The following is a 72,089-nucleotide window of genomic DNA, read 5'->3' on the forward strand; positions in this document are numbered from 1 at the left end:
ACCAAAGACAGCACAAAGAGTGAAAATACAAGGTACAAACTGGGAGAAGACATTTGCACTGGTAAAACTGACAAAAAGTCAGTATCCAGGATATATATGTAACTTCTACATATCAGTTAGAAAAAAAATTCATAGAGAAATGGGCAAAAACTTGAACAGGCATTTCACAGAAACAGAAAGCTGAATAGCAAATTAACCTACTAAAAAATGTTCTACCTCAGTAGTTAAGGAAATGCAAATTAAATCATAATGTAGTACCATGTCACCCCACCCATGAGACTGGCAAAAATAAAAAACTCTAACAATAAGTAGTGTTGGTGAGAATATGAAGCAAGAGGAATACTTAGACTGTGGGTAGGGATGTAAATTGGTATAACCATTTTGAAATTAAAGAAAAGTAATAAAAATACCCCATGATTCATCAGTCCCACTCCTAGTGCACATTTGCACTGAGAGACATGTGAAGGAAGTCTAGGAATGTTCATAGCAGTGCAGTTTGTAATAGTGAAAAACAGAAAACAGTTCAAATGTCTATTGAAAATGATAAGCCTCAGTATTCATGAACTAGGAGCAAGGATGGTCTGACTATCTCACGTGTTGTATAGTTCATGAACAGTGTCTTCTACCATACCATCCAACAGAAATATTCAAAATAACTCAAATTACTTCTTAAACCCAAGAAATGTTAACATGGTCCATTATGTTCTTTCGTTTTTCCTTTCACTTAAAAAATAATTCATAGGTCTTTGGGGATAAAGAGTATGGTGTCAACAGTTGCCTCTAGGAGAGGTATAATTTGCTGAATTGAACATTTGTATTCTGGAAGGTCTAGAGGGGGTGTATACACCAAAATACTTTAAAAAACAATTTCAAGACCAACCTTGAAATCAATTTGGTAGTCTCTAACTTGCATACCTACTTTGTATTAATTCTGAGGCTGACTTACACACAATAAAATGAGACCACAAAAGGCATGCAAGGGGTGTGGTAAGTTGTTTTGCAAAAGTAACAGGCTAAATACCTGAGCAGAATGTTGTTTCCTCACAGGCTACTTGAATAATTAATGAGTACAGCAGCTGTTGTAGGAGTAGTTCATTCCCCATCCATCAAATCATAATGGTTTTATAGTGAAGGCAAATTGTTTTTATTCCAGTGCCAGGGCAACTGTTTTCTCTCTGTAGCTCACAGTTAGGAGCATATTTAACTGTACCTTAAGAAAGCCAGATTTTACCAGCATCATTAGAATATTTGATTCTTATCCATCTTTCCTCATCCATCACTCAGATAGGAACTACTTTTTTTTTTTTTCCAAGAGAAAGAAAGAAAGAGAGGGAGAGAGGGTGAGAGGGAAAAGGAAAAAGGTGGGGGAGGAAATCCAGTGGGGAAAAAGGAGACTTGGGCCTGGGGAGGGGAGTAATATAATATTTCATATTCTAGGAAAAGAAAATGCTGCTGTTGACGTTTTAGGTTGTCATGTTATGCAAAATAACCCCAAGAAAACAGTGGAAAATTGAAGGGGTCAGATACACTTGGCTTCTAGTCCTGGCTTCAGCACTCACTAGGCTGTGATGCCAAATATCATTGAGAAAACGTCTTAATCTTTCTAACCCTTGGTTTCTTCATATGTAAACTAGGCAGAGTAATAGAGCCATCTTGCAGAATATGATAGTGCCTGTAAAGCATGTAGCCTAGCACATGGTAGGTGCATAATCAAGCTTAGGTTGGGGGCCCCTGGGTTCTTGAGCTCAGTGATCTATTTCATTTGCTGAAGGTTGCTTTGTAAGTGTTTTTATAACAGAGTCTTTAAAAAGAGTCTCCATACTGCCAAGTTTATGCTAGGATTTAAGCTGCAATTTCATGGTGACTAGCTCTAGAACCCCCGGGCCACAGACCAGTAGCAGTCCGTGGCCTGTTAGGAACCGGGCCACACAGCAGGAGGTGAGCGACGGGTGAGCAAGCGAAGCTTCATCTGTATCTACAGCCGCTCCCCATCGCTCCCATTGCCACCTGAGTCCCGCCTCCTGTCAGATCAGCAGCGGCATTAGATTCTCATAGGAGCACGAACCCTACTGTGAACTGCGCATGCGAGGGATCTAGGTTGCTCGCTCCTTATGAGAATCTAATGCCTGATGATCTGAGGTGGAGCTGAGGCTGTGATGCTAGCCCTGGGGAACGGCTACAAATACAGATTATCATTAGGAGATAGGTTTGACTGCACAGAGACTAATAAATCAGTTGCTTGCAGACTCATATCAAAACCCTATCAGTGAGTGGCAAATGACAATTAAGCCGCATCTTACGGAGTAGACTGGACATAAGCAACACACTTCAGGTGTCACTGTCTCCCATCACCCCGAGATGGGACCATCTAGTTGCAGGAAAACAAGCTCAGGGCTCCCACTGATTCTGCATTATGGTGAGTTGTATAATTATTTCATTATATATTACAATGTAATAGTAATAGAAATAAAGTGCACAATAAATGTAATGAGCTTGAATTATCCCGAAACCATCTCCCCCACCCGCAGTCTGTGGAAAAATTGTCTTCCACGAAACTGGTCCCTGGTGCCAAAAAGGTTGGGGACTGCTGCTCTAGAAGGTTCAATGATAAAATTGGTCTCTCACTGAAAATGGAATTAGCTAACAGCAAAACAGCTCTGGTACAGATTTTCTCTGTGAATAGTGCCTCTGAGCTCCAGAGTTGAAACTTGGTTAGCATCTGCATATGGATATGTCAGACATCTCAAACTCTATCCAAAATGAAGCACTTGCTTATCCATCCAAGAATCTGTTTCTCTTCAGTCTTTCCCATCGCAGTGCCTTTGTGCATCCAGCTGCTCAAGCCAGAAACCTGAGTCATTACCAAATCCCTTCATCCCTCACTTCTTTTTTTTATTTTTAATTTTTTAAAAAAATATTTATTTATTTATTTTTGTCTGCATTGGGTCTTCATTGCTGCGCACGGGCTTTCTCTCGTTGTGGCGAGCAGGGGCTACTCTTCGTTGTGGTGCACGGGCTTCTCACTGCGGTGGCTTCTCTTGTTGCGGAGCACAGGCTCTAGGCACGTGGGCTTCAATAGTTGTGGCTTGCGGACTCTAGAGCACAGGCTCAGTAGCTGTGGCGCACGGGCTTAGTTGCTCTGTGGAATGTGGGATCTTCCCGGATCAGGGCTCGAACCCAAGTCCCCTGCATTGGCAGGCGGATTCTTAACCACTGTGCCACCAGGGACATCCCCATCCCTCACTTCTTAATACAGTTCATCTCCAAGTGCCATTTAAAACTCCTTCAAATATATCTTCAATCTGTGTACTAACCCCAGCCTCTACTGCCATCACCCTAAACCAAATCATCATTTTGAAAACGTGGATTACTGCAATAGCTCTCCAAATAATCTCTCCACTTCTACTCTTATTTCCCTCCAATCCATTGGATCTTGTCATCTTCTTGCTCCAAAGCTTTGGTGGATTCCCTTTGCACATAGGATAAAAACAAAATCTTTAACATGACTTATAAAGCCCTGAGTGATATGTCCCATGCCTAACTTTTCAGCCTTATCCATCAATATTCCCTCCCTTACTCCATTAGATTAATATGGGAACTCAATTTTCCCAGTGTGAGAATTTAGATTCAGTAATGTGGTACACTTGAGGAGACTTTACCAAGATCTCAAGCATTAATTAGGTCATTTGAGAAGAGAATGACGTAGGACCAAGAGGTTTGGCATATTCTCTGAAAGATGCGTTCTGGCAAAATTTTGTTATAATCTTGGAATGAAGCTACAAATAAGAACAGAATAAAGTTAACTTGTCCTAGTTACCGACTACTGTGTGTCCTAGCAGGAAGATTAAAAAACATGTAGAACACATGCCTTCATGGTATACACCCTTGTTAAGAAGATTAAATCATGCATACATACAACACTAGGCAGAAAACAATCAACTTTGTCACCACAATCAGAGTCATCTATAAGGCATGAAAAGATAATGGAGACGACTGGATTTTGAAGGAAGCATGGGAATAACATTGATGGAAGAGAATCAAGAGGATATATCAGATGTATGAAAAAATAGACTGGTAGGAATGAATGTTCCAGGTACAGGAGCAATAAGGAGGCTATAGGAGATAAGCATCATGCTATAAAGAGAGAAGAATCAAATAGAAGTTTCCTTTTTTTAAATTGAAGTGTAATTGACTTACAATATTGTGTTAGTTTCAGGTATACAGCAAAGTGATTCAGTATTTCTACAGATTATATTCCATTATAGGTTGTTACAAGATAATGGTATAAGTCCCTGTATTATACAGTGTATTCCTGTTGCTTATCTATATGATATATAGTAGTTTGTATCTGTTACTCCCATACCCCTAATTTGTCCCTCCCCACTTCCCTCTCCCCTTTGGTGACCACAAGTTTGTTTGCTGTATCTGTGAATCTATTTCTGTTTTGCATGTACATCCATTCATTGTATTATTTTTTAGATTCCACAAATAAGTGACATCATAGTATTTGCATTTGTCTTTCTCTGTCTTATTTCATTAAGCATAATATTCTCTAGGTCCATCCATGTTGCTTCAAATGGCAGTATTTCATTCCTTTTATGGCTGAGTAGTATTCCATTATATATATATAAGTATATATATATAAATAAAATTATATAATCCATTATCTATCTATCTATCTATCTCTATCACATCTTAATCCAATCGTATGTCAGTGGACACCTGTGTTACTTCCGTGTCTCGGCTATTGTAAATAGTGCTGCTATGAACATTGGGCCACATATATCTTTTCAAATTAGTTTTTTTTCTAATAAATTTATTTATTTTTATTTATTTTTGGCGGCATTGGGTCCTTTTTTTTTAAAAAAAAATTTATTGGAGTATAAATGCCTTACAATGGTGTGTTCGCTTCTGTTTTATAATAAAGTGAATCAGTTATACGTATACATATGTTCCCATATCTCTTCCCTCTTGTGTCTCCCTCCCTCCCACCCTCCCTATCCCACCCCTCTAGGTGGTCACAAAGCACCGAGCTGATCTTCCTGTGCTATGCGGCTGCTTCCCACTAGCTATCTACTTTACGTTTGGTCATGTATATATGTCCATGCCACTCTCTCACTTTGTCACAACTTACCCTTCCCCCTCCCCATATCCTCAAGTCCATTCTTTAGTAGGTCTGTGTCTTTATTCCCGTCTTACCCCTAGGTTCTTCATGACATTTTTTTTCTTAAATTACATATATATGTGTTAGCATATGGTATTTGTCTTTCTCCTTCTGACTTACTTCACTCTGTATGACAGATTCTAGGGCCATCCACCTCATTACAAATAGCTCAATGTCATTTCATTTTATGGCTGAGTAATATTCCATTGTATATATGTGCCACATCTTCTTTATCCATTCATCCTATGATGGACACTTAGATTGTTTCCACGTCCTGGCTATTGCAAATAGAGCTGCAGTGAACATTTTGGTACAGGACTCTTTTTGAATTATGGTTTTCTCAGGGTATATGCTGAGTAGTGGGATTGCTGTGTCATATGGTAGCTCTATTTGTAGTTTTTTAAGGAACCTCCATGCTGTTCTCCATAGTGGCTGTACCAATTCACATTCCCACCAGCAGTGCAAGAGTGTTCCCTTTTCTCCACACCCTCTCCAGCATTTATTGTTTCTAGATTTTTTGATGATGGCCATTCTGACCGGTGTGAGATGATATCTCATTGTAGTTTTGATTTGCATTTCTCTAATGATTAATGATGTTAAACATTCTTTCATGTGTTTGTTGGCAATCTTTATATCTTCTTTGGAGAAATGTCTATTTAGGTCTTCTGCCCATTTTTGGATTGGGTTGTTTGTTTTTTTGTTATTGAGCTGCATGAGCTGCTTGTGAATTTTGGAGATTAATCCTTTGTCAGTTGCTTCATTAGCAAATATTTTCTACCATTCTGAGGGCTGTCTTTTGGTCTTGTTTATGGTTTCCTTAGGTGTGCAAAAGCCTTTAAGTTTCATTAGGTCCCAATTGTTTACTTTGGTTTTTATTTCCATTTCTCTATGAGGTGGGTCAAAAAGGATCTTGCTGTGATTTATGTCATAGAGTGTTCTGCCTATGTTTTCCTCTAAGAGTTTGAGAGTTTCTGGCCTTAAATTTAGGTCTTTAATCCATTTTGAGCTTATTTTTGTGTATGGTGTTAGGGAGTGTTCTAATCTCATACTTTTCCATGTACCTGTCCAGTTTTCCCAGCACCACTTATTGAAGAGGCTGTCCTTTCTCCACTGTGCATTCCTGCCTCCTTTATCAAAGATAAGGTGACCATATGTGTGTGGGTTTATCTCTGGGCTTTCTATCCTGTTCCATTGATCTATCTTTCTGTTTTTGTGCCAGTACCATACTGTCTTGATTATTGTAGCTTTGTAGTATAGTCTGAAATCAGGGAGCCTGATTCCTCCAGCTCCGTTTTTTGTTCTCAAGATTGCTTTGGCTATTCGGGGTCTTTTGTGTTTCCATACAGATTGTGAAATTTTTTGTTCTAGTTCTGTGAAAAATGCCAGTGGTAGTTTGATAGGGATTGCATTGAATCTGTAGATTGCTTTGGGTAGTATAGTCATTTTCACAATGTAGATTTTTCCAATCCAAGAACATGGTATATCTCTCCATCTGTTGGTATCATCTTTAATTTCTTTCATCAGTGTCTTATAATTTTCTGCATCCAGGTTTTCTGTCTCCTTAGGTAGGTTTATTCCTAGGCATTTTATTGTTTTTGTTGCAATGGTGAATGGGAGTGTTTTCTTGATTTCACTTTCAGATTTTTCATCATTAGTGTATAGGAATGCCAGAGATTTCTGTGCATTAATTTTGTATCCTGCTACTTTACCATATTCATTGATTAGCTCTAGTGGTTTTCTGGTAGCATTTTTAGGATTCTCTATGTATAGTATCATGTCATCTGCAAACAGTGACAGCTTTGCTTCTTCCTTTCCGATTTGGATTCCTTTTATTTCCTTTTCTTCTCTGATTGCTGTGGCTAAAAGTTCCAAAACTATGTTGAATAAGAGTGGTGAGAGTGGGCAACCTTGTATTGCTCCTGATCTTAGTGGAAAAAGTTTCAAGTTTTCACCATTGAGGACGATGTTGGCTGTGGGTTTGTCATATATGGCCTTTATTATGTTGAGGAAAGTTCCCTCTATGCCTACTTTCTGCAGGGTTTTTATCATATATGGGTGTTGAATTTTGTTGAAAGGTTTCTCTGCATCTATTGAGATGATCATATGGTATTTCTCCTGCAATTTGTTAATATGGTGTATCACGTTGATTGATTGTATATATTGAAGAATCCTTGCATTCCTGGAATAAACCCCACTTCATCATGGTGTATGATCCTTTTCACGTGCTGTTGGATTCTGTTTGCTAGTATTTTGTTGAGGATTTTTGCATCTATGTTCATCAGTGATATTGGCCTGTAATGTTCTTTCTTTGTGACATCCTTGTCTGGTTTTGGTATCTGGGCGATGGTGGCCTCGTAGAATGAGTTTGGGAGTGTTCCTTCCTCTGATGTATTTTGGAAGAGTTTGAGAAGGATAGGTGTTAGCTCTTCTCTAAATGTTTGTTAGAATTTCCCTGTGAAGCCATCTGGTCCTGGGCTTTTGTTTGTTGGAAGATTTTTAATCACACTTTCAATTTCAGTGCTTGTGATTGGTCTGTTCATATTTTCTATTTCTTCCTGATTCAGTCTTGGCAGATTGTGCATTTCTAAGAATTTGTCCATTTCTTCCAGGTTGTCCATTTTATTGGCATAGAGTTGCTTGTAGTAATCTCTCATGATCTTTTGTATTTCTGCAGTGTCAGTAGTTACTTCTCCTTTTTCATTTCTAATTCTATTGATTTGAGTCTTCTCCCTTTTGTTCTTGATGAGTCTGGCTAATGTTTTATCAATCTTTTTTATCTTCTCCAAGAACCAGCTTTTAGTTTTATTGATCTTCTTTATCGTTTCCTTCATTTCTTTTTCATTTATTTCTGATCTGATCTTTATGATTTCTTTCCTTCTGCTAACTTTCGGGTTTTTTTGTTCTTCTTTCTCTAATTGCTTTAGGTGCAAAGTTAGGTTGTTTATTCGAGATGTTTTCTGTTTATTTTTATTTTTTTTTGCAGTACGCGGGCCTCTCACTGTTGTGGCCTCTCCCGTTGCGGAGCACAGGCTCCGGACACACAGGCTCACCGGCCATGGCTCACCTGCCCAGACGCTCCGCGGCATGTGGGATTTCCTGGACCGGGACACGAACCCATGTCCCCTGCATCGGCAGGCGGACTCTCAACCACTGCGCCACCAGGGAAGCCCTCCTGTTTCTTAAGGTAGGATTGTATTGCTATAAACTTCCCACTTAGAACTGCTTTTGCTGCATCCCATAGGTTTTGGGTCATCGTGTCTCCATTGTCATTTGTTTCTAGGTATTTTTTGATTTCCTCTTTGATTTCTTCAGTGATCACTTCGTTATTAAGTAGTATATTGTTTAGCCTCCATGTGTTTGTATTTTTTACAGATCTTTTCCTGTAATTGATATCTAGTCTCATAGCATTGTGGTCGGAAAAGATACTTGATACAATTTCAGTTTTTTAAAATTTACCAAGGCTTGACTTGTGGCCCAAGATATGATCTATCCTGGAGAATGTTCCATGAGCACTTGAGAAAAATGTGTATATTGTTGTTTTTGGATGGAATGTCCTATAAATATCAATTAAGTCCATCTTGTTTAATGTATCATTTAAAGCTTGTGTTTCCTTATTTATTTTCATTTTGGACGATCTGTCCATTGGTGAAAGTGGGGTGTTAAAGTCCCCTACTATGAATGTGTTACTATCGATTTCCCCTTTTATGGCTGTTAGTATTTGCCTTATGTATTGAGGTGCTCCTTGTTGGGTGCATAAATATTTACAATTGTTATATCTTCTTGGATCGATCCCTTGATCATTATGTAGTGTCCTTCTTTGTCTCTTGTAATAGCCTTTATTTAAATGGTTATTTTGTCTGATATGAGAATTGCTACTCCAGCTTTCTTTTTATTTCCATTTGCATGGAATATCTTTTTCCATCCTCTCATTTCAGTCTGTATGTGTCCCTAGGTCTGAAGTGGGTCTCTTGTAGACAGCATGTATATGGGTCTTCTTTTGTATCCATTCATCCAGTCTGTGTCTTTTAGTGGAAGCATTTAATCCATTTACATTTAAGGTAATTATCATTATGTATGTTCCTATTCCCATTTTCTTAATTGTTTTGGGATTGTTATTGTAAGACTTTTCCTTCTTTTGTGTTTCTTGACTAGAGAAATTCCTTTAGCATTTGTTGTAAAGCTGGTTTGGTGGTGCTGGACTTCTCAGCTTTTGCTTGTCTGTAAAGGTTTTAATTTCTCCATCAAATCTGAATGAGATCCTTGCTGGGTAGAGTAATCTTGGTTGTAGGTTTTTCTCCTTCATCACTCTAAATATGTCCTGCCAGTCCCTTCTGGCTTGCAGAGTTTCTGCTGAAAGATCAGCTGTTAACCTTATGGGTATTCCCTTGTGTATTATTTGTTGTTTTTCCCTTGCTGCTTTTAATATGTTTTCTTTGTATTTGTATTTGATTAATATGTGTCTTGGCATGTTTCTCCTTGGGTTTATCCTGTATGAGACTCTCTGTGCTTCCTGGACTTGATTAACTATTTCCTTTCCCATATTATGGTCGTTTTCAACTATAATCTCTTCAAATATTTTCTCAGTCCCTTTCGTTTTCTCTTCTTCTCCTGGGACCCCTATATTTCGAATGTTGTTGCTTTTAATGTTGTCCCAGAAGTCTCTGAGACTGTCCTCAGTTCTTTTCATTCTTTTTTCTTTATTCTGCTCTGCAGTAGTTATTTCCACTATTTTATCTTCCAGGTCACTTATCCGTTTTTCTGCCTCAGTTATTCTGCTATTGATCTCTTCTAGAGTATTTTTAATTTCATTTATTGTGTTGTTCATCATTGCTTGTTTTCTTTTTAGTTCTTCTAGGTCCTTGTTAAATGTTTCTTGCATTTTCTCTATTCTATTTCCAAGATTTTGGATCATCTTTACTATCATTATTCTGAATTCTTTTTCAGGTAGACTGCCTATTTTCTTTCTGTTTGTTAGGTCTGGTGGGTTTTATCTTGCTCCTTCATCTGCTGTGTGTTTTTCTGTCTTCTCATTTTGCTTATCTTACTGTGTTTGGGGGTCTCCTTTTTGCAGGCTGCAGGTTTGTAGTTCCCATTGTTTTTGGTGTCTGTCCCCATTGGCTAAATTTGGTTCAGTGGGTTGTGTAGATTTCCTGGTGGAGGGGACTAGTGTCTGTGTTCTGGTGGATGAGGCTGAATCTTATCTTTCTGGTGGGCAGGTCCACATCTGGTGGTGTGTTTTGGGGTGTCTGTGGCCTTATTATGATTTTAGTCAGCCTCTCTGCTAATGGGTGGGGTTGTGTTCCTGTCTTGCTAGTTGTTTGGCATAGGGTGTCCAGCACTGTAGCTTGCTGGTCGTTGAATGAAGCTGGGTGTTGGTGTTGAGATGGAGATTCCTGGGAGATTTTCTCCATTATATATTACATGGAGCTGGGAGGTCTCTTGTGGACCAGTGTCCTGAAGTTGGCTGTCCCACCTCAGAGGCACAGCACTGACTCCTGGCTGTAGCACCAAGTGGTTTCATCCACATGGCTCAGAATAAAAGGGAGAAAAAGAGAGAGAGAGAGAGAGAGAGAGAGAGAGAGTGAGAGAGAGAGAAAGAAAGAATAAAATAAATTATTAAAATAAAAAAGAATTATTAAGAAAAAAAATTTTTTAAGTAAAAAAAAGAATAAACACACAATGGACGGACAGAACCCTAGAACAAATGGTGAAAGCAAAGCTATACAGACAAAATCTCACACAGAAGCATATACATACACACTCACAAAAAGAGGAAAAGGGGAAAAAATAATAAATCTTGCTCTCAAAGTCATCTTTTCAATTTGGGATGATTCATTTTCTATTCAGGTATTCTACTGATGCAGGGTACATCTAGTTGATTGTGGAGATTTAATCCGCTGCTCCTGAGGCTGCTGGGAGAAATTTCCCTTTCTTTTCTTTGTTTGCACATCTCCTGGGGCTCAGCTTTGGATTTGGCCCCGCCTCTTCGTGTAGGTCGCAGGAGGGCGTCTGTTCTTCGCTCAGACAGGACGGGGTTAAAGGAGCAGCTGCTTCGGGGACTCTGGCTCACTCAGGCCGGGGGGAGGGAGGGGCACAGTGTGCGGGGCGAGCCTGCGGAGGTAGAGGCTGGCGGGACGTTGTAGCAGCCTGAGGCGCGCTGTGTGTTCTTCCGGGGAAGCTGTCCTGGATCCCAGGACCCTGGCAGTGGTGGGCTGCACAGGCTCCCGGGAGGGGAGGTGTGGATAGTGACCTGTGCTCGCACACAGGCTTCTTGGTTTAGGCAGCAGCAGCCTTAGCGTCTCATGCCCGTCTCTGGGGTCCGGACTGTTAGCCGCGGCTCGTGCCCGTCTCTGGAGCTCCTTTAAGCAGCGCTCTTAATCCCCTCTCCTCGCGCACCAGGGAACAAAGAGGGAAGAAAAAGTCTCTTGCCTCTTCGGCAGGTCCAGACTTTTCCCGGGACTCCCTCCCGGCTAGCTGTGGTGCACTAACCCCTTCAGGCTGTGTTCACGCCGCCAGTCCTCTCCCTGCGATCGGACTGACCGAAGCCCGAGCCTCAGCTCCCAGCCCCCGCCCGCCCCGGCGGGGGAGCAGACAAGCCTCTCGGGCTGGTGAGTGCCGGTCGGCCCTTATCCTCTGTGCGGGAATCTCTCTCCGCTTTGACCTCCGCACCCCTGTTGCTGTGCTCTCCTCCGCGGCTCCGAAGCTTCCCCCTCCGCCACCCGCAGTCTCCGCCCGCGAAGGGGCTTCCTAGTGTGTGGAAACCTTTCCTCCTTCACAGCTCCCTCCCACTGGTGCAGGTCCCGTCGCTATTCTTTTGTCTCTGTTTTTTCTTTTTTCTTTTGCCCTACCCAGGTACGTGGCGAGTTTCTTGCCTTTTGGGAGGTCTGAGGCCTTCTGCCAGCGTTCAGTGGGTGTTCTGTAGGAGTTGTTCCACGTGTAGATGTATTTCTGATGTATCTGTGGGAAGGAAGGTGATCTCCGCATCTTACTTTTCCGCCATCTTCCTAGTTGTACCCGCCTTCTTTTTTTAAAATCTGGCTTCTTTCTTTCTTTTTTTAAAAAATTTATTTATTTATTTATTTATGGCTGCATTGGGTCTTTGTTGCTGTGCACGGGCTTTCTCTAGTTGCGGTGAGTGGGAGCTACTCTTCGTTGTGGTGCATGGGCTTCTCATTGCGGTAGCTTCTCTTATTGCGGAGCATGGGCTCTAGGCGCGTGGGCTTCTGTAGTTGCGGCTCTCAGGCTCAGTAGTTGTGGCTCACAGACTCTAGAGCACAGGCTCAGTAGTTGTGATGCACAGGCTTAGTTGCTCCACAGCATGTGGGATCTTTCTGGACCAGGGCTCGAACCCATGTCCCCTGCATTGGCAGGTGAATTCTTAACCCCTGTGTCACCAGGGAGGTCCCCCTAAAATCTGGCTTCTTTCAGTCAGCTTAATTATTTTGAGAGTTATTCATATTATAGTAGATCACAATAATTTCTTCCTTTTTATTGGTAAGAAGTACTTCCATTGTATGGATACACTGTAGTTTACTTATCCGTTCACCAGTGGATGAACATTTGGGTTGTTTCCCGATTTTGACTATTACAAGCAAAACAAATGTGAACATTTATACACAAGTCTTTGTAGGGAGATAAGCTTTCATTTCTCTTGGGTAAATGCGTAGGAATGGAATAGCTAGATCACATGGTAGATGTATGTTTAGTTATTTAAAAAATCTTTTAATAAGCAGCTTTATTGAGGTATAATTTATATACCTTAAAATTCATCCATTTTAAGTGTACCATTCAATGAATTTTAGTTAATTTACAGAGTTGTGTAACCACAATCCAATTTTAGAAAATTTCCATCACCTCAAAAAGACCCTTGTCTCATTTGTAGTCTTCCCTGCTCCTGTCCTTAGCTCCAGGCATCTACTTTCTGTTTCTGTAGACTTGCTATTTCTGGATATTTCATGTAAATGGAACCATGCAATATGTAGTGTTTTACATCTGGCTTCTTTCATTTTGTATAAAGTTTGTGAGATTCATGCATGTTGTAATATGTATCAGTACTTTGTTTCCTTTTATTGCTGAGTGTTTATCCTTTCATCCAGTGGTTGGGCATTACGTATAATGCCTCTCTGAACATTTGTGTACAAGTCTTTATATGGATATATGTCTAATTTCTCTTGGTTAGATTCTTAGGAATAGAATTATTGGGTTGTAAGGTGAACTTATTTTTACTTTTTTAAGGAACTGCCAAACTATTTTCCAAAGTAGTAGTACATACTACTAGTATGTACTAGTAGTAGTATAAACTACTACTAGTAGTTTATATTTCCACCAGGAAAGTATGAGAGTTCCAGTTTCTCTGTAGCCTTGCCAACACTTATTATTATTTATCTTTTGATTATAGACATTCTAGTGGGTGTGAAGTAGTTTCTTATTCTGGTTTTAACTTACATTTACTTAATGACTAGGTGAGCAGCTTTTAATGCGATTCTTTGCCATCCATATATTTTCTTTGTTGTCTATTCAAATATTTTGTCTAGTTTAAAAAGCTGGGTTGTTTGTTTTCTTATTATTGAGTTTTTTGAGGTACCATTAGTTTATAATATTATATGTTTCATGTGTACAACATTATAATTCAGCTTCTGCATAAACTGCAGCGTGCTCACCACCAAAAGTCTAGTTTCCATCCATCACCATGCAGTTGACTCCCTTTCGCATTTTGCCCTCCATCCATCCCCCTTCCCCTCTGGTAACAACCAATCTGTTCTCTGCCTAAATATGTTTGTTTTTGTTTTGTTTTGTTTTTTATTTTTAAAAATATTTTACATATGGGTGAAATCATACAGTATTTGTCTTTCTCTGCCTTACTTTTTTTCATTAGCATAATACCCTCTAGGTCTATCTGTGTTGTTGCAAGTGGCAAGATTTCATCATTTTTAATTACATATATATATATGTATATATATATATATATGCCACCTCTTCTTTATCCATTCATCCATTGGTGGGCACTTAGACTGTTTCCATATCTTGGCTATTGTAAATAATGCTGCAGTCAACATAGGGGTGCATGTATCTTTTCTAATTAGCATTTTTGTTTTCTTCTGATAAATACCCAGAAGTGGAATAGCTAGATCATATGGTAGTTCTATTCTTAATTTTCTGAGGAATTTCCATACCATTTTCCATAGTAAATAGAATGTAAATGCACCGATGTACATTCCCATCAACAGTGCACGAGGGTTCCCATTTATTTATTTATTATTAAGGTATAGTTTATTTATAATATTATGTAAGTTTCACGTGTGCAACATAGTGATTCACAATTTTTAAAGGTTATACGTCATTTATAAGTTATAAGATATTGACTATATTCCCTGTACTGTACAATGTATCCTTGTAGCTTATTTATTTTATACATAGTAGTTAGCACATCTTAATACCTACCCCTATCTTGCTCCTCCCTGCTTCCATCTCCCCACTGGTAACCACTAGTGGGTGGTTTTTTTTGTTCTTTACATCTGTGAGTCTGTTTCTTCTTTGTTATATCCACTAGTTTGTTTTATTTTTTTAGATTCCACGTATAAGTGATATTATGCCATTTTTTGTCTTTCTCTGTCTGACTTATTTCACTAATGAGGGTTCCCTTTTCTCCACATCCTCTCTAACATTGTCATTTCTTGTCTTTTTGATAATAGCCATTCTAAAGGGCATGAAGTGATATCCCATTGTGGTTTTGATTTGCATTTTCCTAATAATTAGTGATGTTGAATATTTTTTCATGTGCCTGTTGGCCATCTGTAGGTCTTCTTTGGAAAAATATCTATTCAGATCCTCTATCCATTTCTAAATTGGATTTTCTTTTCTTGTTGAGTTGTATGAGTTCTTTATATATTGTGGATATTAACCCCTTATAAGATATATGTTTTACAAATGTCTTCTCACATTCAGTAGGCTGCCTTTTCATTTTGTTGATGGTTTCCTTTGCTGTACATAAGCTTTTTAGTTTAATATAGTTGCATTTGTCTATTTTTGCTTTTGTTTCCCTTGCCTGAGGAGATGTATCCAAAAAGATATTGCTAAGACCAACGTCAAAGAGAGTACTACCTGTTTTCTTCTAAGAGTTTTATGGTTTCAGATATTATATTCAAGTTTTGATCCACTTTGAGTTACTTTTTATGCAAGGTGTGTAAGATAGTGGCCTAGTTTTTCATTCTTTTGTGTGCGGATTTCCCAGAACCACTTATTGAAGAGAGTATTCTTTCTCCATTGTATGAGTTTGGCTACTTTGTCATAAGTTGTTCATATGTGTATGGGTTTATTTCTGGGGCTCTCAATCCTGTTCCATTGATCTGTGTGTCTGTTTTTGTGCCGATATCATGTAGTTTAGATTATTATAGCTTTGTTTGAAATTGGGGAGTGTGATACCTCCAGCTTTGCTCTTTTTTCTCAGTATTGCTTTGGCTATTCAGGGTCTTTTGAAATGCCATACAAATTTTAGAATTTTTTGTCCTTTTTCAATGAAAAATGTCCTTGGGATTTTGATAAGGATTGCATTGAATCTGTAGATTGTTTTAGGTAATATGGTCATTTTAACAATGGTGATTCTTCCAATCTATGAGCATGGAATGTCTTTCTGTTTCTTTGTGTCTTCTTTATTTTCTTTCAACAATGTATTTTCCCCCAGTTTTATTGACATATCATTGTCATACAGCACCATACAAGTTTAAGATGTACAATGTAATGATTTGACTTACATACATCATGATATGATTACCACAATAGGTTTAATGAACATCCATCATCTCATATAGATACAACATTAGAGAAATAGAAAAAAATTTTTTTCCTTGTAATGAGACTCTTAGGATTTACTCTCTTAACAACTTTCATATATAACATACATCAGTGTTAATTGTATTTATCATGTTGTACATTACATCCCTAGTACTTATTTATCTTATAACTGGAAGTTTGTACCTTTTGACTATCTTTGTCCAGTTTCCCCTTCCTCCACACCTTGCTTCTGGTAACCAAAAATCTGATTTTTTTCTTTAAGTTTGTTTGTTTTTGAAGTAAAATTAACCTACAACACTATGTTAGTTCCTGTTACACAACATAGTGATTCAATATTTCTATACATTTCAAAATGATTACCATGATAAGTCTATTTATCGTATGTCACCATGTAAAGATATTACATAATTATTGACTGTGTTTCCTGCACTGTACATTTCATATCTGTGACATTTATTTTATAACTTCGTGTCTTCTTTAATTTCTTTTAACACTGTCTTATACTTTTCAATGTACAGGTATTTCACCTCTTTTGTAAAATTTATTCCTAGATATTTTATTATTTTTATTGCAGTTGTAAGTCAGATTTTTTTCTTAACTTTACTTTCTGCTAGTTTGTTGTTAGAGTATAGAAACACAACAGATTTTTGTATATTGATTTTGTACCCTGCAACCTCACTGTATTTGTTTATTATTTCTAATAGTTTTTTTGGTGGAAGTTTTAGGGTTTTCAATATATAAAATCATGTCATTCACAACCAGTGACAGTTTTATTTCTTCCTTTCCTATTTGGATGTGTTTTATTTCTTTTTCTTGGCTAATTGCTCTGTCTAGGACTTCCAAATACTATGTTGAATAAGAGTGGTGAGAGCAGGCATCCTTGTCTTGCTCCTGATCTTGGAGGGATAGCTTTCAGTTTTTCATCATTGAGTATGATGTTAGTTAGCTGTGGGTTTGTCATATATGACCTTTATTATGTTGAGGTACATTCCTTCTATATCCATTTTATTGAGAGTGTTTAATCATAAATGGATGTTGAACCTTGCTAAATGCTTTTTCTTACATATAATGAGATGATCATATGATTTTTATTGAAATGTAGTTGATTTATAATATTAGTTTCAGGTATAAAGCATAGTGATTCAATATTTTTATAGATTATACTCCATTTAATGTTATTACCAAATAATGGCTATATTTCCCTGTGCTGTACAATATGTCCTTGTTATCTTAGTCTCAGATTTTTCTTGAGATAGGCCTCCATTGTTCTAAAATTCCCTCTTAGTACTGTTTTTGCTGCATCCCATAGACTTTGTTATGTTGTATTTTCATTTGTCTTTAGGTATTTTTAAATTTCTTCTTTGATTTCCTTGTTGACCTAGTAGTGTTCAGTAGCATGTTGTTTACTCCACATGTTTTTTATTTTTCCAGCTTTCTTTTTGTAGTTGATTTCTAGTTTCTTACTGTTGTGGTCAGAAAAGTTGCTTGATATGATTTGTCTTCTTAAATTTATTGAAACTTCTTTTGTGTCCAAACATATGGTCTGTCCTTGAGAACATTTTATGTGCACTTGAGAAGAATGTGTATTCCACTGCTTTTGGAATGTTCTATATATATTTATTAAATCCATCTGGTAATGTTTCATTGAAGGCTGATATTTTCTTGTTGACTTACTGCCTGGATGATCTATCCATCTTTATAAGTGGGGTGTTGAAGCCCACTGCTATTATTGTATTACTATCAATTTTTCCCTTTAGGTCTGTTAATAATTGCTTTATACATTTTGGTGCTCCTATGTTAACTGCATATATATTGATAATTGTTATGCCTCCTTAATGGATTATCCCCTTTATCATTATAAAATGTCCATCTTGTCTCTTGTTACCTTTTTTGATATGAAGTCTATTTCGTTGGATATGAGTATGGCTACACCTGCTTTCTTTTGGCTGCTATTTGCTTGGAGTATCATCTTCCAACACTTCCCTCTGAGTCTATGTTTGTCTTTAGACCTGAGATTAGTCTTCTGAAGGCAGCATATAGTTGGTACTTGTTTTTAATCCACGAAGCCACTCTGTGGAATGGCTCATTTTTGAGCCAATGGCTCAATTTTCATTGGTGAATTCCATCCATTTATATTGAGGGTAATTGAGATATGAGGACTTAGTACTGCCATTTGGTCTTTTGTTTTTTGGTTGCTCTGTATCTCAATTCTTTCTTTTTCCTTGTGTTTCTATCTGCTTTTTTAGTTTGGTGGTTTTCTATGATGTTTTTCCTCAGATTCCTCTTTTATTATGTTTTGTGTCTCTGCTCTAGATTTTTGTTTTGTGTTTACCATGGGGTTTGTATAAGACATCTCACAGATAAAATGGTCCTTTATCTGCTGATAATATCTTATCTTCATTTACCTATACAAGTTATGTCCTTTTCCTCTTCTCCTTTTATATTTTTGTGGTCACAAATTATCCCTTTTTATATTGTGTGTTTGTTTCCAAATTGAAATTGCTACGGTTATTTTTAATGCTTTTATCCCCTTTAACATTTATGCTACAATTAAGTGTTTAACAAGATATTCTGATACAGAGTTGCAATTTTTTTATTCTGTCTGTTTATCACTTTATTCAAAGGTTAGTATACTTTGGCCTTTTCATTTCAGCTAGAAGAGATCCATTCAACATTTCTTGTAAGGGAGGTCTAGTGGTGATGAGTACCCTCAGCTTTTGTTTTTTTGTATTTGTTTTTTTGTATTTCTCCTTCATATCATAACTTTGCTGTATAAAGTATTCTTGGCTGACCATTTTTATCTTTCAAGATTTTGAGTATGTCATTCCGCTCCCTCCTGACCTGTAGAATTTCTGTTGAGACATATGCTGATAGCCTAATGGGGGTTGGGGGGTACCTTTGTAGGTTACTGTGTTTTTCTACTCCCCCACCCCCACACTGGCTGCCTTTAAAATTCTTTCTTTATCATTGCCTTTTGACAGTGTTAATATACTGTGTCTTGGAGAAGGTCTTTTTTAATGTTGAGGCAATTATGTGTTCTCTTAGTTTCATGTACTTGTATATCTAGTTTATTCCCCCAGGTTTGGGAAGTTCTAAGCTATTATTTCTTTAAATAAGCTCTCTGCTCCCCTCTCCCTCTCTTCTCCTTCTGTGATACCCATTATCCTTATGTTGCCTTTCTAATGGAGTCACGCAGTTCTCATAGAGCATCTTTATTTTTTTTTAAATATCTTAGTTCTCTCTCTTCTTCTACCTGAATCATTTCAAGATTCAAGATCTTCAAGCTTCCTAATTCTCTCTTCCATATGGTCTGCTCTATTTCCAGTGCTTTCTAATGCATTCTTCATCACATTTACTGAGTTGCTGAGCTCCAGAATTTTTCAGAATTTTGATCTATTTGGTAAAGTATTTGTTCTATTCATTAATTTTATTCCTAAGCCCATTGAACTGCCTTTCTGAGTTTTCTTGTAGCTCATTGAGTTTCTTCATGACAACCATTTTGAATTCTCTATCGCTTAGAGTACAGTCTTTTTTATTTTTTTCTCAATGGAGGAAAGAAGAATTTTATTTTTGTGATGGCTGACAGTATATTAAAATTTTTTTTAATTAAAAATCTTTTATTGAAGTATAGTTGATTTACAATATTATATAAGTTTCAGGTGTATAGCACAATGATTCAGTTATACATCTGTGTACACACATATATACATATATACACATATATATGTATATATATATTCTTTTTCAGGTTCTTTTTCCTTATTGGTTATTACATAATATTGAGTATAGTTCCCTGTGCTATATAGTAGATCCTTGTTGGTTATCTGTTTTATACGTAGTAGTATGTGTATGTTAATCCCAGTCACCTAAGTTATCCCTCCCCCACCCCCTTTTACCTATGGTAACTGTAAGCTTGTTTTTTGTGTCTGTGAGTCTCTTTCTGTTTTCGAAATATGTTCATTTGTGTCGCTCTCTTTTTTTAAGATTCCACATATAAGTGATATCGTATGATATTTGTCTTTGTCTGGCTTACTTCACTTAGTATGATAATATCTAGGTCCATCCATATTGCTGCAAATGGCATTTTTTCATTCTTTTTTATGGCTAAGTAGTATTCCATTGCATATTTATACCACATCTTCTTTATCCCTTCATCTGTTGATGGACATTTAGCTTGTTTCCATGTCTTGGCTATTGTAAATAGTGCTGCTATGAATATTGGGGTGCATGTATCTTTTCAAATTATGGATTTCTCCAGATACATGCCCAGGAGTGGGATTGCAGGATCATATGGTAGCTCTACTTTTAGTTTTTGAGGAACCTCCATACTGTTCTGCATAGTGGCTGCACCAGTTTGCATATCCACCGACAGTGGATGAAGAGTTCCTTTTTCTCCACACCCTCTCCAGCATTTATTATTTAAAATTAATTAATTATTTAATTAATTTTTAAAAATTACTTAATTAATTTATTTATTTTTGGCTGCGTTGGGTCTTTGTTGCTGTGCATGGGCTTTCTCTAGTTGCAATGAGCAGGGGCTACTCTTCGTTGCGGTGCACAGGCCTCTCATTGCGGTGGCTTCTCTTGTTGCAGAGCACAGGTTCTAGGCACCCGGGCTTCAGGAGTTGTGACTCGCGGGCTCTGGAGAGCAGGCTCAGTAGTTGTGGCGCACGGGTTTAGTTGCTCTGTGGCATGTGGGATCTTCCCGAACCAGGGCTCGAACCCGTGTCCCCTGCATTGGCAGGTGGATTCTTAAGCACTGCGCCACCAGGGAAACCCAACATTTATTATTTGTAGACTTTTTGATGATGGCCATTCTGACCAGTGTGAGGTGATACCTCACTGTAGTTTTTTCTTGCATTTCTCTAATAATTAGTGATGTTGAGCATATTTTCACATGCTTTTTAGCCATCTGTATGTCTTCTTTGCAGAAATGTCTATTTAGGGCTTCTGCCTATTTTTTCTTTGGGTTGTTTGTTTTTTTGTTTTGAGCTGCATGAACTGTTTTTATGTTTTGGAGATTAATCCCTTGTCAGTCTCAATGTGTGCAAAATTTTTCTCCCATTCTGTAGGTAGTCTTTTTGTTCTGTTTATGGTTTCCTTTGGTGTGTAATAGCTTTTAAGTTTAATTAGGTCCCATTTGTTTATTTTTGTATTTATTTTCATTCCTCTAGGAGGTGGATTCAAAAAGATATTGCTCCAATTTATGTCAAAGAGTCTCTTGACTATGTTTTCCTCTAGGAGTTTTATAGTTATCTGGTCTTACATTTAGAACTTTAATCCATTTTGAGTTTATTTTTGTGTATGGTGTTAGTAAATGTTCTAATTTCATTCTTTTACATGTAGCTGTCTGGTTTTCCCAGCACCACTTATTGAAGAGACTGTCTTTTCTCTATTGTATGTTCTTGCCTTGATCATAGATTACTTGACCATAGGTACATGGGTTTATTTCTGGGCTTTCTATCCTGTTCCACTGATCTTATTTCTGTTTTTGTGCCAGTACCATACTGTTCTGATGACTGTAACTCTGTAGTATAGTCTGTAGCTGGTTAGCCTGATTCTTCCAGCTCCGTTTTTCTTTCTCAAGATTGCTTTGGCTATTTGGGGTCTTCTTTGTTTCCACACAAATTAAAAATTTTTTTGTTCTAGTTCTGGGAAATATGCCATTGGTAATTTGATAGGGATTGTGTTGAATCTGTAGATTGCCTTGGGTGGTATAATCATTTTGACAATATTGCTTCTTCCAATCTAAGAACATGATATATCTTTTCATTTGTTTGTGCCTTCTTTGATTTCTTTCATCAGCATCTTATAGTTTTCAGAGTACAGTTCTTTTGCCTCCTTAGGTAGGTATATTCCTAGGTATTTTATTGTTCTTGGTGTGATGGTAAATGGGATTTTTTCTTGATTTCTCTTTCTGACCTTTTGTTGTTAGTGTATAGAAACGTAACAGATTTCTGGGTATTAATTTTATATCCTGCAACTTTACCAACTTCATTGACGACCTCTAGTACTTTTCGAGTAGCATCTTTAGGATTTTCTATGTATAGTATCATGTCACCTGCAAATAGTGACAATTTTATTCTTCTTTTCCAATTTGGATCCCCTTTATTTCTTTTAATTCTCTGATTGCTGTTTCTAGGACTTCCAAAACTATACTGAATAAAAGTGGTGAGAGTTGTTATCCTTGTCTTGTTCCTGATCTTAGAGCAGAGGTCCCCAACCCCGGGACATGGACTGGTACCAGTCCACAGCCTTTAAGGAACTGGACCACACAGCAGGAGGTGAGAAGTGGGTGAGCGAGCAAAGCTTCATCTGCTGCTCCCCATCTCTCTCATTACCACCTGAACCATTGCTTGCATTACCATCTGAAGCATCCCCCCATCACTCACATTACCACTTGAACCATCCCCTCCATTGCTCAGTTACCACCTGAATCATCCCCCTCACCCCCTGTCCATGGAAAAATTGTCTTCCACAAAACTGGTCCCTGGTGCCAGAAAGGATGGGGACTGCTGTCTTAGAGGAAATGCTCTCAGTTTTTCACTGTTGAGTTTGATGTTGGTTTTGGGTTTGTCATATATGGCCTTTATTATGTTGAGGTAGGTTCCCCCTATGCCCACTTTCTGGAGTTATTTTTTTTATCATAAATGGATGTTGAATTTTTTATCAAAATCTTTTCTGCATCTATTGAGGTAATTATACAGTTTTTATTCTTTAATTTGTTAATGTGGTATATCACACAGATTGATTTGTAGATATTGAAAAACACTTGCATCCCTCAGATTGATCACACTTGATCATGGTGTAGATCCTTTTAATATGCTGTTGGATACAGTTTGCTAGTTTTTTGCTGAGGATTTTCGTGTCTATGTTCATCAGTGATATTGACCTATAACTTTCTTTTTTGTGGTATCTCTGTCTGGTTTTGGTATCAGGTGATGGTGGCCTTATTGAATGAGTTTGGAGTGTTCCTTCCTCTGCAATGTTTTGGAATAGTTTTGGAAGGATAGATGTTAATTCTTCTTTATTTTTTTTAACGTGTTTATTGGGGTATAATTGCTTTACAATGGTGTATTAGTTTCTGCTTTATAGCAAAGTGAATCAGCTATACGTATACATATATCCCCATATCTTCTCCCTCTTGTGTCTCCCTCCCACCCTCACCATCCCACCCATCTAGGTGGTCACAAAGCACCGAACTGATCTCCCTGTGCTATGCAGCTGCTTCCCACTAGCTATCTATTTTACATTTGGTAGTATATATAAGTCTATGCCACTCTCTCACTTCGTCCCAGCTTACCCTTCCCTCTCCCCATGTCCTCAAGTCCATTCTCTACGTCTGCATCCTTATTCCTGTCCTGCCCCTAGGTTCTCAGAACCTTTCTTTTTTTTTTTGAGATTCCATATATATGTGTCACATACAGTATTTATTTTTCTCTTTCTGACTTACTTCACTCTGTATGACAGACTCTAGGTCCATCCACCTCATGACAAATAAGTCAATTTCGTTTCTTTTTATGGCTGAGTAATATTTCATTGTATATATGTGCCACATCTTCTTTATCCAGTCATCTGGTGATGGACACTTAGGTTGCTTCCATGTCCTGGCTATTGTAAATAGAGCTGCAATGAATGTTGTGGTACATGACTCTTTTTGAAATATGGTCTTCTCAGGGTATATGCCCAGTAGTGGGATTGCTGGGTCATATGGTAGTTCTATTTTTAGTTTTTTAAGGAACCTCCATGCTGTTCTCCATAGTGAATGTATTGACGTACATTCCCACCAACAATGCAAGAGTGTTCCCTTTTCTCCACACCCTCTCCAGCATTTATTGTTTGTAGATTTTTTGATGATGGCCATTCTGACTGGTGTGGTGATACCTCATTGTAGTTTTGATCTGCATTTCTCTAATGATTAGTGATGCTGAGCATCCTTTCATGTGTTTGTTGGCAATCTGTATATCTTCTTTAGAGAAATGTCTATTTAGGTCTTCTGCGCATTTTTGGATTGGGTTGTTTGTTTTTATCATAATGAGCTGCATGAGCTGCTTATAAATTTTGGAGATTAATCCTTTGTCAGTTGCTTCATTGGCAAAACTTTTCTCCCATTCTGAGGGTTGTCTTTTTGTCTTGTCTTTCCTTTGCTGTGCAAAAGCTTTTAAGTTTCATTAGGTCCCATTTGTCTATTTTTGTTTTTATTTCCATTTTTCTAGGAGGTGGGTCACAAAGGATCTTGCTGTGATTTATGTCATAGAGTGTTCTGCCTATGTTTTCCTCTAAGAGTTTGATAGTGTCTGGCCTTACATTTAGGTCTTTAATCCATTTTGAGTTTATATTTATGTATGGTGTTAGGGAGTGTTCTAATTTCGTTCTTTTACATGTAGCTGTCCAGTTTTCCCAGCACCACTTATTGAAGAGACTATCTTTTCTCGATTGTATATTCTTGCCTCCTTTATCAAAAATAAGGTGGCTATATGTGCGTGGGTTTATCTCTGGGCTTTCTCTCTTCTTCCATTGATCTGTAGTTCTATTTTTGTGCCAGTACCATAATGTCTTGATTACTGTAGCTTTGTAGTATAGTCCGAAATCTGGGATAATGATTCCTCCAGCTCTGTTTTTCGTTCTCAAGATTGCTTTGGCTACTTGGGGTCTTTTGTGTTTCCATACAAATTGTATAATTTTTTGTTCTAGTTCTGTGAAAAATGCCATTGGTAGTTTGATAGGGATTGCATTGAATCTGTAGATTGCTTTGGATAGTATAGTCATTTTCACAGTGTTGATTCTTCCAATTCAAGAACATGGTATATCTCTCCATCTGTTTGTATCATCTTTAATTTCTTTCATCAGTGTCTTATAGTTTTCTGCATACAGGTCTTTTGTCTCCTTAGGTAGGTTTATTCCTAGGTATTTTATTCTTTTTTGTTGCAATGGTAAATGGGAGTGTTTCCTTAATTTCTCTTTCAGGTTTTCATCATTAGTGTATAGGGATGCAAGAGATTTCTCTCCATTAATTTTGTATCCTGCTACTTTACCAAATTCATTGATTAGCTCTAGTAGTTTTCTGGTGGCATCTTTAGGATTCTCTATGTATAGTATCCTGTGATCTGCAAACAGTGACAGCTTTACTTTTTCCTTTCTGATTTGAATTCCTTTTATTTCTTTTTCTTCTCTGGTTGCTGTGGCTAAAACTTCCAAAACTATGTTGAATAATAGTGGTGATAGTGGGCAACCTTGTCTTGTTCCTGATCTTAGTGAAAATTGTTTCAGGTTTTCACCATTGAGAACGATGTTGGCTGTGGGTTTGTCACATATGGCCTTTATTATGTTGAGGTAAGTTCCCTCTATGCCTACTTTCTGGAGGGTTTTTATCATAAATGGGTGTTGAATTTTGTCAAAAGCTTTTTCTGCATCTACTGAGATGATCATATGGTTTTTATCCTTCATTTTGTTAATATGGTGTATCACATTGATTGATTTGCATATATTGAAGAATCCTTGCATTCCTGGGATAAACCCCACTTGATCATTGTGCATGATCCTTTTAATGTGCTGCTGGGTTCTCTTTGCTAGTATTTTGTTGAGGATTTTTGCATGTATATTCATCAGTGATATTGGCCTGTAGTTTTCTTTCTTTTTGACATCTTTGTCTGGTTTTGGTATCAGGGTGATGGTGGCCTTGTAGAATGAGTTTGGGAGTGTTCCTCCCTCTGCTATATTTTGGAAGAGTTTGAGAAGGATAGGTGTTAGCTTTTCTCTAAATGTTTGATAGAATTCGCCTGTGAAGTCATCTGGTCCTGGGCTTTTATTTGGAAGTTTTTTAATCACAGTTTCTACTTCAGTGCTTGTGATTGCTCTGTTTATGTTTTCTATTTCTTCCTGGTTCACTCTCGGAAGCTTGTGCTTTTCTAAGAATTTGTCCATTTTGTTGGCATATAGTTGCTTGTAATAATCTCTCATGATCCTTTGTATTTCTGCAGTGTTAGTTTTTACTTCTCCTTTTTCATTTCTAATTTCTATTGATTTGAGTCTTCTCCCTTTTTTTCTTGATAAGTCTGGCTAATGGTTTATCAATTCTGTTTATCTTCTCAAAGAACGAGCTTTTAGTTTTATTGATTTTTGCTATTGTTTCCTTCATTTCTTTTTCATTTATTTCTGCTCTGATCTTTATGATTTCTTTCCTTCTGCTAACTTTGGGGTTTTGTTTGTTTGTTTGTTTTTTGTTCTTCTTTCTTTAATTGCTTTAGGTGTAAGGTTAGGCTGTTTATTTGAGATTTTTCTTGTTACCTGAGGTAGGATTGTATTGCTATAAACTTCCCTCTTAGAACTGCTTTTGCAGCACCCCATAGGTTTTGGGTCATCGTGTTTTCATTTTCATTTGTTTCTAAGTATTTTTTGATTTCCTTTTGATTTCATCAGTGATCTCTTGGTTATTTAGTAGTGTATCGTTTAGCCTGCATGTGTTTGTATTTTTTACAGATATTTTCCGGTAATTGATATCTAGTCTCATAGCGTTGTGGTCAGAAAAGATACTTGATACAATTTCAATTTTCTTAAATTTACCAAGGCTGATTTGTGACCCAAGATATGATCTATCCTGGAGAATGTTCCATGAGCACTTGAGAAGAAAGTGTATTTTGTTGTTTTTGGGTGGATAGTCATATAAATATCAAGTAAGTCCATCTTGTTTAATGTGTCTTTAAAGCTCGTGTTTCCTTGTTTATTTTCATTTTGGATGATCTGTCCATTGGTGAAAAAGGGGTGTTAAAGTCCCCTACTATGATTGTGTTACTGTCGATTTCCCCTTTTATGGCTGTTAGTATTTGCCTTATGTATTAAGGTGCTCCTATGTTGGGTTCATAAATATTTACAGTTGTTATATCTTCTTCTTGGATTGATCCCTTGATCATTCTGTAGTATCCTTCTTTGTCTCTTGTAATAGTCTTTATTTTAAAGTCTGTTTTGTCTGATATGAGAATTGCTAGTCCAGCCTTCTTGTGATTTCCATTGGAATTGAAGATCTCTTTTCCATCCCCTCATTTTCAGTCTGTATGTGTCCCTAGGTCTGAAGTGGGTCTCTCGTAGACAGCATATATGGGTCTTGTTTTTGTATCCATTCAGCCAGTCTATGTCTTTTGGTTGGAGCCTTTAATCCATTTACCGTTAAGGTAATTATCGATATGTATGTTCCTATTACCATTTTCTTAATTGGTTTTATTTTGTTATTGTAGTTCCCTTCCTTTATTTGTGTTTCCTGCCTAGAGAAGTTCCTTTAGCATTTGTTGAACAGCTGGTTTGGCGGTGCTGATTTCTCTTAACTTTTGCTTGTTCGTAAAGGTTTTAATTTCTCCATCGAATCTGAATGAGATCCTTGCTCAGTAGAGTAATCTTGGTTGTAGGTTTTTCCCTTTCATCACTTTAAATATGTCCTGCCCTCTCTTCTGGCTTGCAGTGTTTCTACTGAAAGATCAGCTGTTAACCTTATGGGGATTCCCTTGTGTGTTATTTGTTGTTTTTCCCTAGCTGCTTTTAATGTTTTTTCTTTGTATTTAATTTTGGTAGTTTGTTTAATATGTGTCTTGGCGTGTTTCACATTGGATTTTTCTTCTATAGGACTCTCTGAGCCTCCTGAACTTGACTGACTCTTTCCTTTCCCATATTAGGGAAGTTTTCAACTATAATCTCTTCAAATATTTTCTCAGTCCCTTTCGTTTTCTCTTCTTCTTCTGGGACCCCTATATTTCGAATGTAGTTGCATTTAATGTTGTCCCAGAGGTCTCTGAGACTGTCCTCAATTCTTTTCATTCTTTTTTCTTTATTCTGCTCTGCAGTAGTTATTTCCACTATTTTATCTTCCAGGTCACTCATCCGTTCTTCTGCCTCAGTTATTCTGCTATTGACTCCTTCTAGAGAATTTTTAATTTCATTTATTGTGTTGTTCATCATTTTTTGTTTGCTCTTTAGTTCTTTTAGGTCCTTGTTAAACGTTTCTTGTATTTTCCCCATTCTGTTTCCAAGATTTTGGATATCTTTACTATCATTACTCTGAATTCTTTTTCAGGTAGACTGCTAATTTCCTCTTTATTTGTTTGGTCTGGTAGGTTTTTATGTTGCTTCTTCATCTGTTGTGTGTTTCTCTGTCTTCTCATTTTGCTTAACTTATTGTGTTTGGGGTCTCCTTTTCACAGGCTGCAGGTTCATAGTTCCCATTGTTTTTGGTGTCTGCCTCCAGTGGCTAAGGTTGGTTTAGTGGGTTGTGAAGCCTTCCTGGTGGAGGGCACTGTTGCCTGTTTTCTGGTGGATGAGGCTGGATCTTGTCTTTCTGGTGGGCAGGACCGTGTTGGTGGTGTGTTTTGGGGTGTCTGTGACCTTATTATGCTTTTAGGCAGCCTCTCTGCTAATGGGTGGGGTTGTGTTCCTGTCTTGCTTGTTGTTTGACTTAGGGTGCCCAGCACTGTAGCCTGCTGGTCGTTGAGTGGATCTGGGTCTTAGCATTGAGATAGAGATCTCTGGGAGAGCTTTCTCCATTTCATATTACATGGAGCTGGGCGGTCTCTGGTGGACCAGTGTCCTGAACTCGACTCTCTTACATCAGAGGCACAGGCCTGACACCCGGCCAGAGCACCAAGACCCTGTCAGCCACATAGCTCAGAAGAAAAGGGAGAAAAAAAGAAAGAAAGAAAAAAAGAAAATAAAGTTTTTAAAATAAAATATTAAAAAGTAATAAAAAAGAAAGAAGAGAGCAACAAAACCAAAAAACAAATCCACCAATGATAATAAGCGCTAAAAACTATACTAAAAAAAGAAAAAATACAAAAAAATGGCCAGACAGATCCCTAGGACAAATGGTAAAAGCAAAGCTATACAGATAAAATCATACCAAGAAGCATAAACATACACAGTCACAAAAAGAAAAAAAGGAAAAAAGAAATATATGGTTGCTCCCAAAGTCCACTGCCTCAATTTTGGGATTATTCATTGTCTATTCAGGTATTCCCCAGATACAGTGTACATCAAGTTGATTGTGGAGATTTAATCCACTGCTCTTGAGGCCACTGGGAGATATTTCCCTTTCTCTTCTTTGCACAGCTCCTGGCGTTCAGCTTTGTGTTTGGCCCCACCTCTGCATGTAGGGTGCCTAAGGGCATCCTTTCTTGGCTCAGATAGGATGGGGTTAAAGTAGCAGCTGATTAGGTGGCTCTGGCTCACTCATGCCTTGGGGGAGGGAGCGATGCGGAATGCGGGGCGAGCCTGTGGCGGCAGAGGCCACCATCACGTTGCAACAGGCTGAGGCATGCCGTGTGTTCTCCTGGGGAAGTTGTCCCTGGATCACGGGACCCTGGCAGTGGCGGGCTGCACAGGCTCTCAGGAGGGGAGGTGCGGATAGTGACCTGTGCTTGCACATAGGCTTCTGGGTGGCTGCAGCAGCAGCCTTAGCGTTTCATGCCCATCTCTGGTGTCTGTGCTGATAGGCGCGGCTCTCGCCCCTCTCAGGAACTCGTTTAGGCGGTGCTCTGAATTCCCTCTCCTCACGCACCATGAAACAATGGACTCTTGCCTCTTAAGTGGTTCCAGACTTTTTCCCGGACTCCCTCCCGGCTAACTGTGGTGCACTAGCCCGCTTCAGGCTTTGTTCACGCAGCCAACCCCAGTCCTCTCCCTGGGATATAACCGAAGCCCAAGCCTCAACTCCCAGCCTCCACCCGTCCTGGCTGGCGGGTGAGCAGACAAGCCTCTCAGGCTGGTGAGTGCTGGTCAGCACCAATCCTCTGTGTGGGAATCTCTTAGCTTTGCCCTCTGCACCCCTGTTGCTATGCTGTCCTCCATGTCTCCGAAGCTTTCCCCCCGTCACCCCCGGTCTCTGCCAGTGAAGGGGCTTCCTAGTGTGTGGAAACTTTTCCTCCTTCACAGCTCCCTCCCAGCGGTGCTGGTCCCATCCCTATTCTTTTGTCTCTGTTTTTTCTTTTGCCCTACCCAGGTTCGTGGGGATTTTCTTGCCTTTTGGGAAGGCTGAGGTCTTCTGCCAGCATTCAGTAGGTGTTCTGTAGGAGTTGTTCCACGTATAGATGTATTTCTGGTGTATTTGTGGGGAGGAAGGTGATCTCCACGTCTTACTCTTCTGCCATCGTGAGCGTCTCTCCTCTTCTTTAAATGTTTGATAGAATTCGCCTGTGAGGCCATCTGGTCCTGCACTTTTGTTTCTTGGGAGTTTTTAAATCACAGTTTCAATTTCAGTACTTGTGATTATTCTGTCCATATTTTCTATTTCTTTCTGGTTCGGTCTTGGGAGATTGTACCTTTCTAAGAATTTGTCCATTTCCTCCAGGTTGTCCATTTTATTGGTATATAGCTGCTCATAGTAGTGTCTTAAAATCCTTTGTATTTCTGTGGTGTCAGTTGTAATTTCTCCTTTTTCATTTCTGATTTTATTGATTTGGGCTCTCTCCCTTTTTTCTTGATGAGTCTGGCTAAAGGTTTATCAATTTTGTTTATCATTTCAAAGAACCAGCTTTTTCTTGCATTGATCTTTTCTATTGTTTTCTTAGTCTCTATTTCATTTATTTCTGCTCTGATCTTTATGATTTCTTTCCTTTTACTAACTTTAGCTTTTGTTTGTTATTCTTTAGTTGTAAGGTTGGGTTGTTTATTTGAGATTTTTCTTGTTTCCTGTGGTAAGACTGTATTGCTATAAATTTCCCCCTTAGAACTGCTTTTCCCATATCCCATAGGGTTTGTATTGTCGTGTTTTCATTTTCTTTTGTCTCTAAGTATTTTTAATTTCCTCTTTGATTTCTTCAGTGATCTATTGGTTGTTTAGTAGCTTATTGCTTAGCCTCCACGTGTTTGTGTTTTTTGAAGTATTTTTTTCCTTGTAGTTGATTTCCAATCTCATAGCACTGTGGTTGGAAAAGATGCTTGATATGATTTCAGTTTTTTAAAATTTACCAGGACTTCTTTTGTGGCCCAGCATGTGATCTATTCTGGAGAATAGTCTATGTGAACTTGAAAGAATGTGTATTCTGCTGCTTTCAGATGGAATGCTCTATAAATATTAACTAAGCCCATCTGGTCTAATGTGTCTTTTAAGGCCTGTGTTTCCTTATTGATTTTCTGTCTGCATGATGTGTCTATTGATGTAAGTGAAGTGTTAAAGTCTCCCACTATTATTGTGTTACTGTCAATTTATCCTTTTATGTCTGTTAACATTTGCCTTATATATTGAGGTGTTCCTATGTTCTGTGCATATATATTTATTACAAGTGTTATATCTTCTTCTTGGATTGATTCTGTGATCATTATGTAGTTTTGTTCTTTGTCTCCTGTAACAGTCTTTATTTTAAAGTCTATTTTGGGGAATTCCCTTGTGGTCCAGTGGTTAGGACTTGGTGCTTTCACTGCCATGGCCTGGGTTCAATGCCTAGCTGGTGAAGATCCCCCAAGCTGCACAGTGGCCAAAAAACAAACAAACAGACAAATAAAGTCTATTTTGTCTGATATGAGTATCACTACTTCAGCTTCCTTTGATTTCCATTTTCATGGAATACCTTTTTCTATCCCCACACTTCCAGTCTGTATGTGTCTCTAGATATGAAGTGGGTCTCTTGTAGACAGCATCCTTATGGGTCTTGTTTTTGTATCCATTCAGCCAGTCTATGTCTTTTGATTGGAGCATTTAATCCGTTTATATTTAAGGTAATTATTGATATGTATGTTGTTATTGCCATTTTGTTAATTGTTTTGGATTTGTTTTTGTAGGTTTTTTTTATTCCTTTCCTCTTTTGTTATCTCCTCTTGTGATTTATGACTATCTTTAATATTGTGTTTGGATTCCTTTTTCTTTTTTGTGTGTATTATCTATTATAGATTTTTGTGGTTACCATGAGGTTTTGCTCTAGCAGTCTATATGTATACATGATTGTTTTAGGTTGCTGTTCTCTTAATTTCAATTGCATTTCAGGTATCCAGCATTTGTGCCAGAGGATCTCACGATTACTGGTTTTGATATCATATTTGTGTGTCCATGATTTCCTACCCTTACTGTATGTTTGCTTTACTAGTGAGCTTTCCCATTTTGTAATTTTCTTGTTTCTAGTTGTGGCCTTTTTTTTCCACTTAAAGAAGTTCCTTTAGCATTTGTCATAACACTGGTTTGGTGGTGCTGAATTCTTTAAGCTTTCATTTGTCTGTAAAGCTTCTGATTTCTCATCGAATGTGAATGAGAGCCTTGCTGGGTTGAGTATTTTTGGTTGTAGCTTTTTCCCTTTCATCACTTTAAATATATTTTTCCACTCCCTTCTGGCCTGTAGAGTTTCTGCTGAAAAATCAGCTGATAGTCTTATGGGGATTCCCTTGTATGTTATTTGCTGCTTTTTCCTTGTTGCTTTTAATATTTTCTCTTTGTCTTTAATTTTTGTCAATTTGATTAGTATGTGTCTTGGTGTGTTCCTCCTTGGGTTAATTCTATAAGGGACTCTGTGCTTCCTGGACTTGGGTGACTGTTTATCTTTTTGAATATTTTCTCAGGCTCTTTCTCTCCCTCTTCTCCTTCTGGGACCCCTATAATGTGAATGTTGGTGTGTTTGCTGTTGTCCCAGATGTCTCTTAAACTGTCCTCATTTCTTTTCATTCTTTTTTCTTTATTCTGTTCCATAGCGGTGATATCCACCACTGTGTCTTCCAGTTCAATGATTCATTCTTCTGCCTCATTCGTTCTGCTATTGATTCCTTCTAGTGTGTTTTTCATTTCAGTTATTGTATTCTTCAACTCTGTTTGGTTGTTCTTTATATTTTCTATCTCTTTGCTAAGAACTTCTTGTGACTTCTCAATCTGTGCATCTGTTCTTTTTATGAGTTCTTGGATCATCTTTGTAGCCATTTCTTGGAACTCTTTCATGGGTAGGTTGCCTATCTCCACTTCACTTAGTTGTTCTTCTGGGGTTTTATCTTGTTCCTTTGTCTGGAACATATTCCTTTGCCATCTCATTTTTGAATTTCTATTTGTATTTTTATGTATGTAGTAGCTTGGTTACATTTCTCAACCTTGGAGTGGCCTTCTGTAGGGGCTGTCCTATGTGTCCCAGAAGTACACTCCCCTCTCATCACCCAAGAGCCAGGGACCAGCTGGTTCCAGGGTAGGTTCTGACCTGTGTTTGTGGACTCAGTTCCACAGGCTGCAGGATTGGAGTTTCCTTCCTTCTGGTGTCTGCCCCCTGGTGGGTGAGGCTGGTCTAGAGGCTTGTGCAGGCTTCCTGGTGGGAGGAGTCAATGCCTGCCCACTGGTGGGTAGAGCTGTTTCTTGGCCCTCTGGTGGGCAGGGCAGTGTCAAGGGGCATGTCTTAGGCTGGCTGTGGGATCAGGAAGTCTTTAGGCAGCCTGTCTACTGATGGGTGGGCTTGTGTTCCCACCCTATTGGTTGTTTGGCCTTAGGTGTCCTAGCACTGGAGCTTACAGGCTACTGGGTGGGGCCAGGTCTCCATGCCAAGGAACCACAATGTCTGCATTTAGTCAGAGGTCATTTAGGTCCTTGCTGTGTCCACCACCAGCTTTTTTGACCCCAGAGAGGGACACAGCCATCCCCTGTCTCCCCAGGAGACTTTTCAAGACCTGCAGGTAGGTCTGGGCTAGACTCCTATGGAGTCACTACTTTTGCGCTGGGTCTTGGTGCATGTGAGACCTTGTGTGTGCTCTTAAGAGTGGAGTCTCTGTTTCCTCCAGTCCTGTGGAGCTCCTGCAATCAACTGCTGGCATTCAAACCCAAATGCTCTGGGAGCTCCTCCTCCCAATTCTGGACCCCTAGGCTGGGGATCCTGGCATGTGGCTCAGAGCTCTCACTCCTGTGGGAGGACTTCTGCAATATAATTATTCTCCAGGTTGTGGGTCACCCACCTGTGTGGTATGGAATTTGATTATATCAAGAGTGCACCCCTCCTACTGTCTTGTGGTTTCTTCTTTGTGTCTTTGGATATAGAATACCTTTTTTTTTTGTAGATTCCAGTCCTTTTAATCGATGGTTGTTCAGCAGTTAGTTGTGATTTTGGTGTGTTCATGAGAAGAGGTGAGCTCAAGGTCCTTTTACTCTGCTATCTTGTCCTCACAGTCTTTCAAGATTTTAAGTTTGGTTTCTGGAGAATTGTCATTTTCTTTTCTTTTTTTTTTTAACATCTTTATTGGAGTATAATTGCTTTACAGTGTTGTGTTAGTTTCTGTTGTATAACAAAGTGAATCAGCTATATGTATACATATATCCCCATATCCCCTCCCTCTTTCATTTTCTTTTTAAAATATCATGTCACTATGGTTTTTCATGGTGCTTGATGACTTGTTCCTCTGTGGTGTACTTGAAGTAGTGAACATCTTTCTTGTTTAGGTAGAGCTTTTGTTCAATTTGATTTTAATTTTTCAACGGGTTGGTAATTAAGTCCTTCCTTTTGTTTTTTACTAGGTGGTGCTATAGCACAAGTTTTAGGTTTCTCTTGCTTGAGCTGGCTCTAGCTATATTTGAGAATCAGCACTTTGCTCCCTCTACCACCTCTATCAGAGGTGTTACCAGTGCCCTTGTTATTGCTACTTGTGCTCCTGGGGTCACTGGTGTCTTGTTGCTGGTGTCAGTGCTATTTCTGGCATTGCTGCTGGGGGCACCAGAATTGTGGGTGGCTCTGCTGTGTCCAGGTTCACCTGGGTTGTGGGCACTGTCACTGTGGCAGGGAGAGGGGGAAATTTGGGACAAGCCAGGATTATGGTTCCCTCTACCACTCCTGGAGTTGTCATGTTCATGGGTGACTGGAGTCATGGGTGCCACTGTGGTGGTAAGAACTAGATTGTGGGCCCTGATGCTACTGCTGCCCAGTTGCTTGTGGATGTGGGTGCTGCTGCGGCTTAGAGGCCAGAGTTGTGTGCACCACCTCTGTTGCTGCTATCAGGTTCTCTGGGGCTGCAGGCTCAGCCACCATGGCCAGGAGGACCAGGATAGCTGTACTGCCTCCACTCTTCCCCCAGTTCTGTCTGTTCTATGAGTTCATATCCACCCACCTTTAGATGTACAAACATGTGGATCTCTCCAGCATCCTGATGTGTTGGGCAGCAGAGCCTTTGTTAAATTATGCGTGTTTTACTAGTTATAGATAGAAGGGGAGAGGTAAAGGGACTGTCTCATACTACCATAATGCTGACATCACTGTGTCTTACTGTGTTTTAAGAGTTCTTCATATAGTCTAGATATGTCTTTTAGCAAATACATGTTTTGCAAATGTTTTCTTATAGTCTTTGGCTTGTCTTCTCACTCTTTAACACCATCTTTCTAAGAGCAGAAGTTTTTAATTTTGATGAATTCCAAAATATCAAATTTTTAAATTTTATGGATCATATTTTTGATATCCTATATAAAAAATCTTTAACCCAGTGTCACATAGATTTTCTCTTATGTTTTCTTCTAGATTTATAGTTTTACACTTTACTTTTTATGTCTGTGATTCGTCTTGAGTTTTCATATATAGTGCAAGGTATGGCTTGAAGTTTAATGGTTTTTTTCTTTTCGTTCTTTTTTTGTTTTTTGCATATGGATATGCAATTGTTCCAACACCATTTGTTGAAAAGATCACCTTTTTTTTCTATTGAATTGACTTCGCATCTTTGGGAATAATCTGTTGTGTATATATAGTTGAATCTATTTTTGAACTATCTATGCTGTTCCACTGATGACTTTGTCTATCTTTATGGAAATACCACACTCTTAACATAAATGTAGCTTTATAATAAGTCTTGAAAGCAAGTAGTAGAGACCTCTAGTGTTGTTTTTCTTTTTAGAAATTGTTTTGGCTATTCTAGGTCCTCAGAATGTCTATGTAAATTTTAAAATCAGATTGGGATTTTGATTGGGATTGCACCAAACATATATCAACCTCAGGAGAATGGATATCTAACCATATTGAATCTTCTGACCCCTGAACAAGGTATGTCTTTCCATTTATTTAGGTCTTCTTTAATTTCTCTCATTTGTGCTTGGTAGTTTTCAGTGAACAGGTCTTGCACATCTTTGTCAGATTTATCCCTAAGTACTTTAAAATACTTAATTGTATTATAAATGGTAAAGATTTAAATTTCCAGTTGTCTTTTGTTATTATATTATATAGAAATAAAAGTGATTTTTGTGTATTGTAACAACCTGGATCTTTGTTAAACTCAATTTATAGTTCTATTAGCTTCTTTGCAAATTACATCAGACTTTCTACATGGATGATTATGTTATTTTAAATAAAGACAGTTTTACTTTTTGTTTTGTAGTCTGGATTATTTATTTCTTTGTCTTGCCTTATTGCAATGACTAGAAGCCCCAGTAAAATGCTAGATACAACTGGTGAGAGAAAAAGAAAAAAAGAGGTGGTGAGAGTGGACATCCGTTCATTGCTCTTGATCTTATTCAGTCTGTTACCATTAATTATGATGTTAGCTGTAAGTGTGCTTTGGTCTATGCCCTTTATCATGTTTAGAATTTCCCTTTTATTTCTAGTTTATTGAGTGCTTTTATTAGGAATGGATATTAGATTTTGAACTGCTTTTTCTGCATCTATCGACATCATCGTATTATTTTTCTGTTTTAATTTGTTAATGTGGTAAATTACATTGATTGATTTTTGAATATTTAACCAACCTTGTATTCCTGGGATAAACCCCACTTGGTCATGATGCATTTTTATATCTTTTAAATATATGTTTGTGTGTGTGTATCCTTTGTATGTATTATATATCTTTTTTCTGTATTGTTGGGTTTGATTTGCTAAAATTTTATTTAGTATTCTTTTATCTTTGTTCATGAAAACTATTGGTCTGTAGTTTTCAATGTCTTTGGTTTTTAGTGTAACACTTGCTGCATAGAATTAGTTCAACAGAATTCCCTCAATTTTTTGATAGAGTTTGTTTAGAATTGATATTTCTTCCTTAAATATTTGGAAGAATTCAACAATGAAGACTGGAGTTTTTAATGAGAAGATTTTAAACTACAGATTCACTTTTAAAAAAAATTTTATTGGACTATAGTTGATTTACAATGTTGTGTTAGTTTCAGGTGTATAGCAAAGTGAATCAGTTATACATACACATATATCCACTCTTTTTAAGATTCTTTTCCCGTATAGGCCATTACAGAGTATTGAGTAAATCAATATAGGGCCATTCATATTGTCTGTTTCTTCTTGAGTAAGTCTTGATAGTTTGTATCTTTCAAGTAATCTGTCTATTTTTATTAAAATTGCCAAGTATTGTCCATAATATTCCCTTTTTTATCCTTTTAATATCTTTAGAATCTATACTGATGACAACTCTCTTACTATTGATGTTGGTAATTTGTATCATCATTTTTTTCCTAATCAATCTGGTAAAAGATTTATCCATTTTATTGATTTTTCTGCAATATCGAGCTTTTGTTTTCATTGATTTCTCTATTGTTTTTCTGATCAATTTAATATTAATAAATTATTATATAATTTTTTAGTTATCCCATTTCTATATTTTGGAACATCTATGCTCTTATCCAATGATTTTTTGAAGGAATATGAGTCATTCTTTCATTTTTGCTTTTAAATCTTTTTATATTTATAATGTAATATTTGATGTATATTAAAGACTATATGTAACTTATTTGTAGGTTAAGAAGTATAATCAAATAAACCCCTATGAACTTAGTGGATTACTTCTATACCTGTAAGATCACATCCATTCTGATTCCACCCCCACCCCGACCATCACACTTTATTCTTAGAGGTTTTTTCTTAACGTCATGGAGGGATTTGATTGTGCCTTTCTATATTCCAATTATACCTAAGAAAGATTGTTCTTGGGTTTGCCTGTCTTTCTAAACAAACATTCACTGAGTGGTTGCAATGTGCAAGGCAATTCTTATCAGTGTCCTAAGAAGCAGGTATTACCATCACCTCTTCTATGGATGAGTTTGCTTTAAGCCACATTCAACAGAAAACCCACCATTAGCTTAAGCAAACATGGTTTTATTTTTCTCTCTCAACAAGAAAGTCTGCAGTTAACACTACAAGACTAGTATGGCAGCAAAAAAAATGTCACGTGTGACCTGGAGTCTTACATTAGTTTCCCCAGAAGTAGATTCTGATTAAGGGATTTATCAGCATGTGATTTACTAAGGAAGTGTTCCCAAGAAATACTGCTATGGGAGTTGGGCAGGGCAGGGATGGACAGGGATCTAAACAAGAATGTGATCTCATGCTGAAGTCCAGCAGAGGGTAGCTTCCACATGAACCCTGTAGGGGAATTTTTGAGTGAAATTTAAGACAGAGTTGTTTCACCCAAAACAAGGGAGCTGGGCTTTCAGGAGCTTTATAAGGCTGGTGGAAGGAATGCAAACTCACAGAAACTTTTATCTCTCTGTGCAAGAGAGAAAAGCAGCATCAGTACTATAAGTGCAGTCTTTGTAAGAAGATATGCAAGTGCTGGATATTGAAAGCACACAGAAAGTGGTGGTGGTGGTGGTGGTGTGGGTGTATGGTACACACATAAATGTTACCAAAGAATCCAGTATAAAGAAACTTAAGATTTGAGCAGAACACGAATATTGTTCTCTACACCAGCGTTCTCCCATTTTTCCTTCTGCCATTTTTAATATGTAAGCCTTTGTCTCCTTGCTTACTGCTTCATGGTCAGTTTTCTGCTGCACATTCAGCCTCATACTTATGGTCTAGGTAGGAAGAAGGGGAGAGGGTGAAAGACTGAAAAAGGACATGCCAGCTGAATATGTCCCCTTTAAAAAGTTTTTCTCAGGGACTTCCCTGGTGGCACAGTGGTTAAGAATCCGCATGCCAATGCAGGGGACATGGGTTTGAGCCCTGGTCTGGGAGAATCCCACATACCGTGGAGTGGCTGAACCTGTGTGCCACAACTACTGAGCCTACGTGCCACAACTACTGAAGCCCGCACACCTAGAGCCTGTGCTTTACAGCAAGAGAAGCCACTGCAATGAGAGGCCTGCGAACCACAGTGAAGAGTAGCCTCCACTCACTGCAACTTGAGAAAACCCACACAAAGCAATGAAGACCCAATGCAGCCATAAATAAATAAATAAATAGTTTTTCTCAAACCATTATACTGTCTAACTTTTATTGTCCAGAACGGTTTCAAATGGTTACCACATTACTGTGTGGAAGTCTGGGAAGGAGTGTATTTTTAGTTGGGCATATTGCTGCCCAGGTCAAAATGAGTTTCTGTGGGCAAGGAAGTAGGGGTGGTGCTGATAGACAGTAAGTAAACAACTACAATATTTGGTATCTCCTCATTTTTGCAGAGGATAAACTGAGATTGAGAGAGGTTATATAATTTGCTGAAGTTGCACAGGCAGTAAGCAGTAAACCAAGCCTATGTTCTTTTTTTGTTTTTTAATATTTGTTTATTTAGCTGCATCGGGTTTTCATTGTGGCACGCGGGTTCTTTTGTTGTGGGGCACATGCTTCTTTCTAGTTGTGGCACATGGGCTCTAGAGCATGTGGGCTTTGGAACATGCGGGCTCTAGAGCACACAGGCTCAGTAATTGCAGTGCATGGGCTTAGTTGCCTCGCAGCATGTGGGATCTTAGTTCCCTGACCAGGGATGGAACTGGAGTCCCCTGCATTGGAAGGTGGATTCTTAACCATTGCGCCACCAGGGAAGTCCCAGCCTATGTTCTTAATATGCTAGGCAGTGATTCATGCGTTCTCTTTATGGGAGTGTCCTCTGGATTAGGGACTGTAATTGGACTTGAGGGAGTGTTTCATCATCTTGGCACCTCAACAGGAAGTAACTCATTGATACATCCAGTATATATGGCATGTATTTAAGGAATACCTGCTAGAAGATGAGATTTCTGAGCTGTAGAGCTGATAGTATGAGGGGAGAAGGAGTTTTAGGACAAGCCTGTCCCAAACCCAACTGGAGTATCCCAGCTTAAGATTTCTCTATCCACCATGCAGTTTCTCAGCATGAGGCGCAAAGGTTGAAATTGGTGGGGTTTTTTTTTTTGGATTGTTTTTTTCTGCAGATATGGGGGTTGTGAATTAATCCTTTTAGACTTTAAACAACCTGTTGCATTCTACTTAAATTAGGAATTTTCTTTCCCCAACTCCCCAAATTTCAACACTTACTTAGTTTTCTTTCCCAACTCTAAGTCACTTTACTCATTCAAATAAAATTTTCCTGACAATATTTCAAGGTGTCCAATAAATGCATAAAAATGTAAAGAACATAAATAAAATGAGGGAAAACTAAATATTGACATAATTTTCATTTCTGATAAAATGAAATGGGTAAATTCGTTCTGGTAATATGTGTTATCCAACCTCAAAACAAATGCAAGTTTGGAAGTTTTAGCCACAACAATCAGAGAAGAAAAAGAAATAAAAGGAATCCAAATCAGAAAAGAAGAAGTAAAGCTGTCACTGTTTGCAGATGACATGATACAATACATAGAGAATCCTAAAGATGCTACCAGAAAACTACTAGAGCTAATCAATGAACCTGGTAAAGTAACAGAATACAAAATTAATGCACAGAAATCTCTTGCATTCCTATACACTAATGATGAAAAATCAGAGCAAAAATTAAGAGAACACTCCCATTTACCATTGCAACAAAAAGAATAAAATACCTAGGAATAAACCTACCTAAGGAGACAAAGGACCTATATGCAGAAAACTATAAGACACTGATGAAAGAAATTAAAGACGATACAAACAGATGGAGAAATATACCATATTCTTGGGTTGGAAGAATCAAGATTGTGAAAATGACCAAACTACTCAAAGTAATCTACAGATTCAGTGCAATCCCTATCAAACTACCAATGGCATTTTTCACAGAACTAGAACAAAAACTTTCATAATTTGTATGGAAACAAAAGACACCAAATAACCAACGCAATCTTGAGAAAGAAAAACGGAGCTACAGGAATCAGGCTCCCAGACTTCAGACTATACTACAAAGCTACAGTAATCAAGACATTTATGGTGCTGGCACAAAAACAGAACTATAGATCATTGGAGCAGGATTGACAGCCCAGAGATAAACCCACGCACATATGGTCACCTTATTTTTGATAAAGGAGGCAAGAATATACGATGGAGAAAACACAGCCTCTTCAATAAGTGGTGCTGGGAAAACTGGATAGTTACATGTAAAAGAATGAAATTAGAACACTCCCTAACACCATACACAAAAATAAGCTCAAAATGGATTAAAGACATAAATGTAAGGCCAGACACTCTAAAACTCTTAGAGGAAAACATAAGTACGCTGTTTGACATAAATCACAGCAAGATCCTTTTTGACCCACCTCCTAGAGAAATGGAAATAAAAACAAAAGTAAACAAATGGAACCTAATGAAACTTAAAGCTTTTGGCACAGCAAAGGAAAACATAAATAAGACAAAAAGACAACCCTCAGAATGGTAGAAAATATTTGCTAATGAAGCAACTGACAGAGGATTAATCTCCAAAATATACAAGCAGTTCATGCAGCTCAATATCAAAAAAGCAAAAAACCCAATCCAAAAATGGGCAGAGGGCCTAAACAGACATTTCTCCAAAGTAGACATACAGATTGCCAACAAACACATGAAAGGATGCTCAGCATCACTAATCATTAGAGAAATGCAAATCAAACCTACAATGAGGTATCACCTCACACCAGTCAGAATGGCCATCATCAAAAAATCTACAAACAATAAATGCTGGAGAGGGTGTGGAGAAAAGGGAACCCTCTTGCACTGTTGGTGGGAATGTAAATCGATACAGCCACTATGGAGAACAGTGTGGACTTTCCTTAAAAAACCAAAAGTAGAATTACCGTATGACCCAGCAATCCCACTACTGGGCATATACCCTGAGAAGACCATAATTCAAAAAGAGTCATGTACCACAATGTTCATTGCAGCCCTATTTACAATAGTCAGGACATGGAAGCAACCTAAGTGTCCATCGACAGATGAATGGATAAAGAAGATGTGGCACATAGATACAATGGAATATTACTCAGCCATAAAAAGAAATGAAATTGAGTTATTTGTAGTGAGGTAGATGGACCTCATACAGAGTGAAGTAAGTCACAAAGAGAAAAACAAATACCATGTGATAACACATATATATGGAATCTCAAAAAAAAAAAGAAAGGTTCTGAAGAACCTAGGGGCAGGACAGGAATAAAGACGCTGATGTAGAGAATGGACTTGAGGACACGGGGAGTGGGAAGGGTAAGCTGGGACGAAGTGAGAGAGTGGCATGGACATATATACACTACCAAATGTAAAATAGATATCTAGTGGGAAGCAGCCGCATAGCACAGGGAGATCAACTTGGTGCTTTGTGACTACCTAGAGAGGTGGGATAGGGAGGGTGAGAGTGAGAAACAAGAGGGAGGAGTTATGGAGATATATGTATATGTATAGCTGATTCACTTTGTTATAAAAGCAGAAATTAGCACACCATTGTAAAGCAATTATACTCCTGTAGAGATGTTAAAAAAAATGCAAGTAAATGACAAAAAGCTACCATACATTTGAATGTTTTAATCAAATAATACTGACTATAGTGATGGTGGAAAGTATTTTTTTAAAAAAAGGAAAATTAAACTTGTAAAATAAGATAACCTGATTGAAAGATATCTAAATAAGGAGTTGGAAGTCCCAGGTTAAAGTTTTAATGCAAGTGTATGTTGGCTGTTTGATCTTTGGTAAAAGTCACTGAATACCTCCTTTGTACTGGCCACCATGATGGGCACTATGAGTACAAAGGTGAAAAAGACACAGCCTCTTCTCTGAAAAATCTTACTTAATTTTTTTTTTTATTTTTATTTTTTGCGGTACGAGGGCCTCTCACTGTTGTGGCCTCTCCCGTTGCGGAGCACAGGCTCTGGACGCACCGGCTCAGCGGCCATGGCTCACGGGCCTAGCCGTTCCGCGGCATGTGGGATTTTCCCGGACTGGGGCATGAATCCGTGTCCCCTGCATCGGCAGGCGGACTCTCAACCACTGCGCCACCAGGGAAGCCCCTTACTTAATTTTGAATCACCAAAAATATTAGACAAATGACCTACTACACTTACCAACGTTGATGGATTGGGGTATGCTTACTTTCACTTAAGAATTTCACAATATGAGTCATTTTATGATAAAATCATTATGGTCTCACATACTTTTGAAAAATACAGTTTATTCAAGAATATGAACAATGTAATGGATATGTTTGGTTACTTAATAATAATCATTTAAGTATATCATACAGATACACATGGTCAACATTTAGTGTTTTTCAGAGGGAGTGATATAGATTCTGCTTTTATTTTTGTCTCTATAGTAAAATTATTGACAAAGTAATGAATCAAAGATATATTGTTCTATAATTGTTTGCACTCATACAGTAATTCTCAGCCTCTTTTATTTTATGTTCCACCAACAGTTATATTCAATATATCTCAACAAATTAAAAAGCCGACACTTTCAGAAAAAGTCATATTTTATAAGTATTCTGTCATTATGTTTGTCATTTATTATCAGTATTACACCTGTGAAGAATTACAGTAGAAATTGCTAAGGTTTTAAAATAAGCAAAAATTACTTAGTAGTTGAGAAATGTTATTATATGGTTGAGTATAAACTTTAGTACCTTAGTAGCAATAAAACACAAAGACGTTTAATGAAGAATACTGCCATAAATAGGTTTACATAAAATTCTACACCATCAGGTAGAAAAAGCAGAATAAAGATGTTGGCATCCAGAGGTCAGGTTACGTGGAAGTGAGGTCAGGGGGTGCAGAAGGACACAGATGGTCAAAAGAAATGGAGAAAGAACAGAAGTCAAGTGAATATTCCATAGTAAGCAGGGTTATTGGGAAGCTAAACAACAAAAGGCCTTGTGCATGTCGGAAGAAAGGATGAGAAGAAATTTTGTCCAAGGTAATGAATATATCAAAAGTCATAGATTCCTGGAAGCCAGGGTCAGAAGAACATATGAAGGATAACCAGTTATTGAAATTGTAATGTTAATCCTATGTCCTGTCTAAGCTCTAGTAGGTTAGAGGACTTATGTCCACACCATGGTACTTGGAACCCATGGTACTTGGAACCCATGATACTTGGATGCCCAAACATATATTGTGGCTCAGTGCTTTTAAAAATATTCTAGTTTGTTAGATATTCCTAATAATTTCAATTTCATGTCTGAACTAAAATTTATTTCACTTTCTAATGTAAGAATGCCTTGCTTAAAGTTAACTCAGTCTATAAAAGTCAGAATTTTAAAAGTGAGTTAGAGGTGAAATTATTCACTTTTAAAATACTAGATTTGTTTTCCTTAATTTTTAAATTATCCTTGCCTTTTCACATATTTATATTACCTGTCTAACTATATAGGCATCTGAAGTTTCAGTATTTACAAACAAGCTTGGTGTTTTATTCCAGTTGTGACATGGTAAATCTGTGTAGCTTCCAGTTGTCTTTTTTATTAGTGGCTCTAGTGTTTGAGGCTATTATTTGGAACGAGGGAAAATTATGTCCCTATATAGCTCTTTAAATTGATCCCTGTCTAAAGCAAAATTGCGGATCAGTCCCTTTGCTTCTCCCCAGAGGTCTCAGCTCAAAATATGAAGAAGTTCTTTCAGGACTGAAAGAGGAAAAATGTAAAGGTCAGGCTGTATCTCTTCAGAATGTTGGCAAATCTCTTTACCAATATGCTATTTAATATACCAATACTTGTACTGAATATGCAGTGATACAGAGGGAAATAAAAAACAGAACTGAAGGATTATAAAAAACATTTTTATACATAATAAGGAAAACATTCCTCAGCATACTAAACATTCCATTTCCCTTCATGTTATCTGTCTCTTTATCGCTTATCCTTTCTCCAGTGGTAGCTGTTTGGACTACTCAACCCAAGATCTGCAGCTTTCCATCATATTAAGTTTGAGAGCTTAAATATGGTATTCTCTTCATTTGAATCCTCAGGGTGTTCCCCTCGTTTAATAAGAGCTAGGTGGTTATCCTTTACTCCTAGAAACACTCCAGGATTGCTCTTACATTCAAATGAAACACATTGGGAGGTCTCCTCATGAAGGACAAAGAAGGCCTGTTCTGGCAATTGGTTTTCACATTTTTGTAGCTGAGGAAGACAAGAGAGAAAGTAACCAATATGTGAGTTGGAAGTCCAGAGTCAACTTTACATCCCTGTATTGGAAACTAAAGGAGAATAATTATTCATAACTTGATATTTCTAGCAAGCCTGCTTACTGAGAAGGGGATGGGAGGTGGAGAAGAAATGAGCAGAGGGCCAAAGTAGGGGGATTTGATTTGATTCACTGATAGTATATTTTGAGAGACATGATGGCTTAGAATGACTGGATCTGGATGCAGTATTTCTGGATTCATACTTCTCTTTTGCCATGTAGTATCTTTGAGACCTGGACACTTTGCTTTACCTTTCAAGCCTCAGTTTTTTAGTGTAGCCAGTTTTCTAGATCGGTCAACTCCCAACTTACCCACAGATACATGAGTGATAGAAATGATTATTATTTTAAGTTATTAAGTGTTAGGGATGGTTTGTTACACAGCAAACCTAACCAATACAATAACTTCATAAGAGAGTTATTGTGAGAATTAAATGAGATAGTACTTGTAAAACCTTTAGCACACTTCTTGGTATATAATAAAGCTCAGTAGGGGTCAGCACTTATTATTGAGTAGTTATATATGCCAAACACTATTATATATACTTAGGAATGTTTTGTTAAGGGAGATGCTGATTACCATCCAGAGTTTATATTAATACCTTGCATGGCTATATTTGTTAGCTCTATATATTTATATAATTTATCTTCTATATTATACTTTAATGTTTTCTTCCTTGTGTCCACTTTGGCTTGTTTGTTCCTCAAGATGTTTATAATTCTTCATCATGACCAATATAATACTGCTATTTACTAACTGAAGAAGACAATGCAGTGAATCCTATGATTAAAATGTAGATTATTATGTTATCTATATATCTTGGCATATGGAAATGTTTATGACTCTCCCTTTAGCAGTCTCAGAGTATAAAATTAGTTTTTCAATTGCCTAAGAAAACCGTATTTTACAAGGAAATACTTCCTGGAAGAACATAGTAGTTCCTACAGCCAAATAGAAAGGATTCGAGTCATTCTATATAGCAGTGCTTCTCAAACTTTAATGTACCTATGAATCTCCTGGAGATTTGTTAAAATGCTGATTTCGATTCAGTTGTGAGGGAGCCTGAAAGTCTACATTTCTAAAAAGCTCCCAGGCAATGCTGTACTGCTGGCAGAGATCAAACTTTCAGTAGCAAGGCTACACATGCCATTTCACTCCCTTCCATGTTCCAGAAGCAAGTTATTAATCATAACTGATTTTGTTTTATGTACAATAGCACAAACAAAACAACTTCTTCAAAGTACCCCAAATCTGCACAGATGAGTAGAGTCAGTCATGACAGTTAGGTGCATATTTCTATTACCTCCACAGAATGCTCCTTACTGTTGGCATGCAGCAAGAAATCTTTGTCTTTTGTGGGGCTCAGGTTTACCATTAACTTCCGATGATCACCACCACCTTCTTGCAATTAAAAAATGCAAATTATAAAGTTAAGAATTGTAACTCATTTTAATCTAAATGAATTTAACACCCAGGAAAAGAGTCCAAGATGTCATATAAAATAATTATTTCATTCAACAACACATCTCTTAGAAATACTTGTACCCAGATGAAACTAAAGAGTCATTGGACAGTAAGGGGTAATTCTAAGTCCCCTTAGGAGAGAGGTTAGTTTTCTTATATACTATTAGAATACTAGTAGAATTGTGAGTCTCATGGGTATTGCTCTAGTTGTCAGCTTCCCTGTCTGCATAGAAGGCCACTGATGGTTGTCCCCCAATATCCAACTCCTCTTTTTGTGTAATAATAGAATGTTTCCCAGCCTGCCTTCTTGTAGCTAAGTGTAGCAATATGTCTAAGTTCTGAGCAATATAAGGTGAATAGAAGTGTCAGGTGCAACTTCCAGGTTGCGTCCTTAAAGGGAAATAGAACTCAAATAATACATCTGTCTTCCTCTGTCCTGCTGAATGGATATTTTCATGGTGGCAAGGAATCTTGAACCATGTGGATGTTGGCAGAGCCACAAAGAGAAAAGGAGCTGGGTCTGGGCAACCTGTTGAGCAGAACTGCCATTCCAGCCCTGGCTAAAACAGAAATAAAGTTTTGTATAACTTAAGACACTATTATTCTGAATCTCTGTTAAATGTAGCCAAACCTTTATCCTAATTATTAAACTGCAAAATGGATGAGATGGAGTATATCCGTTTAAAATCTTAGATCCAAGATTTTTACCATGAGTTTGGGCTGGAGAGAACCTTCTGCGACTGCTTTCCTTTCCCATGGAGCATTTTTGGATTTGTCTTTACCCTAAATTTAGGAATTCAAGCACTAGAGCTACCCAGCTTTCGAAATTACCTGTTTCACTTGAGGGGAATTGGGAATCATAGTAACGGAGTAACACCTTGTCTGAAAGAGAATGCATAAAATCCCTTTGGTGAGATACAATTTTATCAAATGGTTCAGTTTCAACATATATATAACATCAGAAAACATCCTCTTCTTTTATTGTATATCAATAAAAGCAAAACTTCTGTGGTTTTGAGAAAGGTCTTAAAAATGCATAAATATATTCTGAGGAATTCTCCAACAATGTTGGTATTAAAATATTTAAAATGTTGTTCATAGCACTGGTATATTCTTTTAGTAGGGTTTATACTTTAGTGATACTGATAAAGCTGGAAAGACCTAGTAGATAATTTAGCGATAGCAAATATATGTGGTACCTCTTTCCACATTTCACAACAGATACCACTTCTCAATATCATCCTTCTCCCCTGATGAATCCTGAATAAGCTTTTTTTTTTTTTTTTAATTTATTTTATTTATTTATTTTTGGTTGCTTTGGGCTTTTGTTGCTGCACAGGCTTTCTCTAGTTGTGGCGAGCAGGGGCTACCCTTCGTTGCAGTGCGCGGGCTTCTCATCGCGGTGGCCTCTCTTGCTGCAGAGCACGGGCTCTAGGCGCATGGACTTCAGTAGTTGTGGCTCGCGGGCTCTAGTGCGCAGACTCAGTAGTTGTGGCACACAGGCTTAGTTGCCCGTGGCATGTGGGATTCTCCCGGACCAGGGCTCGAACCCATGTCCCCTGCATTGGCAGGCAGATTCTTAACCACTGCGCCACCAGGGAAGCCCCCTGAATAAGCTTCTGAATCCTCCTCAATATAGTGATATTCAAGCATCCCCTGCCAATGCTGCATTGGCAGGCAGATTCTTAACCACTGTGCCACCAGGGAAGCCCCATGAATAAGCTTCTGAATCCTCCTCAATATAGTAATATTCAAGCATCCCCTGCCAATGCATTGGAGTTAGCACATAGCATGAAATCTATTTGCCATGTCTGAGTTAATCTATTGTTTATGGTTTGGTAAATTTATTTTTTTACTTTACTAGTCATCATTATATCATTAAAGACAAAAGGAAATATTCTACCTTTCTCTTGGTCTTTTCCTAAGTCTTCAACATAGATCTCATAATTTCCATCCTCGAAAACAAAAGTAATGTATTGATTGTTGTATGTACTCAGGGAAGCAGAATGTTCTGTAACAAGTAAAAATCTTGTCATTAAGAATTCAAAAACCTTGTTTCCATGAAAAATCTTTTAGAAATTAAAAAAAAGCTTTCTCAATAGGTTGTGTTTGTTTCTGCAATTTGAGCTGCACTTTGTCCATCACTGTTGGATAGATGAAAGCCTCTGGCACAAGCTTAATGTAGCTAAAAGGCTGAGGTGTGCCACCTGAATGGGATTAAAGATGCTAGCATCCTGCATGAAGGCCATGGTAGGCCATGTTAGTGTGCTTATGGGAGGGTTTAGTGGGGAGAAAGAAGCTGGAAAAGTTATAGAGTTTGCCTGAGGAAACCTCTGCTTCCTGACTCCACATGATCTAGGGAACTATGGGCAAGAAGGGGCTGTATTTTGATAGACATGGATAAGTGAATACCCATCTGTAAAGCATGGAGTTACTCAGAGACTTTCAACAGTCCTGGAGAATGCAGATGTGAGCCTGATTCTGTCTTCTGGCTAAATAACAGTGACACTTAAAGCAGTACTCTCAATTTTTTTTTAATATACGAGCACACATAGAAAATGGTAATATTTCTACAGCATGTTGGGGTAAACTGGAGCAGATTTAGAGACTACATATATAGGTCCTGGAGGAAAAAAATCATATTTTCTTTATAGTATAGAATTATGCTAAAGAAAATAATATATAAAAAATTAAGAATATTAAATATTGAATATTTGCACAAGTATGTGATATAATTTAAAACCATTTTAACAACTACTTAAAATACTTGAGTTGAAATTATATTTAAAAAATATAATAGCTCTTCCTTTTCTTTCATTGTCAAAATGTTGAAGCTCGGGGAGATAATGTGGTTTTTCCCCTAAAGGATAATGTATTTTTCTCAGGAATAATGTATATGAAATTCCAATCCATAGCAAGCATTTCAAAATAATAATGGAATGCTAACTATAGAACGCACATGCATTGTTAGAGCAACTACCCTGTACTTAGTTTGGATACCACTACATGGGCACATCAGCAACAAATGGACAGAAGTTTCTGATATATTTACATGAAATTGTAGACTTGGGGCTGCTTCCTGGAGTGGCATTTCCAAGGTCCGTGTCTTACCTCCCTCCTCACCCTCACACCACCCCTGTGACCAGTCTTACCTTTGATACTTGGAAGACCAGTTGCTGTAGTATATTTCTGGACCCTAGTTTTATCGAAGGCGAAGCTCTTCACAGACGGTCCAAGGTGTTCCAGCTCCTGACAGGCAGCGAATACCAGATGTTTCTCTTTGTACGTTTTAGCTGCAGGATAGGTGTAGGAATAAGGCTGGACTGTCAGTCCTTACTCTGTGCAGACCCCTCTCCCATCTCTCCTTTGAGGATTTCCAGTCGAGGCTGCTTGCTGACAATGATGAATGACCCCAGGATTTCAGTCACCCCATGGTCTGAAGGAATCAATACCTCCTATACACTTATATCCCAATAGGGCACACCCACTGGAGTCCAGGCAAAAGAAAACTAGTCACCCATGGTCTCAACACCCAAAAGGCAACCACTATTCATTTTAGTTTACTTCCTTTAAATGAAAAAAATAAAAATATTGTAAATATATTTATAATTTTGTATCCTCTGTTTTTACTTAATATTATAGCATAACCATTTCTCCCATGCTATTAAAAACTCTATATGCCCTTCTGAAAATGGCTAAAAAATAGTTCATCATCCTTACTCTTTTCCAGAAGGAATTTGGATGAGGAAAAAAATTATGTATCTTGATGTGGTAAGTGAAGGCAAATAGATGCCCATCATTATGTTGAAAAATTATCCGGAAATGCAGTTTCTCCTTACCTGTTCTTGGTGAATGCCTTTTGGTGGTTTCTTTCCTAAAGTAACAGGTCTTCTTTTCTATTTTAAGGCCAGAGCGTAGCTGCATAAAGACCATGGGGCAAAATTCTTCAGCCTTCTGTTGGGATTCTGAGCAATTGAAAAAATTGTGATACCATTTCATTCCATCCATCTTTATCCTTTTACAAACCCTGAGTGTACCAGACCAAGAAAGCAACTACAGGTCCACAGTATCTTATCAGAAACCTTGGGGCCAGTTGTGTTTCAAAATTCAGAGTTTATTAGATTTTAAGATTGTCATGTAGACCATATATTGTATATAACTAGAACACCCAGCAGGGACTAGGGCAGCACCTCATAATAAAAAATTAATAATTTTATAGTGAAACAGGAAAATTTACATAAAGTGAAATAAATAAAGACCTCATGTGGTTCAGGTCAGGATTTAGCTGTCAAATGAGTTCAGGTCATATTTTGCTGTCAAACGAGATACAAAAAACTTTAGATCTTTAGAAAAGATTTTGGTTTCAAAATTGGTTTAAGGGAGTGTGGATCTACATCCAACATATAGCAATTTTTGCCTAACTGAGGGGGAGCTCTTTGATCATATGAAATCTACAATCATTTCTACTTATCTAGAGTATACTTTTAATAATTTTGGAGAGATGACTATAGTCTATAAAGGTTATTGATACTAAAAATAGCCAACCATGTTAGGGAGCTTTCTGCCTATGTTTTCTTCTAGGAGTTTTGTGGTTTCAGGTCTTACATTTAAGTCTTTAATCCATTGGGCGTTAATTTTTGTGAGTGGTGTATATAGGAGTTAGGTTTCATTCTTTTACATGTTATTATCCAGTTTTCCTAGCACCATTTATTGAAGAGACCATCTTTTCTCCATTGAGTATTTTTGACTCCCTTGTCAAATATTAGTGTGTCTACAGTGGGCCAAGCACTGTGCTGATAATTCTACATACTGTTTCCTTTAACCCTTCACAAATAATATTGCAAGGTAGGTATTATTCTCTTTGCTTTACAGATGATGATTTGAAGTTCTTAGCATTCACGACACTTGCCCAAGGTTACAGGTCTGGTGAGAAGATGTGACTCAAGTGTGTCTAATATCAAAGCTATGCTTCCATCTACCTCCATCTAAAAAAAATGCTACACTACAACTTTAGGGAATAGCAAAATGCAAACTGAAATTAAATCAGTTGAAGTAAAAAAAATATCAGTTATTCAGTAATTCTGATTTCATTTATCCAAATAAAAATTAAAATCTCAAATAAAACATTAAGTTTGTCACTTGGAAATCATAAAAAGCCTTTCAAAGTCAAATAGAAAAGAAACACTTGAGTCATAGGATCTCAATTTCCAACATTATAGTAAATGAATTATCAAGCAATTTATGCAATATAGCCAAATTTCAATTATTGACAGTAATTCAGAAAATGAAAATAATTCCTTGTGATTTGAGATCCATTCTATGATTTTTTTTTATTCTCAAGAAGATTTGCCTTCCTAATATGCTTTTCAAAGTTAAGTGGAATAAACTTTTGTTAGTTACTGTTTTGAATTATCTATATCTTACTTCCAATTCAGATGGGCATCTACCTTTAAGTATCTTCAACTGTCTGAACAGGGAAAGGCCATTAAATCATACTCATTCACCCTGGAAATCCCTAATATTCCTTTATAATACAGATATGTCAGCTACAGTATCTCACATTTATATAGTGCAAAGGTAATTTACAAAGCTGTGCCAGAGCCAACACTGAATTTGGTCTCCTGACAACTAATTTAATACAATATGTCATTAATTGCATGTTTTGTGCTGGTCTTAGCCTGTCAATAACCAATGTTGTTTTTGGACTGGCTGTTAAGGTTCTTATTATGATTGCAAGATGACCTTCAGCAATAACCATCAGGAAACTGAAGAAATAAAGGTTAATTAATTATAGGATCTGTAAATTACACTGCATATCTGGGACCCCACAGAGAAGTCACAGGTAGAGAGGGTACATGGGCGTGGGGTTCTGCTTTTATTGGGGTTGAGGGTGGGAGCCTAGGATAGCAAGAGCTCACTATTTATTGGTGAATTTAAAACATAAAAGCAAGAATTTAAAGTGTGGGAAGAGAAAAAAAGAAAGTAGTCCAAATGGCCAGTTATGAAAATCAAGCAAGATCTCCTTTTCTTTATCTAGTCTTGTGGCTGGCCATGTATTTATTTGAGATAGCCATCTTTGAAGTAGATGCCTCTTTGAAGTGGATACCTCTTTGAAGTGCATGCCTCAGCAATCAAAGCTTAAGTCGGGCACTTGCATTACAAAATAGAAAAACAAAATCCACCTGTCAGGGTTTACACTATACTGTATCCCATTGTCTCTTCAGAGTTAAAAGGCATAAGATGATGCTGTAAGCATGCTCATTCCTGTATGCTTCTCATTATGTGTAGCATCCCATGAGGTATCCCATGCCAGGTATGTCTAATATTGAGAGTGGACTCTTTGGGGAGGAGGATATGGGTCTTGGGTAGTTAGAAGTGAGGGTCATAGCACTGGGGAAATATTATGGATGTAGAAAAAGAGAATTGAGGGCTAAATATGTGAATGTAAGGGCTAGCATCTAGTGAGACAAACACTAGGTATAATTCCTTGGGGGATGACTTTTTGAAGTATTTAAAATACTTTACATTGGGAGAGTTTGGAAGAAGGTATACTTTGGTATTCGGGGCAGCTGAAACTGTGGTGTGAGGGTTGTGTTCTTGGGAGGAAAGCATGAAGCTGTCATGGCCATAGGAACTCTGTAGAAGAGAGTGTTCCACTAGGATCAAAAAGCCAGCTCAAACTTATGAAAAGGTTGTTGCCATTTCCTGTGTCTCCATCCTGCTTGATATCTGAGGGCAGTGTATTTATATGGCTTTTAAGGAAATTCTCATAAGCAGTTTCATCATAGCAACTGCATGATGAAATCCCTCAGGCATTTCTGGTGAGTAAATGGGAATGGGCCTGGAAATCTTTTTGTAGAGCCAGACCACAGCTGACAGGAACTACAGAAGGGAATCACTTCATCTTTCATTTTTTCCCCAAACACTAATTTTACCAAGGTCTCTTTGCCCTATTTACTACCTTTGACCCATTTGTTGCGTTTGACTTGGGGACCACTTCCTTCTTTGAAGCCTTCTTCCCTTATTGTTGTATCAGCTGTCTCCTTGGATTCTCCTTGTTTCCCTCTGATCAGTCCATCTCTGTCTCTTTGTTAGTTCTTCCTTCTCTGCCTGATCCTAAAACGTTGGTGTTCCTGAAGGTTTTGTCCTTTGCCTTTTTTTCTCACTCTAGGCTTTGTTTCTGGGCAATCTTGCTTGCTCCAATGACTTCAATCATCTTTTTCTATGTTGATGACTCCCCAAACTGTAACTCTACCTTTGGTCTGTCTCCTGAGCTTTATATCTGTTGCTCTTTCTCTACAGAAATTTTGATGCCACAGGGCATTTTGACTAAAGTTACCTTAAAGCATGTCTATTTCTATCTGTGTAGAGCCTTCTTAATTCTGGACATCTCTACCTGAATGACATACACATACCCCAAATGCAAATATACTCATAATAAAAAAACAACTTCTTTATCTTTTACCCCCAATATATTCCTCCATAATTCCCTATCTTTAAAAACAGTACCTCTATCTGCCATTTTCTGCCCAATTTTTAAATCAGAAAGCTGAGAATTATCCATTTTCCCCTCTCTCTATCCTTCAATTTATTCGGTTTACCTTACTGATTTCAATTTCTGAACGTATCTGAATTTTAGTCTTTCCATTCTGCCATCTTAGGTCAGGCCCTCATCACCAGACCCCTAAGATGAATGCAGTAGACCTCTGATCAGTTTCTATTTCTACTCTTGCCTGCTTGCTCTATCTTCACTACCACCAACATGGTCTTTCCAAAATAAAAATGTCTTGTTTTTCCTCAATTAAACATTTTCAGTTGGTTCCCTACTGTCCACAGGATAAAGTGAAAGCTCCTTCACTGTAACAGAAGATCTTCTTTGGAGAGCTGCAAACTAAAGGGGGTGATCCCTACTCAGTTCTACCTTCAACTATTGTCATGTAGGGATATGGGCTCATTTGTTGCAGATTTTCCTCTAGCTCATGAAGTCCCGTACCCTGTTGGCACTAGAGGTGAAATGCCCTGGTGCTGACCAGAACTCATGTGGGACCTGACTGTATGGATACCTGTAGTGGTTGGGTATTGCGTTTTATGGCTTTGTGATTGTGTAAGATCCTGCTAGCCCAGGGGAGGAGAAGGAATTAAAATGAACTTTGTTGTTTGGGGGCTCAGAGCAGTTTATTTAGAAAAATAAGTTGTGACATTTCTTGCACCTTGAGTTTTGAAAAGCAGTTCATACCTGTCACACACCACACAGGTATCTGTTGAAATTTTAGCCAGGAGTGTTTAAATAATGACAATTATAGTATTAAACTGAGCCAATATTGTTGGAAGGGAAAATCTGCTAAGGAACCATAAAAATAATGCGATGAGATTTGGGATTATCTTTATCATTGTTTCTCTGAATGGTGTAAATAAACAGTTAGGGCCACTGAACCCTGACAGGTGGGGTTACATTTTCATTTTCCATCAATGCCAGAAACTCTGATGTATATTCCAGCCTGCTCCCTCCCTCATTCCAGTATCTACATAGAGCCCACATCTCCTAGGGTACAAAGAAAATTCATTTTTTATTAAGAGGGAATTTGGGGACACAGAGTCACTTCTAATGAGTCACTGTTCCTGCAAGGAGCATTTTGACTCAGACATAAATAAAAGAACTAACTTAGCTGTGATTTCCTGGTGATTCAGAAACCGCAGTCCAATTACTGGTTTTCCTACTTACAAAAGAAGAGCATGGGTGGGCCAGAGCCTCAGGGAGACAGAAATGATATTCTTTAATACTGCTTTCTCTTCTGGCCTAAAATGTTCAGGGAAATGCAGAAGAGCACAAAAGGACAAAGATATGCCAGTCCCCACTACCATTTCTCATGCTGTATTTTCTTTCTGGTCCACCAGAGCTCTGTTAATTCTTTTGTGTTACTGCTCTCAAATGTAAAACATGAGAATAAATTTGCATAATTCTTTTCTAGGATAAGTAATTTTAAGAATCAAAGATGTTAATAGTCCTTTGATCTTAAAGGTAAGGCTACTACCTGACTTAGTTACCTTTCAACTTATTCCAAACCCTTTGAGTTTGCAATTGGACAGACTTGAGCATCATTTGGTCAATTCTGCTTTATTTGGGTCCTGGATTATGCAAATATATTTGCTTGTTATTCTCTCCTTTATCAGAAGTCTCAAGTCAAGACCACAAGCTTGATATACCAAAGGTCTTAATAAATGTTTGTTGAATAAAAGTGGGTCCGTTTAAATTTTTGTTAGGAAATCTGGGAAAAACGTTTTGGGATTTGGTGGCAGGAAGTATGGGTAGAGAAGGGGTTAATATGAAGGACCATAATTACGTTTATCACTATTAGCAGGTTTAAGTCATCTGAGCCACTCCTGTTCTGTGATATATCAAATAAGCAAAAGTTGGCCAGATATAGTCTGTTTAAAACCAGCACTGGGCTCCCCTGGTGGCGCAATGGTTGAGAGTCCGCCTGCCGATGCAGGGGACACGGGTTCGTGCCCTGGTCCGGGAAGATCCCACATGCCGTGGAGCGGCTGGGCCCGTGAGCCATGGCCGCTGAGCCTGCGCGTCCGGAGCCTGTGCTCCGCAACGGGAGAGACCATAACAGTGAGAGGCCCACGTACCGCAAAAAACAAAACAAAACAAAACAGCACTGACTGTGTTACACATTTATGAGCCATCCCTTTCAATTTCAGCTCTTGTATTCTTAGTAGTTTTTGGTAAGGTAGAATGTATAAACATTGGAATAATAAAGATTTGGTAACAGGTAAAAAATGGTGTGTAAAACAATCAGAAAGGCTTAAGTCCTTACTTCTCAAGTTGGGAGATTTTACCAAGGCTTTGCCTGCTGAGCTGTTCATCTTTGCTGGGGAAATTTTGGTGGTTGAATACTTCATTTTAGGCTTCACTTTTCAGGCTTCTGTTGGATTAACATATAACATTAGTTCAATTGTCTCAACTTGAAAACAAACAGAAACAACTGTGGCTAACTCAGTATAAAATTGATAACATAGCCACATAGAGAAAATAATGATTTCAGTAAAATTTGAACATCATATTCTGAATATATATCTATACTAGAAATATAGTGAGAGGACAAAAAGAACTGTAAAGAAATCTTAAACTTTACTTTCTGGGTTTGTTATTAGTGGAAATATCGGTATTGAAATTCTGAGATTGTTTTTGCTATACTATGGGATAAAACAAATGTATTGGTGTTATAGGATTTTCACTGCAGGGAAAAGGAGATATAAATATAAAATAAAAGAAGAAGGGAAAATCCCTGTAGTGTTAAATTTGAATTAGCAATATCAGTGTGCCCATATCATAGTTTCTACATACTTTCTCCACTAAAAGGAGCCAGGATTCTAGATCTGGGCTGGGAAAGTAGAAGAGAACATTGAGTACCTTGTTGTGCCATAAAGCAGTGAGTCATTAAAATATTAGTGAGATTGTGTCAAAAGGACACAGGAGCCCCTTTGAAGGGTCTCCTGCTGGGCAAATTTGGCATAGTTTGTGCATCAAAAAAAGTGATGATTGCTACCTGGGCTCTTTGGTGGGTCTAATGGCAGACTCTGGGAGGGCTCACGCCAAGGAGTACTTCCCAGAACTTCTGCTGCCAGTGTCCTTGTCCCCATGGTGAGCCACAGCCTCCCCCAACCTCAGCAGGAGACCCTCCAACACTAGCAGCCATGTGGATGACAGGCTCTTGGTGCTCCAGCCGGGTGTCAGGGCTGTGCCTCTGAGGTGGCAGAGCCACCTCTCCACAAGAGACCTCCCAGCTCCATGTAATATCAAACGGCGAAAATCTCCCAGAGATCTCTAACTCTGACCCAGCTTCACTCAATGGCCAGCAAACTACAGTGCTGGACACCCTACGCCAAACAACTAGTAAGACAGGAACACAACCCCACCCATTAGCAGAGAGGCTGTCTAAAATCATAATAAGGCCACATACACCCCAAAACACATCACCAGACGTGGACCTGCCCACCAGAAAGACAAGATCCAGCCTCATCCACCAGAATACAGGCACTTGTTGCCTCCACCAGGAAGCCTACACAACCCAATGAACCAAACTTAGCCACTGGGGACAGACACCAAAAACAACGGGAACTACAAACGTGCAGCCTGCAAAAAGGAGACCCCAAACACAGTAAGTTAAGCAAAATAAGAAGACAGAGAAACACACAGCAGATGAAGGAGCAAGGCAAAAACCCACCAGACCAAACAAATGAAGAGGAAATAGGCAGTCTACCTGAAAAACAATTCAGAATAATGATAGTAAAGATGATCCAACATCTTGGAAATAGAATGGTGAAAATACAAGAAACGTTTAACAAGGACCTAAAAGAACAAGAGCAAACAGTGATGAACAACACAATAAATGAAATTAAAAATTCTCTAGAAGGGATCAATAGCAGAATAACTGAGGCAGAAGAATGGAGAAGTGACCTGGAAGATAAAGTAGTGGGAATAACTACTGCAGAGCAGAATAAAGAAAAAAGAATGAAAAGAATTGAGGACAGTCTCAGAGACCTCTGGGACAATATTAAACAAACCAACATTCGAATTACAGGGGTCCCAGAAGAAGAAGAGAAAAAGAAAGGGACTGACAAAATATTTGAAGAGATTATAGTTGAAAACTTCCCTAATATGGGAAAGGAAATAGTCAATCAAGTCCAGGAAGCACAGAGAGTCCCATACAGGTTAAATCCAAGGAGAAACACACCAAGACACATATTAATCAAACTATCAAAAATTAAATACAAAGAAAAAATATTAAAAGTAGCAAGGGAAAAAAAAACAAATAACACACAAGACAATCCCCATACGGTTAACAGTTGATCTTTCAGCAGAAACTCTGCAAGCCAGAAGGGAGTGGCAGGACATATTTAAAATGATGAAGGAGAAAAACCTAGAACCAAGATTACTCTACTCAGCAAGGATCTCAATCACATTTGACTGAGAAATTAAAACCTTTACAGGCAAGCAAAAGCGAAGAGAATTCAGCACCAACAAAGCAGCTTTACAACAAATGCTAAAGGAATTGTCTAGGCAGGAAACACAAGAGAAGGAAAAGACCTACAATAACAAACCCCCCAAAATTAAGAAAATGGTAATCGGAACATATATATTGATAATTACCTTAAATGTAAATGGATTAAATGCTCCAACCAAAAGACATAGACTGGCTGAATGGATGCAAAAACAAGACCCATATATGTGCTGTCTACAAGAGACCCACTTCAGACCTAGGGACACACACAAACTCAAAGTGTGGGGATGGAAAAAGATATTCCATGCAAATGGAAATCAGAAGAAAGCTGGAGTAGCAATTCTCATAGCAGACATAATAGACTTTAAAATAACAACTATTACAAGAGACAAAGAAAGAGACTACATAATGATCAAGGGATCAATCCAAGAGGAAGATATAAAAATTGTAGATATTTCTGTGCCCAACATAGCATTTCCCTTATGTATTGAGGTGCTCCTAACAGCCATAAAAGGGGAAATCGACAGTAACACAATAAGAGTAGGGGACTTTAACACCTCACTTTCACCAATGGACAGATAATCCAAAATGAAAATAAATAAGGAAACACAAGCTTTAAATGACACATTAAACAAGATGGACTTAATTGATATTTACAGGACATTCCATCCAAAAACAACAGAATACACATTCTTCTCAAGTGGTCATGGAACATTCTCCAGGATAGATCATATCTTGGGTCACAAATCAAGCCTTTGTAAATTTAAGAAAATTGAAATCATATCAAGTATCTTTTCTGACCACAACGCTATGAGACTAGATATCAATTACAGGAAAAAATCTGTAAAAAATACAAACACATGGAGGCTAAACAATACACTACTTAATAACCAAGAGATCACTGAAGAAATCAAGGAGGTAATCAAAAAATACCTAGAAAAAAATGACAATGGAGACACAACAACCGAAAACCTATGGGATGCAGCAAAAGCAGTTCTAAGAGGGAACTTTATAGCAATACAGTCCTACCTTAAGAAACAAGAAACATCTCAAACAAACAACCTAACCTTACACCTAAAGCAATTAGAGAAAGAAGAACAAAAAAACCCCAAAACTAGCAGAAGGAAAGAAATCCTAAGGATCAGATCAGTAATAAATGAAAAAGAAATGAAGGAAAAGATAGCAAAGATCAATAAAACTAAAAGCTGGTACTTTGAGAAGATAAACAAAATTGATAAACCATTAGCCAGACTCATCAAGAAAAACAGTGAGAAGACTCAAATAAATAGAATTAGAAATGAAAAAGCAGAAGTAAAAACTGACACTGCAGAAATACAAAGGATCATGAGAGATTACTACAAGCAACTATATGCCAATAAAATGGACAACCTGGAAGAAATGGACAAATTCTTAGAAATGCACAACCTGCCGAGACTGAACGAAGAAGAAATAGAAAATATGAACAGACCAATCACAAGCACTGAAGTTGAAACTGTGATTAAAAATCTTCCAACAAACAAAAGCCCAGGACCAGATGGCTTCATAGCGAATGCTATCAAACATTTAGAGAAGAGCTATCACCTGTCCTTCTCAAACTCTTCCAAAATATAATAGAGGGAGAAAAGCTCCAAAACTCATTCTACGAGGCCACCATCACCCTGATACCAAAACCAGACAAAGATGACACAAAGAAAGAAAACTACAGACCAATATCACTGATGAACATAGATGCAAAAATCCTCAACAAAATACTAGCAAACAGAATCCAACAGCACATTAAAAGGATCATACACCATGAACAAGTGGGGTTTATCCCAGGAATGCAAGGATTCTTCAATATACGCAAATCAATCAATGTGATACACCATATTAACAAATTGAAGGAGAAAAACCATATGATCATTTCAATAGATGCAGAGAAAGCTTTCAACAAAATTCAACATCCATTTATGATAAAAACCCTACAGGAAGTAGGCATAGAGGGAACTTTCCTCAACATAATAAAGGCCATATATGACAAACCCACAGCCAACATTGTCCTCAATGGTGAAAAACTGAAAACATTTCCACTAGGATCAGGAACAAGACAAGGTTGCCCACTCTCACCGCTATTATTCCACATAGTTTTGGAAGTTTTAGCCACAGCAATTACAAAAGAAAAAGAAATAAATGATTCCAAATCAGAAAAGAAAAAAGTAAAACTGTCACTGGTTGCAGATGACATGATACTATACATAGAGAATCCTAAAGATGCTACCAGAAAACTACTAGAGCTAATCAATGAAGTTGGTAAAGTAGCAGGATACAAAATTAATGCACAGAAATCTCTCGCATTCCTCTACACTAATGATAAAAAACCTGAGAGTGAAATTAAGAAAACACTCCCATTTGCCATTTCAACAAAAAGAATAAAATATCTAGGAAAAATCGTACCTAAGGAGAAAAAAGACCTGTATGCAGTAAAGTATAAGACACTGATGAAAGAAATCAAAGATTATACAGACAGATGGAGAGATATATCATGTTCTGGAGTGGAAGAATTAACATTGTGAAAATGACTATACTACCCAAAGCAATCTACAGATTCACTGCAATCCCTATCAAACTACCACTGGCATTTTTCACAGAACTAGAACAAAAAATTTCACACTTTGTATGGAAACGCAAAAGACTCCAAGTAGCCAAAGAAATCTTGAGAAAGAAAAACAGAGCTGGAGGAATCAGGCTCCCTGACTTCAGACTATATTACAAAGCTACAGTAATCCATATAGTATGGTACTGACACAAAAACAGAAATATAGATTTATGGAACAGGATAGAAAGCCCAGAGATAAACCCACGCACATATGGTCACCTTATCTTTGATAAAGGAGGCAAGAATATACAATGGAGAAAAGACAGCCTCTTCAATAAGTGGTGCTGGGAAAACTGGACAGCTACACATAAAAGAGTGGAATTAGAACCCTCCCTAACACCATACATAAATATAAACTCAAAATGGATTAAAGACCAAAATGTAAGGCCAGACGCTATCAAACTCTTAGAGGAAAACATAGGCAGAACACTCTATGACATAAATCACAGCAAGATCCTTTTTGACCCACCTCCTAGAGAAATGCAAATAAAAAGAGAAAAAAAACAAATGGGATCTAATGAAACTGAAAAACTTTTGCGCAGCAAAGGAAACCATAAACAAGATGAAAAGACAACTCTCAGAATGGGAGAAAATATTTACAAATGAGGCAAGTGACAGTGGATTATTCTCCAAAATTTACAAGCAGCTCATGCCGATCAATATCGAAAAAAACAAACAACCCGATCCAAAAATGGGCAGAAGACCTAAATAGACATTTCTCCAAAGAAGATATACAGATTGCCAACAAACACATGAAAGAATGTCTAATCATTAGAGAAATGCAAATCAAATCTACAATGCGATATTCTCTCATACAGGTCAGAATGGCCATCAACAAAAATTCTACAAACAATAAATCCTGGAGAGGGTGTGGAGATAAGGGAAAACTCTTGCACTGTTGGTGGGAATGTAAATTGATACAGCCACTATGGAGAATAGTATGGAGGTTCCTTTAAAAACTACAAATAGAACTATATGACCCAGCAATTCCACTATTGGGCATATACCCTGAGAAAACCATAATTCAAAAAAAGTCATGTACCACAATGTTCATTGCAGCTCTATTTACAATAACCAGGACCTGGAAGCAACCTAAGTGTCCATCATTGGATGAATGGATAAAGAAGATGTGGCACATATATACAATGGAATATTACTCAGCCATAAAAAGAAACGAAATTGAGTTATTTGTAGTGAGGTAGATGGACCTAGAGTCTGTCATACAGAGTGAAGTAAGTCGGAAAGAGAAAGACAAATACTGTATGCTAGCACATATATATGGAATCTAAAAAAAAAAAATGTCATGAAGAACCTAGGGGTAAGACGGGAATAAAGACACAGACCTACTAGAGAATGGACTTGAGGAAATGGGGAGGGGAAAGGGTAAGCTGTGACAAAGTGAGAGAGTGGCATGGAAATACATACACTACCAAAGGTAAAATAGATAGCTAGTGAGAAGCAGCCGCATAGCACAGGGAGATCAGCTCGGTGCTTTGTGACCACCTAGAAGGGTGGAATAGGGAGGGTGGGAGGGAGGGAGACGCAAGAGGGAAGAGATATGGGAATATATGTATATGTATAACTGATTCACTTTGTTATAAAGCAGAAACTAGCACACCATTGTAAAGCAATTATATTCCAATAAAGATGTAAAAAAAAAAAAAGAAACAAGAAAACTCTCAATAAACAAACTAACCTTACATCTAAAGCAATTAAAGAAACAAGAAGAACAACAAAAAACACCCCAAAGTTATTACAAGAAAGAAATTATAAAGATCAGATCAGAAATAAATGAAAAAGAAATGAAGGAAAGAATAGCAAAGATCAATAAAACTAAAAACTGGGTCTTTGAGAAGATAAACAAAATTGAGATATCATTAGGCACACTCATCAGGAAAAAAAGGAAGAAGACTCAAATCAACAGAATTAGAAATGAAAAAAGAGAAGTAACAACTGACACTGCAGAAATACAGAGGATCATGAGAGATTACTGAAAGCAACTATATCCCAATAAAATGGGCAACCTGGAAGAAATGGACAAATTCTTAGAAAAGTACAGCCTTCCAAGACTGAACCAGAAAGAAATAGAAAATGTGAACAGACCCATCACAAGCACTGAAATTGAAACTGTGATTAAAAATCTTCCAACAAACGAAAGCCCAGAGTCAGGTAGCTTCATAGGAGAATCCTATCAAACATTTAGAGAAGAGCTAACACCTATCCTCTCAAACTCTCCAAAATATAGCAGAGGGAGGAACACTCCCAAACTCAGTCTACGAGACCACCATCACCCTGATACCAAAACCAGACAAAGATGTCACAAAGAAAGAAATCTACAGGCCAGCATCACTGATGAACATAGATGCAAAAATCCTCAACCAAGTACTGCAAACAGAATCCAACAGCACCTTAAAGGATCATACACCATGATCAAGTGGGGTTTATCCCAGGAATGCAAGGAATCTTCAATATATGCAAATCAATCAATGTGATACACCATGTTAACAAACTGAAGGATAAAAACCATATGCTAGTGCTTCCCTGGTGGCGCAGTGGTTGAGAGTCTGCCTGCCGATACAGGGGACACAGGTTCGTGCCCCGGTCCGGGAAGATACCACATGCCGCGGATCAGCTAGGCCCATGAGCCATGGCCACTGAGCCTGCGCGTCTGGAGCCTGTGCTCCACAAGGGGAGAGGCCACAACAGTGAGAGGCCTGCGTACTGCAAAAAAAAAAAAAAAAAAAAAGAAAAAGAAAACCATATGATAATCTCAATAGTTGCAGTAAAACGCTTTTGACAAAATTCAACTCCCATTTATGATTAAAAACTCTCCAGAGTTTTTAATCAAAATAAAAAATAAAAAAGCCAATAAAAGGCATATATGACAGACCCACAGCCAACATTATTCTCAATGGTGAAAAACTGAAACCATTTCCTCAAAATCAGGAACAAGACAAGGGTGCTCACTCTCAGAACTATTATTCAACATAGTTTTGGAAGGTTTAGCCACAGCAGTCAGAGAAGAAAAAGAAATAAAAGGAATCCAAATTGGAAAAGAAGAAGTAAACTGTCACTGTGTGCAGATAACATGATACTATACATAGAAAATCCTAAAGATGCCACCAGAAAACTACTAGAGGTAATCAGTGAATTTGGTAAAGTAGCAGGATACGAAATTAATGCAGAGAAATTTCTTGCATTCCTATACACTAACCATGAAAAATCAGAACAAAAATTAAGGAAACGCTCCCATTTACCAGTGCAACAAAAAGAATAAAATATCTAGGAATAAACCTACCTAAGGAGGCAAAAGACCTGTATGCAGAAAACTATAAGACACTGATGAAAGAAATCAAAGATGATACAAACAGATGGAAAGATATACCATGATTTTGGATTGGAAGAATCAACATTGTGAAAATGACTATACTACCCAAAGCAATCTACAGATTCAATGCAGTCCCAATCAAATTACCAATGGCATTTTTCACAGAAGTAGAACAAGTTTGTATGTACAGTTTGTATGGAAACACAAAACACTCCAAATAGCCAAAGCAATTTTGAGAAAGAAAAACGGAGCTGGAGAAATCAGGCTCCCTGACTTCAGACTCTACTACAAAGCTACAGTAATCCATACAGTATGGTACTGGCACAAAAACAGAAATTTAGATCAATGGAACAGCATAGAAAGCCCAGAGATAAACCCATGCACATATGGTCACCTTATCTTTGATAAAGGAGGCACGAATATGCAATGGAGAAAGACAGCCTTTTCAATAAGTGGTGCTGGGAAAACTGGACAGCTACATGTAAAAGAATGAAATTAGAACACTACTTCACACCATACACAAAGATAAGCTCAAAATGGATTAAAGACCTAAATGTAAGTCCAGACATTATAAAATTCTTAGAGGAAAACATAGGCAGAACACTCTATGAAATAAAGCACAGTAAGATCCTTTTGGACCCACCTCCTAGAGTAATGGTAATAAAAGCAAAAATAAACAAATGCGACCTAATGAAACTTAAAACCTTTTGCACAGCAAGGGAAACTAAAAAAAAAAAAAAGAAAAAAACCAAGCAACCTAATCAAAAAATGGGTAGAAGACCTAAATAGACATTTCTCCAAAGATATACAGATTTCCAAGAAACCCATGAAAGGATGCTCAACATCACTAACCATTAGGGAAATGCAAATCAAAACTACAGTGAGATATCACCTCACTCCAGTCAGACTGGCCATCATCAAAAAATCTAGAAACAATAAATGCTGGAGAGGGTGTGGAGAAAAGGGAACCCTCCTGCACTGTTGGTGCAAATGTAAATTGATGCAGCCACTATGGAGAACAGTATGGAGGTTCCTTAAAAAACTAAAAATAGAACTACCATATGACTCAGCAATCCCACTACTGGGCATATACCCTGAGAAAACCATAATTCAAAAAGGTATGTACCACAATATTCATTGCACCACTATTTGCAATAACCAGGACATGGAAGCAACCTAAATGTCCATCGACAGATAAATGTATAAAGAAGATGTGGCACATATATACAGTGGAATATTACTCAGCCATAAAAAAGAACGAAATTGAGTTATTTGTAACGAGGTGGACGGACCTAGAGTCTGTCATAGAGAGTGAAGTAAGTCAGAAAGAGAAAAATACCATATGCTAATGCACATATATGGAATCAAAAAAAATGGTACTGATGAACCTAGTGGCAGGGCAGGAATAAAGATGCAGATGTAGAGAATGGACTTGAGGAAACAGAGGGGGAGGGGAAGCTGAGAAGAAGTGGGAGAGCAGCACTGACATATATACAGTACCAAATGCAGAATGGATGGCTAGTGAGAAGCTGCTGCATAGCACAGGGAAATCAACTCGATGCTTTGTGACGACGTAGAAGGCTGGGATAGAGAGGTGGGAGGGAGGCTCAAGAGGGAGGGAGTTTGGGGATATATGTATACATATAGCTGATTCACTTTGTTGTACCGCAGAAAATAACACAACATTGTAAAGCAATTATACTCCAATAAAGATTAACAAAACAAAACAAAAAAACAAAGTACAATGGGAAACCAAAGAAGGGTTTTAAGTAATATGTAATATGACTTAGTTTTTAAAAGAGTGCTCTGGCTGCCATTTTAGGAACAGATTGAGGGAAGTAAGAGGGTAGGAATGAAACCAGTAGGGAGTCTGCATTAGTGCAAACTCTTAATAATGATGGTGGTGGCGATAATACTAACGGTTATAACAGTTATCTTGGACATCTTCTGTGGGTCAGATGTTTTACATACATTATTTATAATTGTCACCATGACACTAATATTTGAATATGATTGCCTCCATTCTAGAAGTGAGGAAATAGAGGCTCAGAGAGATTAAGTATCTTGGAAAAGGCCACATAGCTAATAAGTAACAAAGTCAGAATCTGAAATCAAGTCCATCTGGTTCTTTCTCTAATTCCATGGAAGCCATTGGTAGAATGAAGTAGAATTATATTCCTGGGCCTTTAATTCCGTTCACTGTGTCATCAAGATTGCATGTTCTGGTTTGTGCAGAGGATCTCTGAGGATGTGGTGGGATTACACAACCCATTGTTGGCTACCAGAAAATTACTGAAAGAAGTCAGCATCCCAAAACTGGTCCTGTCTGGTAGGGGGAAGAAAAAATGGGGATTATGGCTAAGCTTGGCAACACTGTATGACTTAATTCTGAGAGATTTTGCAGGGAAGCAGAAGGGAGAAGGTAAGAGAGGAGTGTGCTCACACTGACCTTCTACTCCCTTGGTTGTGGTGGCTTCACTTCTTTCTTCTGGGGGAGATCAGAATAAGTGATGTCGAGGAAAGGGAGGTTGAGTTTGGGGAACCATGAGACAGCACTCAAACTGAATCACTTCCTGTCCCCCACTCCCCACATCTCTGAAAATTTCTACATGCCTCCTAGGGAGGGGAAACACTCTATTAAGAAATCTGGCAAATCAATCTATGACTCAAGCTGAACCTTTTGTTAGAGGAGGGGAAGGATGGTATGAGTTTTTAGGAAAACTTTCTTTTATGTCTTTAAGGTAAATAACACAGTATTTATAAAACACTTCTATGCTTTCTTACGGTTTTCCTGGATGCAGTCTTATCTAATCATTTTTATACACTGGTACGACCTGCCCTTCAGACTTTCTAGCCTCACACAGCCCCTTCCTCTATGCCCTGTGCATTTTAGACCCATTGGACTATTTACTGTTCCTCAAGCTACCATGCACTTTCACACCTCCATGGCTTGCTCAAGTTGTTCCTCTTGCTAAAGTTGCCTCTTCCCCTTTACCTGGGAAACTTCTATTTAACCCTTAGAGCTCAATTCAAATTCCTTTGTCTCCCAATCAGCAGAATTTATTGCTTCCTCCCTTATTTGCTTATCGTATCCAACTTTATTTGTTTCCCTATCTTCTCCACTGGACTGCTAGTTCCTTGGGAACCAGCGTTATACCTTAGTCATCTTTTGTCTTCCAAGCAGCTACCCATAAGCAGGCACTCAATAAATGTTGTGTAATTTGGATCTGTCCTTGCAAAAACCCTACAAACTAGACAAGGCAGGCATCACCAGCCTCTGTGGATCCCAAAGATCCACAGAGTGGTGGAACTGGGACTGTGGGTTGAGCAGTGTGAAATGGGCACTACTGAATTTTGACCCACAAAAATGACAGTTTTATATGGCTCAGCCTAATAGAACCCAGGTCTTCTTGTTCTTGGGTCAATGCTTTTTCTAAAGCATTTAAAGATGCTGACATTACGTTTGGCCTCTGGCCCTGTGGTTTTAGTGTGATCAACATTTTGAATTATTCAGTTCAATGTGTTGTTTTATCCCCTTGGTTGCCCCTCCCCATGCGTCACGTACTTTGGAGACCCAGCTGTGTATTGGACCAAGTCTTTAGTAATTTTTGAAGAAGCAGAGGTAGAATGACCTCCCATTCTCAAGCTTAGACCCAGGATTTGCTCCCTCCCCACAGGGCTTTTCAGCTGTCTAGGTCACAGTCTCCTCCTCTCAAAAATGAAGAGGGTTCCTGAAAGCCAGTGTCTTCTTATCATTTTGACTCTCTTTCCTGTGCTCCTATACAGGTTCCTGGTTCAGCCCCTTCTTTCCCCTATCCCTGGGCTTGGTTCTATACCAGCAGCCACACCAGCCCCTTGACCACCCAAAAGATGCCATCCTCAGAGAAATGCACAAGCTCTGCCTCAGCCCTGTGCCCTTCTCCTCTCTTTTCACTAACCTTATAGCAGACAGGATGAGGCGGGCGGACAAGGGAGCATTAAGTAACCTAGATGGGTAGAGGTGGACCTGAAATCAAGGTACGTAATGGACTTAGGTAAGTTTTTTCTTAGAGCAAACTTAAAGTGAAAAGGGAAGTCTATTGAGTCTGTAGTGTAGATTTGTATTTGTTTTTATGGATTCAGAGAGCCCTAAGTGCTAGAAGAAAGCAATGTATGGGAATGAAACAACATAGAATAAATAGGTCTTTGGTTTTAGTTTGACCCTGAAGTTTAAAGTTGAGATCACTTTTTTCTTTTATTTTGAAAATTCTTTTTAAGTAAAACTGGACAAGTAATATACAAATTATGAATTTTGTAAAAAGTCAAAAGAGTATGAAAAATTCAATAGGATTTTTGAAGAGTTAAAAGTTCTGTATTTTTAAAAATTAACCTTTATATAGTGTTCACTCTGTGCCAATACTGTACTGTACTAAGTGCTTTATATATATAACTCATTCAATCATCATAGCAGTTTTATCAGGGGGTACTATTATCTTCCCTATTTTACAGATGAGGAAACTGAAGCACAGAGAGATCAAAGAACTTGCGTAAGGTCCCGTAGCCTAAAACCTCAAGCAAACTTTTAGAATTCATGAGGTATTCCAGAAAAGTGGTGGAGAAATTCAAATCTGTTGGCTTTCAGATCTTCTTCCCTATTCCTGAGCCCAGAGCAGAAACCTCTTTTCCATACTGGGCTTCTGCTTAAAGTTTTCTAGGTCAAAAAGGTTTCCCTACTAAGAAAACAAAATTAAAAGTTTGAAAATATGACATGCCACCTGGATTATTTGACCTTGTAAGGGAGAGTGAAACTGAGACTCAGTTCATACACCATCAGTGGTGGTCTAGCTAGTTAATAGATTTAGCAACATCATAAGGAGAAATCATTATAATCATTACAGTTTGTGGGTGGAAGAGGAAATTTTCAAAACTTTTAAAGAAGTAGAATCCTTTTCTGAAAAAGGAATATTGAATAGAACCCCCAACAGACAAAAAAGAGAAAATCAGGAATTTGTTGATTTATTAATATAACTATGGTTTATATATTTAAATTTATAATATTTGCTCATTATAAAGTTAATTAATCAGAGACTTCTGTTTCCGACGTAACAGTGGATTCGTTACCATGGCCAGCCCACCTGACAAAACAGCTATAATGCTGTAAGAAATATTTTTTAAAGTTTTTTCAAGGGCTTCCCTGGTGGCGCAGTGGTTGAGAGTCCGCCTGCCGATGCAGGGGACACGGGTTTGTGCCCCGGTCCAGGAAGATCCCACATACCGCGGAGCGGCTGGGCCCGTGAGCCATGGCCGCTGAGCCTGCGCATCCGGAGCCTGTGCTCCGCAACGGGAGAGGCCACAACAGTGAGAGGCCCGCATACCGCAAAAAAAAAAAAAAAAAGTTTTTTCAAATTTATCGTTGAGCTGGCATGAAAGTAAAGAATGTATAGTAGGCATGCAAGCTTGGCTTTTTCCTAAAGTTGTCTGCTAAATGCTAGAGAGAGCGGACAACTACATGAAGTGCGGGGGCCAGGAAATAAAGCCCAGGATGTGCCTAAGATGGGGATTTTAATAGGGAATTGCTGCACAAACCTGGATATCCAAAGGGCTACACTCACAGGTTAAGGCTGATTGAGATAAATAAACCCCACTTGCAGAAGGGGATAGCTAGGAAGCTTGTTTGTCCGAGGGAAGGGAAACCATTGCTCTGAGAATTTATCTCCTCATGAAAAGTTAGCCCCCACAGGGGTTTGCAGCCTGTATTCACACTCACTACCTGTGTGCCTCCAAAAGCCTGAAATAGAGAATTAAACATAAAATGGTTTTAGGTTGGTAGTATCCCAAGGCATATTGGAAAGGAAAACTCAAATCTTATCTTGATGAATTTTACCAGCTGCAACTCAAGCCACAGAATATTCACAGAGAAAAATTTGCAGGATGAATAAGTAATTTGCAGTCAAGATTTATAAAGCAAACAAGAATACTAGGCATCATGGTGAGAGCCCATGGAGGGAACAGACAGCAGAAACCAACCTGCAAAGGCTTCATGTATTAGAACAATCAGAAATGACATATAAAACAACTGATTTTTTTTAAAACAACTGATTGTAATATGTTTAGGTAGAGCTCTAAAAAGATTGAAAACATGAACAAAGAACAAATGGATTTGAAAAAGATCCAAATAGAATATCTAGAAATGAAAAATATATTGTTGAACTTAAAGCTCCATGGATTGATTAAACAGATTAGACACATATGAAGAGAGTCAGTGAACTAGAAAATATATCTGAAGATATTCCTTGGAATACAATCCAGTAACACTTAAAGATGAAAAATAGAGACTTCCCTGGCGGTCCAGACTTCGCCTTCCAATGCAGGGGTTGCGAGTTAGATCCCTGTTCAGGGAGCTAAGATCCCACATGCCTCGCGGCCAAAAAACCAAAACATAAAACAGAAGCAATATTGTAACAAATTCAATAAAGACTTTAAAAAAATAATTATTACTTTTTAAAAGAGATGAAAAATATAAAAATGGGGGTAAGAGACTTCAAGGACAGAATGAGACAGTCTAATGTGTATCTATTTGGAATTTTAGAAGGAGATAGAATAGGAAATGAGCAATATTTGAAGATATAAAGGCTGAGAACTTTCCAGAATTATTGAAAGACCCCAATCCTCAGATCTAAAAATCCCAATGAATCCCAAGTAGGTTTAAAAAAAGAAAAAAATCTACATCTTGATATATTAATTATGAAACTGCAGAACATTTTTAAAAAGAGAAAAGATTGTAATGTCAGTCACTGAAGACAATGAAACTATTTGGATGAGCAGAAAGGAAATTTTGATTGGGTTTATGGATCAGTGTTTAGTCTTAGAGTAGCCCCAGAACCTGTGAAATTAGCATCAGATAGATGCTAGAACCACTAAAGCACATTTGCCGTCCACTGAGTACCATTAAAAACTGCAGGGCTGGCCTAAAACTCCTTATTTTACAGATGAGGGAAGTGACACTCAAAGCAGGTCTTACTTAAGGTCACACAGCTAGTGAGTGAGTATATGGTGGAGGATCAGGACCAGAACTTAGGTCCCCAACTCACAGAGCAGTAGCTATGACTGCTCTTTCCTCTATAACCTGCTAATGTTTCATTAAAATTTTAAGCAACAACAGCAAAGAAAAACAAAGTGTGAAGAAAATACAGGGAACTCTTCCATTTTATCAGGGAAATTTTTGATGCTGTCCTTTTGTCTCAAGTATGGAATTTAATAAATGTTTGAATACCTTCTTCCACAGTGCAATGTCCTGTCTCTAGGAACCAATGAAACTGCTCACTTTTTTGGATGGGGATAAGGGCATGCAGCCTTGATTTGTTTCCTTCTAGCTTGTAAGACAAAGTGAGGGAAGAGTGAGAAAGGTTTTAGAAGATGTGATTAAAACTGAATCACAGAAAATATTTCTGGCACAGCATTCCATAGAAGGTGGCAGGGGAACAAGGAGTGGGGGCAAAATCTCAGATAAAGG

General features: G+C 38.0%; 1 protein-coding gene across 4 annotated transcripts; it reads right to left on the minus strand.

Moving 5' to 3' along the window:
* Positions 1 to 44,559: 44,559 nt before the first annotated feature.
* IL33 (interleukin 33) lies at positions 44,560 to 56,538 on the minus strand. Of its 4 annotated transcripts, none has more exons than XM_089913229.1 (6): positions 50,466 to 50,591; positions 49,693 to 49,705; positions 48,530 to 48,654; positions 47,458 to 47,508; positions 46,466 to 46,563; positions 44,560 to 45,097 (listed from the first exon to the last, which is right to left on the minus strand). In XM_089913229.1, exons 1-6 carry the CDS (start codon positions 50,557 to 50,559, stop codon positions 44,891 to 44,893), a joined length of 588 nt encoding a protein of 195 aa, XP_089769355.1. In that variant the 5' UTR covers positions 50,560 to 50,591; the 3' UTR covers positions 44,560 to 44,890. The 4 variants fall into 4 exon arrangements, with proteins under 4 accessions (XP_089769355.1, XP_089769354.1, XP_022429149.2 ...); XM_089913228.1 differs by lacking the exon at positions 49,693 to 49,705 and adding an exon at positions 49,779 to 49,904 and having other exon boundaries at positions 48,530 to 48,637; XM_022573441.2 differs by lacking the exon at positions 49,693 to 49,705 and adding an exon at positions 49,779 to 49,919 and having other exon boundaries at positions 48,530 to 48,637.
* Between the last annotated feature and the right edge of the window lie 15,551 nt (positions 56,539 to 72,089).

Source organism: Delphinapterus leucas, chromosome 6 (assembly GCF_059928025.1).
Source record: "Delphinapterus leucas isolate spDelLeu-1000000601 "Yukka" chromosome 6, BTC_Dleu_Yukka2, whole genome shotgun sequence".
NCBI classification, from domain to species: domain Eukaryota; kingdom Metazoa; phylum Chordata; class Mammalia; order Artiodactyla; family Monodontidae; genus Delphinapterus; species Delphinapterus leucas.

Excerpts from the sequence above, each read along its gene's own strand:
- IL33 (XM_022573441.2), bottom strand. The coding sequence starts at position 50,559 with ATGGTCTTTATGCAGCTACGCTCTGGCCTTAAAATAGAAAAGAAGACC. Across the intron at positions 47,509-48,529 it reads AGGAAAAGACCAAGAGAAAG|ACAAGGTGTTACTCCGTTAC; the intron begins GTAGAATATTTC and ends ATTCTCTTTCAG. Across the intron at positions 46,564-47,457 it reads ATTCCCCTCAAGTGAAACAG|AAGGTGGTGGTGATCATCGG; the intron begins GTAATTTCGAAA and ends TTTAATTGCAAG.